The 72089-nt window shown below is 40.1% G+C and overlaps 1 protein-coding gene across 1 annotated transcript; it reads right to left on the bottom strand.

Moving 5' to 3' along the window:
- Positions 1 to 19685: 19685 nt before the first annotated feature.
- LOC124291296 (solute carrier organic anion transporter family member 2A1-like) lies at positions 19686 to 30537 on the bottom strand. Its single transcript, XM_046728270.1, has 10 exons — positions 29862 to 30537; positions 28587 to 28673; positions 26524 to 26703; positions 25791 to 25955; positions 24934 to 25105; positions 24174 to 24303; positions 23587 to 23636; positions 21375 to 21439; positions 20575 to 20655; positions 19686 to 19693 (listed from the first exon to the last, which is right to left on the bottom strand). The coding sequence occupies exons 1-10, from the start codon at positions 30535 to 30537 to the stop codon at positions 19686 to 19688; spliced, it is 1614 nt and encodes a 537-aa protein (XP_046584226.1).
- Positions 30538 to 72089: the final 41552 nt, after the last annotated feature.

The following is a 72089-nucleotide window of genomic DNA, read 5'->3' as shown; positions in this document are numbered from 1 at the left end:
ACACATAAGGAAGACAGTTTTTATGGATGTCAACTTCTTTATTATGAGGAACACAGCGAGTGTATCCTTACTCCTTCATCAGATGAATGCATGGCATGAGGCAGTAATGACGTCCATTCAGCGCTAATTAACTGTTATAAGTGCTGGCTTCCTGTCACCTGATGAAGGAGTAAGGATATACCCCGAAACGTTGTTAATACAGAAGTTGAGATCCATAAAAACTCCCTTCCTTGAGTTGGTTGTGTTCACCGCCGCTTTTAACAGTACTTCAACAGTACTTCAACAGTACTTCAAATACATGTGTTTGTGGTGTGCAAGGGTGTGGCTGGGTTGCTGTCGGGCGTTATGCATTTCTTAGACATTTTCCTGTACAGTGGGTTTCTATTGTAAATATACTCAATTTTGGTTTTGTTGTTATCAAACGTGTCCTGTATTTGCTGTTGTCTTTCTCACACACCGTGTGTGTAAATAAACATACCATTAAAATATTATATTGATTGTGATTACCAGAGCCGACATATTACATTCTGTAAACTGGACTTCAACGCCGAGCACGACGAGAACACAGTTAGTATATTTTGTCCATATCATTCAAGGTATAGTTTATCTACCACTGGTTTTAAACGTAGAATATTTGTCAGTTTCATTTTGGCTACAATTCCTCACTATCGTCAGCGGCTGAGGTGATGGTGTAAATCCAGCTTGGATCAGTTGTTGGCGTTCTAAAGCCTATTTTATATTGTGTTGTTCTGTAGAAATATTGTTTCATGATTACATGCTATATATTACTGTCCTTCGTTGACAGATATTTATATTGTCTAAGTTTTTTTTAAATATACAACGCTCATAGTCAAGATATGACAGAAATACTGCCGTTGTGACTTTGAATTAAACTCACTCACTGTTAGTATATTTTAAACATTTGTACAGAAGATGTGTATCAGCCAGGACGTCATCGTTGAAAGCTATAGAAATCAAGACAGTGAGATCTAAAGGGGTTAGAAGTATGTACATCATATACACTTGAAATATTCAGTGCAGTGAGTGAGTTTAGTTTTACGTGGCTTTAAACATCACAGGGTGCCAGGTTAATGTGAGTGCAGGTAGCGCAAATGTTAGTTGTTTACCACTTTTGTTTAAGGCCATGATTTTGGTGCTCTCAAATTAAACCTGGAAACAATCGTTTAGAAAATGGGATTCGAACCAACGACAAAAGACCATACCGGTGTTCGTCTGTGTCAAAAAAGTAGCAGTGGTAATGGTTTTCCCCTGTCAGCAGAATAGGCTGACGGAAGACAAGATTCTACACCAAGTGTTGATCGCAGATTTGGTCAAACTAGAAAGACCTTCATTTCAGCTGAGGCTCTTTTAAATCCGACTGGAAAGTAAAAGCTCTGTAGCACGTGACAAATTACAGAATAAGTTATATCTCTTGGAGAACATAACGCATGTTGGCGGCTGACTTTGTGTGCTGGCGGTTGGGTGCCTGGCTGTGATGGTGTGGGTGCGGGTCCTGGATGGTACTCGGCCCGGAAGGGGAGCGGGAGTTTGTGCTTTGCTGGGAGGGTGTGGTCCAAAATAGAACGTGTTGCATTTGACCACATTCTCAATGGCATTGTGTATTATAGTGCATATGGTATTATCATAAAATCATAGCGCTCAGAAAATGTATTTAATCATCTTAAACTACATATAAAACTGTACTCTAGGCCTCCTGGCCTTGACATACAATAAACTTCTGTTCTGTTCATAACGCATATGACAAAAGTCTGAATCTGTGTCTTTTCACCCTCATGCACGATATCATGCAACTGTATGTGAAACACTCGATATGTCGGTACACTCTTGCGTAATGACTGGTGTAGGCAATATATATCATGAGGTGAATTAAAGAAAATTCCCTCGGACAAACGTGGATTGCATGTGTACATTAACAGATTTCATGCTGTCAAACTGTCGAGATGGTCACGTTGACTAATCACTTGAAACACGAGTAAAATATCTTCATTTGGGTATTTACGGCGGAGGTGTAGTTTTCAGTGCCGGTTTGCTCCTTCAGGACGCTTCAGGATAAACAATTCGTTTTCATTCATTTAAACACACACATTGACAAGTTAACATCACAACAAACACATAGCGAGAACAATTGATGATTTTACCGTTACAAGATAAACTAACTTTGCAACATCTCGGAACTTTGACATGTTCTAAGGACTAATTTACTGTTTTATTTAATTTCTCAGTCACGACAGTACCGTAAACTGACTTGACAGGAGAGGCAGCCGTGAAGAGCCACCTCCTCGTGGTGGGTGCTGGGTAACTCTAAGAGCTCTTCAACCCCCCGTGTGGACCCGGGGGTATATTTGGTCCACCAACCCGTTTGCCGTGGGTTGCGCCCCTGTGTCGGTGGAGGACGGGAGTCTGGTGGTTGAGGGCACTGGTTCCTGGAATAGCGTTCCTTTGCCCAACACACCACTTCGCCCCTTACTTCACCTAGACGGGTGGTTGAATGGGCCCGGTTCATCCAATCGGCTGGTCATGCCAGGCCCTGTGCATGGAGTTTATGTAATTGCACAATATTTGATTTGGAATTGCTTAAATTTTGGTCTTGGCACCCTTGTTCATGTAACATCATTTGATTTTTGTTATATATTCATCGTGAACTTTGCCTAGAGCCTTATGCCCAGAAGGCGATGGCTCATGGGCCAATCTGGTAGAAGAATTAATCTTTTTAGTTTTTTTCTGCTGGAGTATATCATCCGAGTATCCTTGGTGTTGCAAGTCGGAGATCCGTTTGTGTTTAGCATTGTCCTTATGATACGCCGTAGAGGGTGGGGAGATCGGATGATGAACCATTCAACAATAACTATGGCTTACGAAACCCCAATTAGAAAAAAACCCCGTCCACTTGACACCGATCTTGATGTTAACGACCAAAGACTGCCCACATCCTTTGACTACTGGCCACGTGTGATTGTGATTGAGACCGTCGACAAAACACCTTTAAAGCTGAACCCTTTTGCTGTATCAAAAAGGCGTACGTTTGCGGACAGGTGCACTTCTAGTTGAATGCAGTAGAAAACAACAGGCAACCAACCTCCTGTCAACTGACTCATTTGTCGGCATTCCCGTATCAGTCTCTGCCCACCGAACGCTAAACACCAGCAATGGCATAGTAAGAGTCCGGGATAGACTTTTACTGACATGCTGGAAATAGATATTGTCTCCGAGATGAAAGAACAAGGTGCTATATATGTTAAACACTTCACAACCCGGAAACATAATGAAACCCAACTAACCAATACGTATCTGTTCTCTTTCTCCACTCCGACTGCTCCAAAGTCAATAAAGGCTGGTTACTGTCACATCAAAGTGGACACATACATACCAAATCCACTGAGATGCTTCAAGTGCCAGAAGTATGGTCATGGTGTCAATACCTGCACATTGTCTGTTGTGTGTGCTCACTGTGGTGAGAAAATACACACAACAGAAGATTGTGACAGTAATTAAAAAAATGCACCAATTGTTCAGGAGACCATCCCTCTTTATCTAAAGAGTGTCCGATTTGGAGACACCAGATGGAAATAAAAAAGATCAAATTTACTCAAAATATTAGAAGTGAAACAACTTGTACAAGGATGCGACCAACAAGAGACATATGCTTCAAAAACCAGGACACCATCTGAGGCAACTCCTAAAGTACCTAAATCATCGTCAAGGTGCCAAACAAATTTGACTTGGCTGAAAACCGATTCTCTGCAGATTGTCTCAACTGCAATATCGACTCAAACAGCAGAGCCACTTTCTGGCATGTTTCAAACTCAGTCAGGGCAAGTTTCTGATCCCGACGCATCCTCTCAGTCAACCACAAAGTCTCAATCGCTATCTAATGTCCATCAAATTACTAAAGGGAAGAATGAACCTAAGCCTGTTTATTCAAAAACACAAAGTGGCAGAGCCCCAAAAGGGTCTGAAAATAAAATGTAACTTTACAACAAATATGGATCACTTGAGGACATCGACGTGTCCGAAAACGTCCAATATAGGGCACATGTCGCCCTCCAAAAAAGAGCGGGGTAGATCCCAAATAAATCCGCCGAAAAGATAGTTTATTCCAATGATATCGTACAGTGGAATTGCAGAGGACTAAGGCATAATTACAATGAGTTAGAGACTGAGTTATTAGTCCAGGATTGTACGCCGTCAACATTCTGTTTGCAGGAGACTTATTGAAAGTAGACAGATCCTTTTGACCTACGTCACTTCTCACCTCCGGGTGACAGGGCCACTGGAGGATCTTCAATCCTAGTAAAAAAGAATGTTATCCAGAGCCCTATTACACTAATCCTCAAGCAGTTGCCGTACGACTCACTTTACATGTCACGCTCACATTATGCTCTTTGTATATATCACCATCTTCAGCTCTTCAGAAGACTGAACTTCAAAATCTATATGACCAACTCCCAAAACCGTGTATTATTATGGGAGATTTGAATAGCCACAACCCACTCTGGGGTGGTACAACAATTAATGCTAAAGGTAAACTATTGGAAGAGTTCGTATAATGATTTATGCATATATACTCATGCCAATAATGGTTGTCACCCCTTCAATATTTTTTAATTGGAGGGAGGTATGTGGAGAGTGGGTGGGGTGTGTGTGACAACCATTATTGGCATGAGTATATAATGACGGTTCCAACACATATTTACATCCTGGCACGGGAACTTATTCAGCTCTAGACATCAATATCAAGACCCAGACCTGGCACGGTGAATTTGAATCAGTCCATGATGACCTCTGATGAAAGTCAATTTCAACGGTACTAGACCTATTGGGTGATACTACCCCATCCTCGAGATGGAATAACTGGATCTTATATCAAACTCTTTGTAGTAACAGACTTGACTTTATCTTTTTATAGAGGTTCCTGATGCCATAAAGGATTTCTCTGATGAACTCAATAATATAGCTAATGAGTGTATCCCAAAATCTTCTGCAATTCCACACATACGAAAACCATGGTTCACCGATGAGTGCAAACAGGCTAGACAGGCACGGAAAAAGCAGAAAATTATTTCCGTCGCCACCCTATGGTGCAGAATTTAAATACATTTTAAATTTTAAATGCTAAAGCGCGGCGTACATTTACACAGCATAAACGCTAATCCTGGCACAATTATGTATCAAAATACATTTTCGAACGCCCATGTCAAAGGTATGAAACATGGTACAGAAAATTAAAGGTAAAGGTACTAAATCTAGCGTCCATCATCTTAAACATGGAGATCACTTACTTACTGATATATCAGATATTGCGAATATACTGGGTGAAACTCTTGCTAAACGTTCTTCGTCTTCTAATTATGTGCCTAAATTCCAACAATATCAAAAACAACAAGAAAAGAAACCTATTAATTTCAATTCAGATAATGGGGAAGACAATAATGAACTATTTTCCATTCATGAGATCCATACTGCTATTGAACAAGCTCACGATACTGCTACAGGAGCTGATAACATACATTATCAACTCCTGAAGCACTTACCAGAATCCTGTCTAGAAACTCTTTTAAATATTTTTGATGATGTTTGGACATAAGGTAAATTTTCTTCCTCATGGCGTGACGCTATAGTAGTACCAATACCTAAATCTGGACCTGATCATACGGATCCGTCAAATTGTCGACCGATTTCACTAACTAGCTGTGTCTGTAAAACAATGGAACGTATGGTGAATAATAGATTAACTTGGTATCTTGAAACCAATAACCTTATAACAAATATTCAATGTGGTTTCAGGAAATTCGTAGTACCATTGACCATTTGGTACGACTAGAATCCTTTGTTTAAAATGCTATAGTAAATAAACAACATGCTGTATCAATTTTCTTTGATCTTGAGAAAGCTTATGATACGACCTGGAAGCATGGCATTTTGAAGGATTTACATGATTTTTGTGTTTGAGAGGCCGTTTGCCTCTTTTTATATCACAGTTTTTAAAAGACAGGCAATTTCAAGTCCGAGTGGGTTCAACCCTGTCTGATCATTACAATCAGGATCAGGGTGTCCCTCAAGGCAGTATTTGTCTGTCACTTTATTTAGTATCAAGATCAACAGTTTATCCCAGGTTTTAAACGATTCAATTGATGGATCACTTTTTGTGGATGATTTTAATATTTCTTGTCGTGGTAAAAATATGCATACTACTGAACGGAAATTGCATTTGTGTTTAAATAAAATAAATAAATGGTGTCTTGAAAACGGCTTTAAATTTTCCAAGTCTAAAACTAATTGTCTACACTTTTGTAGAAAACATAAGCCGCATAAAGACCCAGAACTATCTTTAAATGCACTCCGATCAAAGTTGTAAAGGAGGCCAAGTTCTTGGGTCTAATTTTCGACTCCCATTCAACGTTTTTCCGCATATTAAACCCCTTAAAGCTAAATGTCTGAACGCCCTTGATTTGTTGAAAGTTGTTTCCAACTCAAAGTGGGGAGCGGATCAAACTACCCTCCTCCACCTATATCGATCATTGGTCCGCTCGAAACTTGATTATGGCTCCATCGTATATGGTGGAGCCTGCAAAAACAACCTAAAACTACTTGGTTCTGTCCACCACCAAGGCCTAAGACTTTGTCTTGGGTCCTTTAGAACCTCTCCTATTGATAGTCTCTATGTTGAGGCTGATGAGCCATCCCTTAACCAACGTCGTATCAAATTATCATTACAGTATATACTGTAAGCCATTAAAAACGCAATCTGACATTCATACTTTCTTTACTCACACTAATTTCAACATATATAAACCTAACTGGCAGATATGTTTTAAGTGAACATCTGTGAATAATTTCATCTGAAAATGTCCAGTCAACAACAACATCAGTGACGCAACAACGACATCAAACAAAGGAGGGGGTCACTTGCAGTCAATATCGTGTGTGTCCACCGTGCGCTGCAAGACATGCTCGCAGTCTTTGGGGCATTGAAAGACACACATTTCTCAGGAACAGCTGTTGGATGGTCTGCAGCCTCTGATGGTCTGTGGTCTGATCATGACACCACCCCCTCCAAAACGATCATGTTCAAGGACACAGTTTGGCGCAAGTCTTTCTCCTTTACGTCGATAAATCTGTGGACGTCCATCTGCAAAGGATAAGTTAAACCTGGATTCATCTGACAAAATGACATCTGGCCATGTCCTGTTGCCAAGATTGGCCCCATTTGCTGCCCATCGCTGTCTGGCAAGTCTGTGGCGATGCAATAAGGTACGTACGGGTGACGACACCGGATGTTGAAGGCAGCAAGGCGTCCTTGCACCTTTTGGGCGCTGAAATGACGTTGACTTGTCCCAATTGTCCTCCTTGCCTCATCATCAGCTGTTTGGAACCGATTTCGCAAGTGTGAAACTCGGATATTGCGGTTTTGTCGAGCTGTTATCACAGGTGGTGCACCAGGTCGCGGACGATCAGCAACACTTCCGGTAGCCCGAAAACGTTGTCTGAGTCGACTTTCAGTGGATGGATGCACATTAAAGTGCCTGGCAATCATCACATCTGAAGCACCTTGGCTGACCATACCGATAACCTGATTCCTTTCGTCTTGTGTCAAGTGTGGCATTTTCTCAAAGTGATTGAGTTCCACAATTCCTTGTGCTTTTACAGGGCCTGGGTGCAGGTAATGCATGTGCACAACGTGTTTCATGAATGTGGTTGTGTTTACGAGAAATGTCAAAGGTTCAGTTTTAAGTATCAAAGTTCATGTTAGAGGAATGCTCCGGGACTCGAACTCGAAATGGGCCATAATAACAGCCTTTTATCCCTTCATCCTCTGTATCGGAGGCAAAAATCTTCAATAGAACTTTTGTGAGTTTGAGGACAACAAATACCAATTGCGTTTTTAATGGCTTACAGCATATTACAAAACTATATTCTAACGAGTCTAATCCTGCATTTAACTGTGTTTTCAATCCTCTTTATGAGGATTTATACAACAAAAAGTCTCCTCTTGTTCCGCCTCTTGGGCTAAGAATTAAACCATTTATTTCTGCTGCAGGCATTGAGCTGGAAAATATAGCTCCCCGTCTTTGCTCGTCTCCTCCTTGGCAACTGGTGAGGCCTGAAGTTGACCTAACTCTGACAAAGTTTAAGAAATCTGAAACTAATGAATTACAATATAAACAAGAATATAATCAATTAAAAAATAAATATAATACATACAAATCCTTAATTACAGATGGGTCCAAGGATGGTGGCGCGGTGGCATGTGCCACTGTCATTGGATCCCGAACAATATCTTCTCGACTACCAAATAACAGCTCTATTTTCACAGCAGAAGCTAACGCCATATTAACAGCTCTTAAATATATTAACAAACACCGTAAATATAAACAATACATAATCTTTTCCGATTCTCTTTCGTGTCTTCAGGCTATTAAAAATCTTTCTTGTAAACATCCACTTTTATTAGAAATTATTGAATTGTATAATGAGCTTGCTACTGGCCAATGCGACATCGTCTTTTGTTGGTTACCCAGCCACGTTGGCATTTCTGGGAACACAATGGCCGATCTTGCTGCCAAGGCAGCACTCAACAAATCTGTGACACCACTTCTTATCCCAGAGTCTGATTACAAAGCTGCTATTAGATCTTATATCCGTGATCTGATGCAAAAGAAGTGGGACACCCAAGTGGGTATTAATAAATTTCATGAAATAAAGCCTTATATTGGTCACAGGGGCGTGTCACGCTTAGAAACAGCGTTAGAAAGACATATAGGTATATAGACCCTACCCTAGTACTATATAAAAGGAAAGGGATGTAACGACGGAACCACCCCCTCCTCAATCCAAGTTAGATTTCACCACGTAAACTATTTTTAAGGCCCCGTCGAGGCCTACGGATCAAAAGCGAGATGATTTCCCTACAAAATGAGCTATAAATGGTCACAATCGGATCATTATTTCAAAAGTTATACGCCACGACTCACCGAAAACAGCTACCTCCGCAATTCCAAGCCAAAATCATGGATCACCTAAGACAGCGAAAACTCACCTTTTAAATTCGTTTATTAATTCCAGCCACGTTGACAGCACCTATGTAGGGCTAGATTCGATCGGCAGCGCCATTCCACGGGTCTAAAAACTTATTGCAACATCTACAAATCATTTCCTCGACAGTAAGCAGGCATTTTCTCCAAAACCCTCGGCAATCATACTCACTTGTCGGCCATAGATGGCCTTGACATTTAAGTGACCTGAGCAGTAAATTTGTAAGAATAATTTTAGAGGTTAAATATTTATAAATATAATTTCCTAAACATGAATCAATATCGAATGCATTTTTACAACCTCTAAAACTATTCTTAACAATTTACTGTTCCGTACATCATCCAAAAAATAGGATTATTGCAAAGTTCATATTTCGCGCCCATTAGCAAACAGTCAAAATCTTACAGTATATTATATTTTCCACCAATCGGATGGCCCAAATTCATTTCTGCGGATTTGCTCAGATCACTTGAATGTCAAGGCCATCTATGGCCGACAAGTGAGCATGATTGCCGAGGGTTTTGGAGAAAATGCCTGCTTACTGTCGAGGAAATGATTTGTAGATGTTGCAATAAGTTTTTAGACCCGTGGAATGGCGCTGCCGATCGAATCTAGCCCTACATAGGTGCTGTCAACGTGGCTGGAATTAATAAACGAATTTAAAAGGTGAGTTTTCGCTGTCTTGGGTGATCCATGATTTTGGCTTGGAATTGCGGAGGTAGCTGTTTTCGGTGAGTCGTGGCGTATAACTTTTGAAATAATGATCCGATTGTGACCATTTATAGCTCATTTTGTAGGGAAATCATCTCGCTTTTGATCCGTAGGCCTCGACGGGGCTTTAAAATAGTTTACGTGGTGAAATCTAACTTGGATTGAGGAGGGGTGGTTCCGTCGTTACATCCCTTTTCCTTTTATATAGTACTAGGGTAGGGTCTATATACCTATATGTCTTTCTAACGCTGTTTCTAAGCGTGACACGCCGATGTGTGATATTGGTTACACCTACCTGGGTTGTCAGTCCAGATTTAAAGAGGTCATCATGCGACGATGTCGTATTGGCCACACCAGATATACACATGAATACCTATTTGAAGGTGAGGATCCTTCGTTCTGCATCCCTTGTGATGAGAGAATCACGGTCAAGCATGTCTTGCTTGACTGTTGAATATTCCATCACAAGGGATAACTATTACAAATCACGAACTATGAAGGATCTCTTTAATAAAATCAGTTTTCATTTCGTTATTGCATTTTTAAAAGAATTAGATTTGTTAAATGATTTGTAAATAGGTAAGTATTTTATGATTGGAAGTTTGAATTAATAACTCAGATTGTTAGTAGCTGTATCCTCGAGGGGGTTAAAGTACTGTGAAATTATTGTCCTCCTGAGAGGGTACGTAAGTCCCAAAACATTCGCAGTAAATTATAACTCTCACTTTTTTTAATCGTTGAATGTGTGTAATTTAATTTAATGGCTAGATTTGTTAACAGCTGAAGGGATGATGTAAATCCAGCTAAGGCCCATGCAGGAAGCAAATGTACTGTAAGTCTCCATGGTCCCTAGTATGGTGATCTACCTTCAGTTGTTGGCAAAATATAGTCTGTTTAAATATTGTGTTGTCATCTGTAGTTAAAATGTTTTAGATCTAATAACTAGTTTTAAATTCGAATCTGTGATAATCTAGTTATTTCACTGTCCTTCGTTGACAGGTTTTGACAATTTACCATTAATTATTATGTATAAAATTAATTGCCATTTATAAAAGAAACTTGTCCTGAGTACTGTAGTTTTTATGGCTTGAAGCCAGTAGAAGAGTATACATTTGTTATATATTGATAATTATGAGCATGACAACCCTGGTGACATATTAGTATAGATGTGATACATGTTAATATGCTGCAATGGAGTCCTTTTGCTTTACTTTATTATACTTTGGGGTTGTGCATGCAAAAATAGTTCAACACTTAATCAGTGAATTTGATTTTGATTTTGGAGAATGACAGTGCTCTGAATTTGTTGACCAGTTCACTGATTTTATTTTAAAATTAAAATTGTATGGTGTGTATCTAGAATTTGTGTCGTTTATAAATATCTGGGTATTGTGTTATTCTGAAGTTGGTGTGGGATGGGTTATGGGGTACATTGAGTTTTATTTTTTGTCATAGTCATGTGATTTTCCATATCCAATAGCTAATAGGCATCACTTAAGATCATTATGAGTGAGTGAGTGAGTTTAGTTTTACACCGCACTCAGCAATATTCCTGCTATATGGCGGCGGTCTGTCAATAATAGAGTTTGGACCAGACAATCCAGTGATCAACAGCATGCACATCGATCTGCGCAATTGGGAGCCTGACCACCCGATCCCGTTAGTCGCCTCTTACGACAAGCATGTGTTGCTGAAGCTTCATTATAACTCGAACCTTCACGGGTTAAGATCATTATGTCCATTGCATCACCATGATCAACCCCTGCAAAATGGAACAATAGATATGGATGTTATATTGGAATGATATATGCCAAATGAATAAAAATGATGAATTTGTTTTCTTTGCTATTATTCCCTTTTGAAAGCACATACATTGTTAAAAATACATGGTTGAATTAATCTGTTATTTGTTACAAACGTATTAGATCTATTTATTATTAATTACATAATGTGGTAAAACATTTTTCCAGTTACTATTACTGGGTGTCCATTTTATTTACAGCATACAACAGGAGAAAATGGGACCAAATCATCGAATTATACGTCATCAAATATACTAAAATAAAGATGTTTTATGTGTACGATTTCGCGACAATAGCGAGCTGACACTAAGTATCAACGCACATATCGGTGTTGAAAATGGGTTCTTTGTTAATGTTCACATTGTGCCCATGTAACGATTTTCATGTCTCGAAACTGCATAAATAGTGTTTTCGTACACTAAAAGATTTACTGAAAATGTCGATGTTTACCGAAGAGAGGCCAGACGTTTGTTCAAAGCAGAGGGTAGTGCTAATGCGAGGGTCAGTGTTCAAAGATTAAAAGCAGGTAGACAAATTGAATACAATGTGCGGAAAGGTAAAAAGAATAACCTACAAGCTCAACACAATGTTTTGTGAAAAACGTAGGTTTTGATTGAACCGCACGTAGTCGGGCTGCCAGGTTTTCGATCAGGTTTTGAGCATCGCGAGTGTCACACCTTGTGTATTTTATGTAATGAGTGTAGCGGTGGAATTTTCTTAAAAATTCATTTCTTCACCGATCTCGTTCAAATTTGAAATATAGGTTAGTCATAACGTATTAAAACAACATACGATTGCAAAGTCTAGATTTTTATTTTGAAACAATATTGTCTAAACAGTCATTCACACCCCTGTGCCGCATACACCGCATACACCCCTAAGAGTAGAAAGTAGTCTGGGTAGGTAGATCAAGAAAGTCATCGTGCATTAAATCTTCAATTACATGATCAGGAAGGCTAGATTCAGTGTCTACATTAGCAAATGACAATACCGTCTCAGGCAAGACATTAATCGGTACCTTGGGACTTGTTTTGTAGCGTCCGTCTCAGTTCGAATTTCGAATATGTTTAATGTTCCCAAAGTTGCAATATATTCACCATATATTCTTCCGACAGTTTGTCCATCGATTTTAACAAGACAATTAACTTGAATCAGTGTAACGTCGGCCATGACGATTTACGTCTACTACGACGGTCAGACACAAAGGTTTTCTATAACGGGTATTTTGTTGACATACGACAAATACATGTTTGTTTGTTTTTAAATCAATTATTCAGTATTTTTGTTATTTTTGTGCATGTATGTGCATTTATGAAAAATAACATTGTAATTTCGCATCAACGATAGCTTAGGCATGAATGAATTCTTCAAATTCAGAATGGACGTAGTGAATCTTATGAATGAAAATTTTTTGTTCCCATTTGTGACGTAATGAAATATTGGTCGAATTCAACCAATCACTGACGATCAGAGCCACCTGTAGTGATATGTGCACTAGTTCACCCTTTGAAACTATGACATGATTTTTGTTCCAAAATATGGATAATATGAATATCATAGTGACTATAGTGTCTTATTGGCGAACAACCAGCCATCATGTCACAACAACCTGGCACTACATTAGCTGTCAGTATGACTATCATACTGACTATAGTGTCTTACAGGCGAACAACCAGCCATCATGTCACAACAACCTGGCACTACATTAGCTGTCAGTATGACTATCATATTGACTATAGTGTCTTTTTGGCGAACAACCAGCCACCATGTCACAACAACCTGGCACTACATTAGCTGTCAGTATGACTATCATACTGACTATAGTGTCTTATTGGCGAACAACCAGCCATCATGTCACAACAACCTGGCACTACATTAGCTGTCAGTATGACTATCATACTGACTATAGTGTCTTACAGGCGAACAACCAGCCATCATGTCACAACAACCTGACACTACATTAGCTGTCAGTATGACTTTATACTGACGATAGCGTCTTACAGGCGATAAACCAGCCATCTTGTCACAACAACCTGGCACTACATTAGCTGTCAGTCTGACTATCATACTGACTATAGTGTCTTTTTGGCGAACAACCAGCCATCATGTCACAACAACCTGGCACTACATTAGCTGTCAGTATGACTATCATACTGACTACAGTGTCTTATTGGCGAACAGCCAGCCATCATGTCACAACAACCTGGCACTACATTAGCTGTCAGTATGACTATCATACTGACTATAGTGTCTTATTGGCGAACAACCAGCCATCATGTCACAACAACCTGACTTCTGCATTGGCTGTCAGTATGACTATCATACTGACTATAGTGTCTTATAGGCGAACAACCAGCCATCATGTCACAACAACCTGGCACTACATTAGCTGTCAGTATGACTATCATACTGACTATAGTGCCTTATTGGCGAACAACCAGCCATCATGTCACAACAACCTGACACTGCATTAGCTGTCAGTAGGACTATCATACTGACTATAGTGTCTTTGGCGAACAACCAGCCACCATGTCACAACAACCTGGCACTACATTGGCTGTCAGTATGACTATCATACTGACTATAGTGTCTTTTGGCGAACAACCAGCCATCATGTCACAACAACCTGACACTACATTAGCTGTCAGTATGACTTTTATACTGACTATAGTGTCTTTTGGCGAACAACCAGCCATCATGTCACAACAACCTGACACTACATTAGCTGTCAGTCTGACTATCATACTGACTATAGTGTCTTTTTGGCGAACAACCAGCCATCATGTCACAACAACCTGGCACTACATTAGCTGTCAGTATGACTTTTATACTGACTATAGTGTCTTACAGGCGAACAACCAGCCATCATGTCACAACAACCTGACACTGCATTAGCTGTCAGTATGACTATCATACTGACTATAATGTCTTACAGGCGAACAACCAGCCACCATGTCACAACAACCTGGCACTACATTAGCTGTCAGTATGACTATCATACTGACTATAGTGTCTTTTGGCGAACAACCAGCCATCATGTCACAACAACCTGACACTATACATTAGCTGTCAGTATGACTTTTATACTGATTATAGTGTCTTTTTGGCGAACAACCAGCCATCATGTCACAACAACCTGGCACTACATTAACTGTCAGTATGACTATCAAACCAAGTTGTAAATTCACCATAAATACATGTACATTTTAAAACCTGTCAACGAAGGACAGTAAAACCAAGTAGAATATCACAGTATCAAGAATTAAACCTGGCATCTCCCTCTAAAACTGGATTTCAAATTAGGACAAGACAGTATATATTTGGGCTATAGATCGCCAACAACTGAAGGTAGATCACCATGCTAGGGACCATGGGGATTTACGGTGCCTTTGCTACCTGCATGGACCCTAGTTGGATTTACACCATCCCTTCAGATGTTAGCGATTGTAGACAAATCTAGCCTTAAGTTAAAATATATATATCCTACGTTGATATAATGTGGTAGATCTAAATTTTCCTTGAACATACTCACTTGTTAAGTTCCAATATAGTGTTGCCTCTCAACATGTCACAGGTCGTTGTCGTCAGCACTTGAGTGAATATACGTGTAGATTTTCATGTTCAATTTATGATAATGTTTGAAGCATTAAACTTAACTCAGTTACTTACATAGAGATTGCGTAGATATCGATAGAGTGTTAACAAGTACTCACCGTGACCTGCAATCCGTTTGGGTAAAACGTACGTTCTGGAGTCTATAACCTGACTGATGGCTTCACATATTCTGTGTGGAAACGAAAACAACGAGACGAAGTTATTTACAGTTTGGGTGACAGGTTCAGATCAATCTGTGAATTGGGTGCATGAAAACGTCAGATGTCGCACAAAAATCACACTGGGAGCAGTTGATTGGCTGAGTAGAGGATCGTCATTGTGTATTTTGCAGGCTCAACGATGGCGGTGTCATGAAGTACACATCTGTGCCAGCTGTGAACTTATCAGGGAAACATATCTCATTTGTTCGACAGACGCTTTGTTATTGGAGTTAAAGCTGCTAGCTAATTTGTGCCATACTGGGTCAATATAATGAATGAAACGAAACCACAGGCTGTGAGATACATAGATATTTGTGCTCCGGAAGGTCTACTGATGGTAAGAGATGTAATTATCACAACACATGTTCTGTATACATCCACGTCTATATGTACTAAGAGTGGCAGAGTTGCGTGCCTCGTGAACGCCAGGATCCGGTGTAATTGTTAAAACAAACTCACTCGGTCACTCAATTATGTGTCTTATGTAACTTGTGCTAAACGTTTATAAATACTATGTATAATATGTAATTGTCTTATTTGTATTATGGATCACGTGCTGTGCTTGTAGACGAAACAGACGAAATCAAGTTCAAGGTCATTGGAGTTCAAACTGGAGGCAATCTTGATCAGCCAGAGACCATTTCTCGAACCATTTTAACGGCGACATTTGTAATGGTGCTTACTATCAGCTTCAGACCATAAAACGGGTTAGGAGATATATAGATACACCTTTGGAATACTGCAACAGTCTACTCTAGTCGCGGTACATGGACAGGGTCACTATGTCTGACTGCCAGACTGATAACACACACATACTTACGTGCACATTACCTGGCTAAGAGAGAATTGTATGAAAAACACCTCTAGTGTTTGTTTACATTCCCGTTAATATACTTTCTGCAGTCTGTCTCCAAGAAACAGTCAGTCTTCCCAAGTCTGAAAGGACACTTAGATCAGCTAGTCAACAACGCCTGCTACATCTTGCGTACCACAACATACGGGACAGGCCATTCACTGGAGCAAGGACTGTCCTCTTAAAAGCATTGTCAGAGAGTATTAGAACAAATTCTGAGAATATCAACAGCTTTCTCTTAAAACCATTCTTCTCTTCTAAAGAGCATACGACTGAGCGCATACGATGACGGTAATCTGGAGATTTACCGCTATACAAATGTCTAATTGGATTAGATATGATTGTCAGAAAGTACAATAACAAATTCTGAAAATATCAAGAGATTTGTCTTAAAGCCATTCTTCTTTCTAAAGAGCATACGATCAGGAATATGGGGATGTAGCGCTATACAAATGTCTAATTTGATTTGATATGATTGATCTATATGCATCATTTTTATATACTGAACCGCAAAGAAACGCCCCACCTATAGAGGTTTCTTAAACCACGCACTTTAATTCGCTCTATTTAACAATCAAGAAAAACTTGACAATTATTGTTAACACATTTTCGGGAATCACATTTGGACTTCACACAAACAAATTCACCACAAATGGTACTGCTATGATACCTCAAAGTCAGTATCGTGTGTGGCTTCCATGGGCATCGATGACGGCGTTGTGTCATCTGTACATGGAATGAATTAGCTGGTTTATGAAGGCCAAAGGCACTTGGGTCCATACTCTGCGAAATGCCTGATCGAGTCCACCCGCAGTTGTCGGCCTTGGTTGGAGGTCATTCAGTCTTCTTTGAATCTCGTCCTAAAGGTGTTCCATTGGACCCAAATCCGGACTGAGTGTAGGTCATTGTAGAGTTTGGATGCCACGTTGTCTTAGGAAGTCCAGTGTTGCTCTGGCAGTGTGGGCACAAGCGTTGTCTTGCTGGAAGGCGTGATTTCTGTGACGTTCAAACTGTGGCACAACGTGGGGTCTTATGGGGTCAGTATATCGTGCATCTGTCACGCCATTTCTTCGTCCTGGACTGTGATTCTGAAACACCACGGTGCCAACCCTCTGGTTCAGACCGATTGCACCCACGCCATGATGCTTGGACCGCCCTACGAGTCTTTTCTCAACAATACACGCATTGGAAAACCGTTCCCCACGCGTTCACCATACTCTCACTCTGCCATCTGCTGTCGAAACACAATATCGGCTTTCATCAGAAAAAACACAGTTCTCCATTGTCGTCGATAACGCCAATTGTGATGCAGAGTTGCCCAATGCAGTCGGTTTGGGCGGTAACGGGCGGTTAGCACAGGACCAGGATATGGTCTGTGACAGCAGAATTGTGTTTCGAACAAAGGTCGACGCACTGTATCGGCACTAATGATTGGCTACCCTCCGTGCAATCTGGCCAACTTTGCAATTGGCCCAAGGCTTGGTTCCTCTGATCTCTGGTACGTCGTGGTATGGCGTCGTGTCAACACAAGTATGGCGATTGTGTCAACACAAGAATGATTTCAACCGAGTTTGGGACTCGCTTTCATTGGTAGGGTTGTCACGACATGCACGTGCATTTTCATTTTCACTTTTCACTTTTAACCACGTCTGTCTTTTTAGGTACGTTTGGTTGATATGCTTTGTTGGTAATACACTGATGTTGGAAATAACTGTCAATTTTAATGGAAAAACCTGTTACCAAAACGGTGCAATCATAATAAAACACCACATTATAAGACAAAATTTTGCATTTGGTTTTGTATGATGTGGTACACGATTAGCAGGTGTGGCACTATATGTATTTGTGCCGTTCACCACATAACTGTTTATTACTGTTCAAACCGGTCATACACGTCGCTTTCTGAGAGATACACGTTCCATTGTGTTAGAGAGACTTAGTAATGTATGCTCCATGGGCTACACAGTAATGAGTGTGGTACGCCTTATGGTTGAAACTTAAAATGTTGTGGTGGAATTTTAGCGAAGAGAAGATGTACAATGTGCTTTGTGGTAATATAATATATTGATATGTTGTGCCTTGTTTGAGCATAGGTATGGGTGATGAATCTTGTCTCAACATTAAAGAGAACCATGCGCCGTGTGATGTATGTATCATGTGTCTTGAGGGAACATTGATATTAATAATGACAGACAGACAGACAGACAGAAGTTTATTCGTAATATCGGCCTCATGGCCTATAGTACAGTCACAAACTTTGGCAGTTTCGTGAAACAGTGGTCATAATTAGTATTGGGATATTGATAATATGCTTTACTGAGACGAGTGTTAAGTAATTGGGCTGTTCAGTGCGTCTGTAACTATACACATTAAAGAAAATATATCGAAAAACTCCATATATTTCACAGTATCAATATGCTACCATTAACCATAGCAACGGAACTTAACCAAACCTCAACTGAACTTACTGCTGGGATAAATTGACCCTCAAGGAATAAATAAATGACAAGTCTAACGCAAGTAGAGCGAACCGCTGCTGTTTTATTCAGAGAATGATACATGGTAAAAGTTTACTTGTTTTGTGTCGTTGTATGACGTTATCAAGCATCAATACATCCTCAAGAAATCACATAATCACGAGTGCAGTGTCAATACTGACTGTATCAGACGCTGAACTGGACGTTTATGTTCCACCAGTCATTAAACAAGAGTGTACCGACAGTATTTTACATACAATTAATGACACAATGCTTGACGCGGACTGGACGATTTATGACCTACACCAGTCCAAGAGTGTACCGACAGTTTACATACAATTGCATGACACTGTGCATGGTGGTGGAAAGACACAGATTCAGACATTTGTCATATGCGTTATGTCTCCAAGTGTTATAACTTATACAATAATTAGTCACGTGTTCCAATGTTCTTACTTTCCAGTCGGTTTAAAAGAGACTCGGCTGGAATGAAGGTTCTTCTAGTTTTACCAAATCTGCGATCATTACTTAGAATTACAAGTGTAGAATCTTGTCCCCGTCAGCCTATGATGCTGACACGGGAAAACCATTATCAGTGCCACTTTTACCACACAGAAGAACACCGGTATGATCTTTTGTCGTTGGTTCGAATCCCATTTTCTGAACGATTGTTTCCAGGTTTAATTTGCAAGCATCAACCTCATGGCTTTAAACAAAAGTGGTTAACAACTAGCATCTGCGCTACCTCCAACCAAATTAACCAAGCACCCTGTGATGTTTCAAACCACGTAAAACTAACTCACTCTCTGCACTGAATGAATACAGACTGGTATTTGAAGTGTATATGATGTAATTCTTCTACTCCTTTTAGACCTCACTGTCTTGGCGTCTATTGCTTTTAACGATGACGAACTGGCTGATACACTTCTTCTGTCCAAGTGAAGTATAAAATGTTCTACAGTGTACTCGTCATTCACAGAGCTGAAGAACAGTTTACAGAATGTAATAAGTTGGTTCTGACAATCACAATCAATAAAATATTTTAATACTATGTTTATTTATATGATTGTAAGAAAGAGAACAGCGAATACAATGCAATGGAGGATATTTACAATAGGAACCCACTGTAAAAGCGGCAGTAAACAGCACTCACTGATTTGATAAGAACCATGCCACATAGACCTGATATAACTTTCTATTCAAAACATACCCTGCGAAACCCAGTAAAAAAAGTGTGAACAAATGATAACGTGGGCTTCACGTATAGGTGGCTTTACCAGTTTGTAAAACTTCTACTTTCAACATAAACATATATTGAAAAACTGCAATGAAATACTATGACCATATATGTACTTTCACAAGAAAATCAAAATTAAAGAGCTCAATATTAAGAACCCTTTTGCATTTCAAGTTATCGGTAAAGCGATTTCGTAAATATCAGTAAATGCGACAGTGATGTTGTTCTATGGAGATTTTAGTTTTTAATAATGACAAAGGGTAGCTGAATGGTCAAACTATACGCGCACGTAAGTTCATTTTCAGAGTTCCGTGTGCAGGTGAGTTGGATACAACGTTGATGACTTTGAATACCCTCTGGAAGCTGTAGCCGCGTAATCTAATAAATGCTTTACTCCAGATTTAGACAGTTTGACGACGTGTTTAGTTCATTAGACTGACAAATTACTCTTCTTGTCCCTTTTCCCTGTCAGTTCAAGGGTTTCATCAGTTGGTTTATCACCACCTTGTAACTTGAGAACAACGAAGGCGATAATTAAAGAAGACCAAGCCAATAACCCTCAACGCGCAATCCGTGGCTTTCAGTCTGACTCGCAGAGATTCCAGGTCATACTGCCCGCACGCACCTCTTACTCCGCATGACCTTTGCCAAATTAGGCATGCGCTGTCGATGATGTAGCCATACACGATGGGAGCAGGAAGGAATGCTTGAACAGAATGCAAGAAACAGTTTTAAACATGTCATCAGCGATTTGGAAGCCGCCCGTTTGCGTAAATGTGTCAACAATACTATGGTCAAACCATATGAGTTAACAATACGACGTACTATGATTAAACTGCCTTTAACATCATAAAACACATAAATGCGATAACATCATAAAACAGTAAATGCGATTGCATGTATGTTTTAATGCAATGTTAATCAGCAATAACACAGAAACCAGTGATTGTAAGAAGAACATTAGCAACGCTTCCCTCGTAGCACGATGACACAGCAGGGGATACGCACTGAGATACCAAACGATCAAAATTTGTTAACGCTCCCATGAAATCTTCGGAATCCCAGCGTCCTTGCCGTATGTTGAGACCCTACAATACCGACAGCTTCTTATAAATTGAAAGCAAATGAGAATGCAGCCTGTGTGTGTTCGATACACATGAGTGAGTGACTATGATCTTACGCTGCTTTTGTAATATTCCAACAATATCATGGAGGAGACCAGAAATGAGCTTCACACACTGTACCCATGTGGTGACTGTAACGCGAGTCTTCGGTGTGACGGGCGAAGGCTTATATAACCACCAGGCTACACAGGAATATACCCTGTATGAATTTGAATGTAGAATTGTCGATACTTTGCGTGGTAAATATACGGTAATGATCACACGCACAATAAGTGGGGTATCTGTTTTTTTAATTACCTACCTAGCAGGGATGCCAAAAACCCATACAACGCAAGCGCCATTGCCTTGTCCTTGCTCTCTACGCTCCTGGAAAAATACAACATTCAACGCTCAAAAATTCACGTGTGATATACGTGCCACAAGCAGCATAAAAGGTATTCATAAAGAAGCCAGGGTGTAGAACATACCATTTTGTTGAATGTTATGTGATCAGCAGACTCAGCAGAACACCCGTTGTAAAATATCTTGTGTGACGTTTACTATTAACCCACTCACTCACTCGCAGTACCTTGTGAAACGTTCACCCGAAAGTACCTTAACTCGAAGATACAAATACAGTTTTCCCAAAGCTCTGTGGAGAGGTTACCTTGTAGAGATGCAAATAAAGTTACCGAAGATGTATGATGTTACATCACTCCGAAGCAAGTACCTTGTGGAGAATTTACAAATACAGTTTTCCCAAAGCAGTATCTTGTGGAGAGGTTACAAATATAGTACAGAAGTTACAAATAAAGTTCTCCCGAAGCAGTATCTTGTGCTGATGTTACATATATAGTTCTCTTGAAGCAGTATCTTGTGGAGAAATAACATATAAAGATCTCCCGAAGCAGTACCTTGTACGGAAATACAAATACAGTTTCCCCAAAGCAGTACCTTGTGGAGAGGTTACAAATATAGTACAGAAGTTACAAATAAAGTTCTCCCGAAGCAGTATCTTGTGCTGTTGTTACATATAAAGTTCTCTTGAAGCAGTATCTTTGTGGAGAAGTAACATATAAAGTTCTCCCGAAGCAGTACCTTGTACGGAAGTTACAAATACAGTTTTCCCAAAGCAGTACCTTGTGGAGAGGTTACAAATATAGTACAGAAGTTACAAATAAAGTTCTCCCGAAGCAGTATCTTGTGCTGATGAAATTACATATAAAGTTCTCTTGAAGCAGTATCTTGTGGAGAAGTAACATATAAAGTTCTCCCGAAGCAGGACCGTGTACAGAAGTTACAAATACAGTTCTCCCGAAGCACTGCCATGTCAAGATGTTACGTGCTATGCATCTCACATATGGTGCAACAACAACTTAAAATGTGCTCACCTATATACCCCAAGGTCGAAGAACATTTCACTGTACAATTGTAGAATGATACAGGTACTACTGAAACACCATTGGGAAACACTGTCCACAGAGGAGACAGAAAATCCGGCACCACATCAATCACCCATGAAATATGCAGCGACGACCATGCCTACCGTTTTGACGAATGCAGGCCTGTTAAAATTTAGTGAAACTGGGCACCTGGCATGACCCATTGAGTATATCATTTACGGAAAGATATCAATGTTGAGGATTGGCCGCTGTCAGAGAAAGTTATGAAAACCTGTAGCACATGCTATATTTGCACTTTCTCAGTGAAGTACAGATTCTAGTACTTTTCAGAATTCCCCATTACAGATTCTAGTACTGTACAGCTGGTAGTCTAGTCCACGGGCTTTGTAATCCCAAATACAGCATGAGTTACTATATGCCATTGTGTATTCATAGTTTTCGGCCGTGGGAGCCATCCCAATTTACATTTATCACAGGGGTACACAAAGCCCATGATACTGACTACCAGTTATCCGACTTCCATTTTTTGTCGAAGACGCGGTGACTCATTGTGTTAGAGGTCTGACTTTGTGTGCTGGTGATTTGGTGCCTGACTCTGAGGGTTCTGAGGGTGTAGGGACTCAACACAGCAAAGTACAAGAATCTGTACTTTACTGAGAAAGTGTAATCCCAAATATAACATGTGTTACATGCCACTTTCTTAATGGCATTGTCTTTGATGAACACCTGGTTGTGGATGGGGAAACATCTCTCTGTAAAGTATTCCAGTGATGAAGTCCTATTAACGAATGAGTGGCATGTCCTGTTTTGTAAGTCTGACGTTTCTGATGAGTGTCGTATCGTGTTTGGAGGATATGATCTACCTGATGGGAGTCACATGATGTTTCGCCTGTTTGACGTAACTTATGTGAGTAGAGAGTCTTGCCATGCTACGTTTTCCACGTCCATGTCATTAGACGTTTCATGTTTTGTATGTATGATGGACATAATGAGATTCATGTAATGACTTGTTTTTGTCACGTACCTAATGAGGATCAGATACACTGACGTGACTGGCAAGAACCCGATCAGATTTTGGATCATGTCGACGGCAATGTAGTAGTAGAAGTAGGGACAGTCGCTGACACACACATCCCTGCCGTTGTCTGGCCGCTCGTCACCTTGCTACAACCTCCATACATCTGGGGAAAACACACGTTAACAATATGAGTCACTCTGAAGGCCAGCTTCCATCAGAAAACTTACGTTTATGATAATCAAGAGCCAGTAACCTTCAAATATGCATTTAGGTGTCCGTTTGACTTTTGAGTGTACACCACTAAAATACATCTCTTTATCCAGGCAATGCTTTACGATATATCATGCCATTCTCATAAATGGATGAGCCAGTTTGCAAATTCTTTAAACATTATGGGCACAGATTATGATGGCCACACAAACGAGAAGACATAAAGATATGCCACTTGTTGTTATCCTGTCTGGCGCTCCGGATGAACGGTATGAACACGTGCTGGCCGCCATTGTTCTGAGTTGGGTCCAACATCAACATGTTATCTCAGTGTGAATAACGCTATAAACCAAACAGCAACATACGCGCCATAATATGTAAGTGAAATATACCTATACGGGAACTTAAACCTCATTTGCCGTTAACGCGTGTTAATACTGAGTAAGTTATTTAGCGACATCAATATTCAGCACAGTGGCTGGTCCCGTACCGATAGAGTTTGGTTTGTACAGCCAGCGAAACAAGGGGAGAAGTACGTCATCCCGTCGTCCCCACAAACAGGAAAGTAACTGGTGCTGTCGCACGAACACGATCTGATGCCGTCGTCAAATGTGATGATTCTGAAAATATACCACATAACCGAGTGCACATAGTATATGAGTTGGGTTAAATTTCACATTGATCACAACTGGTGCTGGGGGATATCCTAAAGTTGTGTGGGCCTTTGACGTTCACCACTTTGGTGAAAATGAGTGGGTGAGGTAGGTTTAATGCCGCTTTGAACAGTTTTTCAACCGTATCACAGCATGCTAGCTTGAAGCCTTAAGTGGTGTAGGTCTGAGACGCTTATTGTGTCTGTATTTGTTCTGTTTTCCCATCTCACTTCCGCCTTGAATTCATGGCAACATGAAACCATATACAACTATTTATAATCTCCCTTCCGTTGTGGAAATGTGTGCCGTCGTGGAAACAGGTCAGCTTTATCTCTGTTCATCTATACTATATAAAAACATTTTCGAAGCAAATCGATCGACATTATGAGTACAATTTAAGGACTATTGCTAAATGATCTGAATTTTGAAATTCAATAAAAAAAGTTGCCGTTGAATTAAGAAACAACGACAGGCTACCATGTCTATCTGGTGCAACGCCTTGCACTGCTTTGACCTGCATCAATTTGCTGTATTAATATTTTGTAGAAAACATTGATTTGAATTGTTCAAATTCTTTATTATTTTTAATATGTTTACCCCTCGTTGTCATGGAAACCATGGATTTTGGGCGTATCACAGCCGATCAATATTGTTACAGTTAGGGTGCTGATGATAAGCTTGAGACAGCCAGCTCGTGTGAGTTTTAGACGACTTGTCAGAAGTCCCCCAGTGAAGGTCCCAACTGAAAGGCTGATGAGATTCTCTATCCCTGCAACACAAGTCGTGCGAGTAAGCCGAGCTCTCGGACTTTCATACATTTTTCGCAGTAGCGAGAGGATGGTCAGTAATTTGTACAAGTTCGGTGATCGTGGTCAACATCTAGAGGAATCTATATTGATGTATTTGGTGAAAATAACGCAGTGAGTTCGTACCCATGCAACACAGGTCGTGCTTGTAAGCGGCCTCGCTCTAGACTTTCCTACTATTTTTACGGTACGTATGTGTTAAATGTGTGTGAAATGGACCAGCTTGGTCACTTTTTAGAAAAATTACGCTTCACGGATACGGATCAGGATATGGTACCTCGCGAATCACAGCTGCAGTGGAAATAGCAATGTTGCCTAACATGAGTGAGCGCATGGGCTCTAGTTGGATTTACGCCATCCCTTCAGCCGCTGGTGATTGTGGAAACATTTAGCCATATTTTAAAATAACAATAATACTACGTTTAACAAATTGATAAGTTTAAATTTACTTTGAAAGTTTTGGGACTATGTACCCTCTCAGGAGGACAATAATTTTACGATACCCCCTTTGAGGATGCCTAAAATGAAGTTTGAAACACCTGCAATGGGTAAATTCAATTTACAGCTGACGTAGGAAGAACAACCGATTAGGAAAGGATTCAGAGATATAACTAGACTAGTCATATGTTTACTGATGATATTACCCACCTAGGATGATATTTGTTGTGGATGCGGGGGCCATGAACTGCTTCTCGACGTACTTGGATGTGAAGGCCTGACCTCCGGCCAACATAAAGAGCATGACGAGGAGGCCAGTCAGCGTCAGACTGTAGACAGGACTCCTCAACACACGGAACACTGACCGGGGCAACTCTAAATTCAACGCCATGTAATAGAAAACCTTGTAATAAGCTGGCAAGTAATCCCCGGCCAATAACGTCATAACTCTCGTTGGATGGACAAGTCAATTGCAAGTACAATGTTTCAAAATACATATTAGTTGCTACTGAAAAGCGTTTCCCGGGAATCATATGAATTTAGTTCGCTCATTATTGCCATAATGTCTATTATTAATGTCTTACATTGCATGCAGCATTATTCCAGCTATTTGACGGCCCAGAACAGACAACGCGGTGATGCGAGCAGACCAGATAATCCAGTAACGTGCTATCAACACATTCACTGACCACCAGTTCCTTTGAAATGCATAGCTTGATGGGGATCTATTGAACTTGCAATGTTAACCTCGGGCACAGTTATAGCAAAGGGAAGAATCGGAAAATGGCCGGCATTAGTTGCCGTATCATCAAATGATTAGACTATTCAAGTGTACAAATATCACCCAGGTTCAGGCTGTATGATTAGTAACACTATGTGAAATATATTGCTTTAGTCTGTCCGAGCACTGCAGACATGATTTTATATTTAAGTAAACTTGAACCTATTATGTTCTCCTTAATGGGAGCGTCCTCTTTGGGTGATTGTGTTTCCTCAGTTGGAAGAATTTGTTTCGGGAAGAACAATAAAGGTATTCCAACGATGACACCCAAACAGCCGAACAGGAGAAATCCAAGCCACCATGCTCCTATCCATTCTGGATGTACTGGTGTTAGCACCGTGTCTGGGGAGACAGAATGACTGAGGTTACAATGGTTAAAAAGAAAGAGAGGATATTTTAAGGGTGTAGATTCGGATGCCTTTGTCAAGAGTGAAGTACTATAGAGTGAGTGAGTGAGTGAGTGAGTTTAGTTTTACGCCGCACTCAGCAATATTCCAGCTATATGGCGTCGGTCTGTAAACAATCGAGTCTGGTCCAGACATTCCAGTGATCAACAGCATGAGAATCGATCTACGCAGTTGGGAACCGATGACATGTGTCAACCAAGTCAGTGAGCCTGACCACCCGATCCCGTTAGTCGCCTCTTACGACAAGTATGAGTTACTGAAGATCAATATTCTAACCCGGATCTTCACCGGTGGAAGTACTACAGAGCAGACATCTCTTGTCTAATATCTAAAAAAAAAGATTATCTGTTGTAGGTGGGAAAGGATAAACACGAATAGCAGCCAGTCATACATTGCTCTGTCACATTCTTCGCTCAAGTCTTGTGTTATTGTGCGGGTTGGACAAATGCAGCGAGTCCTTTGTTTAATTAGTGAGCCTCCTCCCGAATACGCTCAAGTAAAACCTCAACAGTAATTATTAAATATGATCCTACATTTTTGTTATGTACTGGATAGAAGCACGTGAATTCGTTGAAGATTACAGAGTACCCGTGTATATTTTGGTATATGACGGTCTCATGTCATGAACAAACCACGTCTTTGTACAAAATACATTATCTATTAGAGCATACAATAAGAATACAATAATTATTGAAAATCTAGGATTCCGTGTGCATACAGTCAAATGATGAACGTTTAGCCACCCACGACTTTGCTTCTTCATAGTAAACGGTATATGTTGATAATAAAGATATCCTGAGGCAACTACCAGTATGTAACGTTGAGAAAAGACACGTATATGTAGATATACTTTTATCATCCCAAACTGTGTTCCACAGGAGATATCGCTTGTGTGAGATCAAACGATATCTCCTAGGAGATATCGTTTTGACAGTAGATTTTGTACAATGCCCTGACAATGCTATGACGTCATGTACTTGATGACGTCACAATGCTATGACATCGCTGCACTGCAAGTGTAATGGCAGTACCATGTTCAGAGATGTACATTTTCATTGAAAATTAATGAAGAGTGATTTTGATGATAATAGAATTACCTCGTGTCTTCTGATATCAATATATCAACACTCGTTGATAAAGTAAAATATCCTCGGCAAGCCTCGGATATTTGTAACTTTATCAACTCGTGTTGATATAATTGATATCAGAAGACACTTGGGTGAGATTCTCTATATATCAAACATGATATATGTTACCGAAGTGCACAATGGTACAGAAACACATGTATAGAGAAATCGACAAAAAAATGCCACAAAACAAACTTCCCTCCTATGCGTTTCCACGTTATCTGTAGGACCCCGGAGACCGTTGGAGGGTATATAACAGTAGTTTGTTTGTTTTTATTGTACAGTGTACTGAATACAGTGCTTAAGCATAATTTCGGTCATGGAAACAATAAAAAATCTTCAGATCCTGGTGTGGCAGGTGGTAGGACTGAGACCTCAAGGTGAGGCATGCCTCCTTGGTTTAATATATATTTCTAACAAAAACTATCATATGTCTTTTCCTTGTAACACATTACAGATTATTGAAATAATGTGTCAAATTAGAGAAATTCAAATACTTAACAGGTTAATTTAGCTGCACATGGGTTTATATCATGGGTAACAGTATAAGAAATTGCTTCTGTCTCTGACTCGGTTCTGATTGACAATATGGATTCACGTATGAAAAATGATTTAAGAATGTATTCACGTTTGAAGAATGATTGAAATAATATATTCACGTATAAAGCAGATGCTAGTGTCGCAAACTGACCTTGCAGATCAACTGGGATGGTCCTAAACACGCCTCCTATTATCACTGATATTGCAGGTCCAAACAGCGACATCGTCGAACAGATACCTGCACAATAACAGCAGCAAGGCAGGGTTAACACAAGGACCACTATGAGGATGGCAGAAGCATCTGGTGCAAGAAAAAACACCAGCAGGAAGGTAGAAATACCACAAAGAGCAATTAAAGAGCATTACATACAGTACTGTAAGAATACCACAAGCAGCAATAGAAGCGTAACACAAACATAGATGTAAAGAAGGCATAAACCTTAATGTAAGAATGACATAACCAACAATGCACGGACAACAGAAGTATCATCTTTTATTTGTTTGTTGTTTAACGCCGCACCAGTGATCAACAGCATGAGCATCGATCCGGGCAATTGCGATACGATGACATGTGTCAACCAGGTCAGCGAGCCTGACCACCGGATCGCCTCTTACGACAAGCATGGGTTGCTGAGGACCAGTTCCAACCCTGATGTTCACGGGTGTATCATCATGAGGGAAACACAAACATCAGTGTAAGGATTTCACACGGACCAGTGGAAAGACAACACACATGTGGTCCAAACCAGGGGAAATCTTGAATTTGAGCGCCTTGCCAAACAATGCCACTCATAAATAGCCATCGAATGTGTGCGTATTATAAGCCAGATCCACACCATGCACACCAGAGCGTTATAATATTACCCAACGCATAGCATAGTGATGCAATATGTATCATATATACAGACAACGAATTATAAAAAATGTAGAAACGATTGCACGGTATACTATTTAATTGAAGGCATTGAAGTTAACTACATACCACAATACCAAAAGGGTGCTGAGTATAGTCTAAGCTTCAGGTAATAATTGTCCTTCAGCAATGATATTACACCAACATGTTCATTAAAAATCAGTTTCGTGAATGACTTCAACTTTCCAGAAACCGGAAACCGTATGTAGAGCAGTATTCATGCAGCTCCAGGCTTGGGTTTCTTAACTCGTGCTTAAAAGTGTCTGATCACGGTTATGATGTTCAAGGTCTCAGCAAAGCTGTAGAACGATTTTATAACGGACAAATTAATAATTGACATGGCTTTGCATGTCTTTACGACAGATGCCACCACAAGGCGCAGGATAACATCATCTGTTACCGCCACGACTTGATAGTGGTTCATAAACATATATACTCATGATATTGTCGGATCCGATCAATATATTATATTTTAACAGAGATTTCTTATGATTTTTCCAGTTTTGTTCTTACCGAAGTACAGTCCGGTTTTGGTCTTGATGGGGTTGTTGTTGTCTATGTAAGTGGCTGACAGAGACGCCCGGGGTGATTTTCCGATACCTTGAAGAGCCATACTGATACCCAAAACCCAGACTATCCATTGTGGACTACCAGAATCACTGGCTGCACCCTCCTCACCACACCCATCTGACGTCGTGTTGCCCGGGTCACACAAAGGGGCCACGAAACTCTGGTCCAATGATGAATTCCTAAGATTCTCCTTTGAAAGCTTGGGTAACTGATAGGGATCAAAGAAGTAGCACAGACCTGCTAAAATACCTGAGATGCCAAACAGGATGGTAGAAAGAGAGATGATTCTAGGAATAGATCGGTAGCTTCCAAAATGACTAATGAAAACAATGGAACAGACGAAACCTATGTCATTGCAGCCAAGGAGAATACCAGTTGTTGTACTGTTCAGATCGAACTGCTTTTCCAGGGCTGTGACTTGTGAGACAATGTAAACAGTCAACGACTGTGTGATCATGGCTGAAAGGCCGAAGAAAACGGAAAATGATAAGACATTTTTGAAACATTGTAGAGCTTGAGGACGGCATGACCCAACTCCACAATGTGAATGAAATACATCCTTGTCATCAGCTGGTTTGGCATCATCCATCGTCTTGGTCTGGGTCGCTTGCAATGTCATCATCTTCTGGAAGATGAAAGAGGTAGGTGTCGTAGACGTCGTACGAAATAGTGAGGGAAGACAAGCAACTATTCTAACATCTTTACCCTAATATGTCATAACCTATAGTTAGACATTAACGATGTCAAAACTGTCAATTGTATTTTTTTCACCAGGTGTACACATACAGTGGTAAACATGTGTGAAGGGTGAAAAAGTCAAAAGAAGGTAACATTCGTTGGTAATAGCTAGAAATGGTTATTCAGTGGTGATGTAATAGGTGTGGGTAGCACAGGCAATATTACACACAACACGGTAATAGGTATCTGTCAACAGGTGACGTGGACATGGTGTGTCACCATGTTGGTTGTCATTTGAAATGTAATGAAGTGTGAATTTTTAAGAGTATAATTTGCTTTCTTTAGCCCAATCATTTACTTCGAATATAGTGTTGCCTCTCAACACATCACAAATCGTCGTTGGCAGCACTTTATTGAATATACGTTTAGAATTTTATGTTCAATTTATGATAATGTTTTAAGTTTTAAAATCAACTCAATTACTGACATAGGGATGGCGTAGACATCGATAGAGTGTTAACAAGTACTCATCGTCACCTGAAATCCGATATGAATAGCAAAACGTACCTTTGTCTCTTAACCGAGTTCGGGGGTCAAAACCTGACGAATGGCTTCACATACTCAGTGTGGAAACGAAAACAACGAGACGAAGTTATTTATAGTTTGCGTGACAGGTTCAGATCTATCTGTGAATTGGGTGCATGAACACGTCCAGTGTCACCATCAACGCACTGGGAACAGTTGATTGGCTGAGTAGAGGATCGTCATTGTGTGTTTGGTGGGCTCAAGGACGGCGGTGTCATCAACAACACACCTATGCTGGCTGTGAACTTATCAGGGAAAACATATCTCATTTGTTCGACAGACGCTTTGTTATTGGAGTTAAAGCTGCTAACTAATTTGTGCCATACTGGACCAATATAATGAATGAAAGGAAACCAAAAGCTGTGAGATACATTACATTTGTGCGCTCTGAAAGGAACAGTGATGGTAAGAGAAGTAATTATCACAACCATCAGTATACAAATGTTCTGTAAACGTCCACGTCTATATGTACTAAGAGTGGCAGAGTTGCATCCCTCGTGAACGCCAGAATCCTGTGAAATCGTTCAAACAAATTCACTTGCTCACTCAATTATGTGTCTTATGTAACTTGTGCTAAACGTTTATAAATAGTATGTATAATATGTAATAGTCTTACATGTATTATGTATCACGTGTTGTGCTTGTAGACGAAACTGACGAAATCGAATTCAAGGTCACTGGAGTTCAAATTGGAAACAGTCTCGATCAGGCAGAAACCATTGCTCGAACCACTTTAACGGCGACATTTCCAATGATGCATACTATGAGTTTCAGACCATAAGACGGATAAGGAGATATATGGATACACCTTTAGTCAAGTGTTACATCACGTCTGGAATACTGCAACAGTCTACTCTAGTCGCGTTACCTGCAGAAGGTCACTGTGTGTGACTGTCAGTCTCATAATACACAGATATTTATGTGCACATTACCTGGCTAAGAGAGAGTTGTATGGAAACATCTAGTGTTTGTTTACATGTCCGTTAATGTACTTTCTGCAGTCTGTCTCCAAGAACTAGTCAGTCTTCCCAAGTCTGAAAGGACACTTAGATCAGCTAGTCAACAACGCTTGCCTGCTACATCTTCTATACCACAACATACGGGACAGACCATTCACTGGGGCAAGGACTGTCCTCTTAAAAGCATTGTCAGAAAGTACAAGAACAAATTCTGAGAATATCAACAGCTTTCTCTTAAAACCATTCTTCTCTTCTAAAGAGCATACGACTGAGCGCATACGATGACGGAATCTGGAGATATACCGCTATACAAATGTCTAATTGGATTAGACATGATTGATCTAAGTGCCTAATGTTTATATGAGTCATTCTCAAAAGTTTTTATCTATTTATATTACAAATATTTATAGAGCGCTAGGCTCTGGTCGAACCACTCAAAAGTGCTATAATGTGTTGGGAACTGACAGTTGAAAAACTAGTTGATGTTATATGTTTGTACCCGACAAACTTAAGTCAAAATCAATACTCTTTTTATGGTATCCTATTTCTCTTAGTGTATGCTACACGTTACAGTAATAAAATTATGGAGAAAAGGGTAAAACAGGACAAATGAAATGTTATTAAGCTGGCATTATTTATGTTTTGTATATTCAGAATACTATAAACGTAATCAACAACATTTAAAGGTAAAACTAAGCAAACAAAATTTACAGTTTTTTCCTACATGCCTACATGAATTTTGAGAATGCCTCATATCTATGTGTTATTGCATGGTGCGGTACACATTTATATCTTTAGTGTGCGAGGTGTTGCACAATATGTTTTTGTGCCGTTCACAATATAACTGTTTATTAGAGGGAGACTTAGCTATGTATGTTCCATGAGCTACACATTAATATGTGTGGTATGCCTTATGGTTGAAACTCAAAATGTTGTGGTGGAATTTTAGAGCAGAGAAGATGTACAATGTGCTTTGTGGTAATTTTAATATATTGATATGTTGTGCCTTGTAAGAGCATGGATATGGATGATGAATCTTGTCTCAACATTGAAGTGAATCGTGTGCCGTATGTGGACATTGATGTATGTATCATGTGCCTTGTGGGAACATTGATATGAATAATATGCTTTTCTGAGACGAATGTTAAGTAATTGGGCCGTTCAGTGCGTCTATACGCATTGAACAAAATGTATCACAAAACCCCATATATTTTATAGCATCGATATGTTACCATTAACAATAGCAAGGAACTTATCCAAACCTCAATTTAACTTACTTTTGGGACATATTGGCCCTCAAGGAATAATTAAATGACAAATCTAACGCAAGAAGAAAGAAACGCTGCAGTTTCATTCAGAGAATCATAGATGTAAAAAAGTGACGTATTTTGTGTCGTCGTATGACGTTAACAGGAGCAAACATTTTCAAGATTATGTCAGACAACCCTCAGGAAATCATATAATTACGTGTACAGTGTCAATATTGACTGTATCAGACGCTGAGTTGTTGTCTTACATTCTTGATTGAGTGCCTGTTCTTGTTTGTACTGGAGTATCTCTCTGAAGTATTTTGCAACACTTAATGATCCAGTGCTCTCTCTGGACTCCCAAGGATCCAGTCAGCATGTATCTTTCCTACTCGTCCAAACTCCATCCGGATTGTTATGCCCTTTTTAATCTCCACTGAAGTGTTTCGAGAAATCTGGCGTGTGGAATAACAATTGCAACAAAGAAAATATGTAACATAAACAAGCACAGATCAGAGGAGTCTCTGAAGCACTACATCTCGGGATTTAACAACACACAGAAAAGAGCATAAAGTGAAATCCTTCTGGGTGTTTGGTCACCCAAGATGCCGGCCAACGGTTTAGAACAACATCCAAATATATGTGTTGAACATGTTGACATGACTTATGGTACGGTACGTTCGACATTATGTCGAGTTTACCTGACTTTCTGGCTCCAAATCCTGTTTTCCACTATGCACGTAATACCAGCTTGCTTTCTGGTGCGAATGTCAGTAATTACACAATAAACTACATCTTTGGACCTAATAAGAACGCAGAAAACTGACGTTATGACGGCCATAAATGGCGTAGGCCAAGGTCAAATGTCACACTCCATAATGATGTCATAAATCTTGTTCCATGACATAACAGGGTTGGGTCAACAACCCGTTGCAAACTCCATCCATTTTTTATATAACAGGGGTAACGCTCATTTTCAGGGCATTGTCATTTGCAGAAGTCCACGGTCTTTCAACTGCCCTCCTACGTCGGACAGTTAATTGAAGTTCTGGGGCTTCTGCAAAGGATAATGTCCTGAAAAAACAGCGTTACCCCTATAATGGACGATGGTCAAACGACGATGTGAAAGCCACATCGTATAAACCACTTGAAATGAACGGCTGATGTCTTGTGATTCTCAGAAAGGTTCTACCCTCCGTTGGAGTCGACATGAACGCTTACGGCCAATTTCTGGCCAATAGGTTGATAGTCGATGGATGAACCAACATCTCTCCCTGACTAGTTGTCAGGCAACTAGGCCCAACATGTGCTTATTAACAACGAAATGAATTGATTCGAAATGTAAGAACAGTTTACTGAAAGTTTTTATCTGCTTAATGATGGACACACGGATTGCATGTGATGCTCATCTTTCGCCGTTTCACGTGTGCATCTAAGATCAGTGTATGTGGCAGCAGAAGGGTACAATTAACCATTCAAACAAACATAATTATGATGTGACTGTAAATAGCTATATGGGGGTTAAAATCCATCGGTGTTGCTACTTTTTTTCGAGATGTGTATTTCCTTTACGTAACAATGAATATGTTCAATTGTATTCACAGGTGCTTTGTAGCCTGGTGCAATAGCCATGCGGCGCTGTCACTGAATTTACCCCCGCAATAACTGCACAATTTGGCCTTAGAAAGAGAAACATGGCGGCTACAGCACGCACGAGACCCTGTAGAAAACGCACGAAGGCATTTCCAAGATATTACAATTATGTAAACTTTGCAAGAATAAAGTTTAGGGTTATTTATACTTAGATGTATTTAAAATTTTAGAGATTTCAGAGTCATTACATAGGTGAAATGTAAACAATTACACACACCATATACAGCAACGAAATGAGCATTGATATTTCGTGTCGTTCGGTGTTGTCACACACTCATATACATAATTCATTGAACTGAACGACCACATAAAGCATAGTTCACACATAGGACTTACTTTAGTCAAGCTAAAGAAGGATATTTCGGCAATTATGACCACTGTCACAAGCCTGAAAAATTTACCCTTCCGAAAAATAACTAGGAAATGATTTTAATGATATTAACAGTCGCCTTCGATATTTGATATTTGCCGCTAGGTTTTACTGTTATAGAAAACTCTGTCAATGTATTCCTAAATTAATCATAAACAGATCGATTTATTATCTAGAAAAGCACAGATAATTAATTCAACAATGTGTCTTTGAACAATGTATGTGCTTGTACTTTTTTAATAAACAAGGAACAATGTCATATGGTATGTGAACATGCCATTCATGTATACAAGATGGTTATAAATAATAGAACCGAGGTCATGGTACAGCACCTTCAGCGGGATGTTTCAGAAAAGTATTTACCAAGTAGCACTATTGGCGTGTTACCAGTCATGGGCTCGGAAAATCAGAGTTATTAAAAATGAACAATGTTTCCATGTTTCTATTGTCATACCCATAAAGACTGCTGTCTTTCGCGTATATCATGATAATAAATATGAAATATTAAAATTCCAATCATGCGTGATAAGCATCAGACTTGAAAATAACACAGAACCATTAAATTTAAGCAAAATGCAATATATACAAATAGAACTGTTGTTACAAAATCTCCACTGTGCTTTCAGTCATTGGACTGCAGTTCAAATTCAAGTGTGAATTTTCCTCTACTAAATCTGAACAAATTATGATCTACAAATAGTCAAAGCAAACCCAAAATACAAACCGCAAATAAAATAATACTTTCCATTTTGGTATTTGTCTGCATCGAAATCACAAAGTTTTAACACGATTTGTAGGTGGGTAGTTGTTGGGGCTGTACCTGTGGGTGTAGCTGGAGTTGTTATTAGAACTGAAGCCCCGGTTGTAACTGAACAACAGCCAAACAGCCTCCTTTGCTTAATATTTAAGTCTGCGCATAAAGATCCAATGTGACAATGTATGGCAACAGTCAATTTTTCCTTTATGTCAATGGGTGGAGGGGTAGCCTAGTGGTTAAAGCGTTCACTCGTCACGCGGAAGACCCGTGTTCGATTCCCGACATGGGCACAATGTATGAAGCCCATTACTGGTGTACCCCGCCGTAATGTTGCTGGAATATTGGAATATTGCAATTTATCGTTGCTTCGGTGCCTGGGAGTATATTCTCGTTATTTCAAATATTTCCTCTTTGCTTTCAAGTTTTTGACAGAAAATGTAAGAAACGAAACAAGTATCGAAGCAACATAATCGAAGGAACTAGAGAATACTCTAAAGAACGATAATAATTGAAATAACTAGAAAATAATTTAAATAACGTGAAAATACTCCCAAACACCGACAAAATAATCGAAGCAAAGATACATTTCGCTGTAAAATATTTTATGCTGCAAACGTGGCAGCACTAGGCTTAGCCTCTTCTTTCGAACGTTTCACAACGTTCTGGGAACAATGCATGAGGTCTCTGTCAACGAGATTCATCAATATTTGTTTGCTAGTTGATAGAGCATCTAAGGCCTTGATAAGACTTTGAAACTGTTATGGAAGATAAGTGGAGGACATCTCCATGTTTGAGATTGTTTTCTTGTTAATGCCAAACTATTTCAGAAAGAAATAAGTATTAAATTAACGATAAAGCCAAATGGTCGAAAGACTCTATCGGTAGCATCCGTCACCTGCACTAAGGTAGTTGTTGGTTACCTGATGCTGTACACCACTATTTCAGCTAAGTGAACAACCTAGCGGATCAAGAAAGAATGTATCCTAAGACGCACTAGCGCGTTCAATAGCTTTTTTGAAACCAATAAGTAAATTATGTGTAGCCTATGATGTGTAAAAGTGAACTCATGAGATCCTACTGATATTCGTTTTGCAACACAGTTGAGGACAGTTTTAATGTCACATGACCAGGTCGAACATTTGTTTCAATACATGAACAGATGTGTACCGTCAAATATCACTCAGGTTTATTCTACGAAAGACTTTGTAGTCTTGACAATCTTCTGGAAGCATCAGGTCCGAAAGACGGTCGAGTGAGTGAGTGAGTGAGTTAATATTCAACGTCACATCGGCAATATCTCTGCCATATCGTGACGAAAACAATTTACACAAGAAAATGGGAAAACATTTTGAAGATTAAAACCTGTCGAGGAGGGACCGTAAAAATACTAGACAATCACAGATATGAATATAAAACTTGCGAGCAAAACTAAAACATTCCAATTAAAGAAGACAATACAGTATAAAACACGGGCTATGGATCGCCAACAACTGAAGGTAGATCACCATACTAGGAACGAAAGACGGTCGAGATGGTGTTTACAATTCTGAACAAGCCTCGTCGGTTTACACACTTTCCTTTATATCACAGATTTTATAGGCCTCTCCACGCAATATCATACACCTAAATATACACCTCTGAACATCTACCTTTATGTGTGTTTTTCCTGTATATACTCAGAGGCAAAGGCTTTTTGTGACATGGACATTTATTTATCGCTAATGTTGAGAATGAACTTTAGGGTTTTAACCAGAGAATAAGGGTCTCAAAATGGTCGATGAAACGCAAATCAATAGTTGTTGTTCGAGTTGGACGACATTTGACAAAATCAAGGAAAATGACGTTTGTAACTTTGCTTGTAAATCTCCTCGTGTGTTGTGCCTCATTTGTATATGCCAGTTGCGAGGTTCTAATGGACTGTGGATCATTACCATATCTAAACTATTTGTCTTTCCTTATAACATTACAATTAATAATAGCATTTGATTCGCGGCAGTAAATTCTTAACACTGGGGGTGAGTGAGTGAGTTAAAATGTATCGTCATATCGGGAATATTTCAGCATATCGTGAAGGGAGAAAAATATACCTGAATAAGAAATAAATCAATATATATCTGAACGGTGTAAAATCCTGTCGTCAAAGTATAACAACTAGAATATAACATTTTTTTTACAACTAGTTTGGGAGCATAGTTTGGGTACTGTTAATTAACAACGCAATATAAAATGGGCTTTGATGGCTAGCAGCTGAAGGTAGATCACCATACTAGGGACCATGGAGACTTACACTGCCTTTGCTACATGCACAGACCCAACTGGATTTATATCATCTCTTCAGCCGTTGGCGATTGTAGGCACATTTTATAATAATAATGATAATCGTTCCTCTCTTAACCGTTTATATATGCCAATCAATTCTTGAGGTCGGGGTTTGATTAATGTTGAGGCTCTTCATGATAGAATGTTATTGTGTCTTTTTGCACATATTTATTTATTTGATGATCCTCTGGTCTGCATGTCAAGACTCATGATGATACGTAAGGAATTCCACAGCTATTTTTAGCGTGCCAAGGTTGTTGGACAGATCTCAAATTTGAGGTTGATTTTGCTGATGGCGATGTACTGCTGGACAGTACAGCGATAGGAGTAAACCAGATGAGTCCTTCACCAAGTCTGCCCAGATTCGGTCAATGTTGGAGAAACTTTCTGAGAAGCCATTGCCTCGAGTGTACATTCAGTGTGTGGAACAGAATAGCTATCCCACCGACTCCTTCGCCTGGATGAAGTCGGCTGGTCTCAAATGTGAAACTGAGGGCTTCCTTCTTGCTGCTCAGGACCAGTCACTTCCTAGTCGTAATCGCCAAAATGTGATTCTTAAGGAAAATTAACATGAAATGCCGACTGTGTAATGAAGTTACAAAGACTGTCCAACACCATGTCAGTAGATGCCCTTTTTTGTGCACAAACAGCATATCTTAAACGACACGATGGCATGGCTCGTTGCTTTTACTACCTTCTCCGCCATGTCTGTGGCTTTGACTCCAAGGTCTATCCATGGTTCGACCCTGAACATGTCCAGGGCGTCATGAAAAAATTATGCTTTCACAATTTTGTGGAATAGGCCCAAACAGCCTCAGAAGAATTCCTGCCAACAAACCTGATCTTGTCCTTTTTGATAAAGCCAATGAATTTATTTATATCGTTGAATTTTCTGTCCCTTTTGACAGCAATGTGATTAGCAAGATTCAGAAAAAGCATGATAAATATGCGGACCTCGCCTTTGAAATGTCTCGCTTGCATCACAAATTAACTCTCGTCAGGCTCCCCATTGTTCTCGGTGCCCTTGGTTTGGTACCTCCTGATCTCTTGGCGCAGATCAGGAGAGTGCCCAGGTTCTCCAACGGGAGCACAGCCCTCCTGACACTCTGGGTAATGCAGAAGGCTGCAGTGTTGAGGAGCCTTCATATTCTCCGGAACGTTCTTGGTGGGTTCGACCAGGCAGTGTTTCCTGGGAGAAATCCCATTCGCTGTCTTGGCTGCGTGTAGAGGGGGCGAGGGCCCTGAGCTGACGATGCGCCTTACCAGCCTGACTGTGCCAGGATCACCCGAACCCTCTCTGCTGATTTTCATCTTTAATCTGTAAAACATAATAATAATAATAATGTCCATTGATATGGCGCTAAACTCCACTGGACCGTGCTCATAGCGCATACAAGTGTCAAGGAAAAGAAGTAAAAACTTGTAGCAGTACAAGGACACTTTAAAAGTACAAATGGAACAAATGAGTCTTTAAGAGACACTTAAATTGTTTCACCAACTGGGCCTCTTTGAGAGAGTCTGGCAGTAAGTTCCATAGTGGCAGCTACAACACTAAAAGACTTGTAACCAAATGACATCTTCTTCCATGGTGACACTATGAGTGTCTGTTGATTCTCAGACTTGAGAGAACGTGATGGAATGTACATACATACAAGGTCACACAGGTATGATGGGGCCAGATTGTGAATATAAACAATAAAATATTAGAAGATATTGTTCTTGGTGAAGTGCCATTGGCACAAACAACAACGCAACTATCCCTAGATCCATCTGTAAATAAGGCTGTATATGTATTGTATGTATTTCTAAACTGACTAAATTCGTGACTATACTGTAAATCGTTTGCATCTGACTTCTTAAAGGTGGTTAATGTTAGTTCGACTTGTGACCTCACCTATTGCCAAGGAGGTAAAGAAAGAAGGCGGGAAGGAGAGCAGCAGAAATACAAGGTTCTATTCTTATTCCAAGAGGCGGAATAAGAGATAATGTTTCCCATATCCTCATAAAGATGATTTAAAATACAATTGTAAGCAGAGTTTGACTGATTATAATATATCTTTGTGTGATATTGTAAAGATAGTTTATTACGGCGATGTTTTAAAGATGGCTTGGTTATGAGGATGTGTTTTTGTTAAGCAAAATGTCACATTAATTAAGTTTAGTTATTATGGGTCACAAAAGTTTATAGCGCTCAGGGTGGATTTGAACTCACACCTTGAACTTAGGCTGTGCATTTTCACCTGTTGAGAGTGGGCTTGGGCGTTACCTGTCCTTCAGTTTGCTTTGCTTCCGGTCAGATTGTGAGAACCTGTGAGCAATTTCTACATGATTCTGGCGTGGCGTGTGTTCTAGAAGTCTAGAAATGTATAATAGGTATATAAGGGATGGTTGTTGAGATGTATGACGTGGCTACTTTTACTTTGGATTTACGCTCGTCTGTCTGCTAACATTGACGTTACTAGAGGCCTCGTCTACACTGAATTCAACTGCTGTCAACAATCTTTAATCAGTGCATCTGTTTTACCGGGAATATCGATACTTTTAGATTGGTGGCCCAATATTTCAGATTTGTGACTGAATTGTTTTGCATTGTATTGGAAATCTGTTTGTTATTCGGTTTATTATAGAGTATAATAAACTTGTCAGGGTTCTATTTTGCTGGTTTAAAGGGTACCCACAGGCCTTTTGTGTCAGTAATTTCTAAACGGTATCGGCTTATCGGCTTCGACGTAAAGGCTGTCAGTAGGAAAGGTTCTGAAAGAAACAAGACAAAGTCTTATTCCTTGGTGGTGGACAGAATCAAGAAGTTTGAGGTTGATTTTAAAGACGCCACCATATATGATGGAGTCGTAATCAAGTTTCGATCGGACCAGTGATCCTGAACCGCAAAACAAACGCTATACCGATAGAGGTTTCTTAAAGCACACACTTTACTTCACTCTAACTAACAAACAAAACGGAGGATTGAGCTCAAACTTGACAATTATGGTTAACACATTTTCGGGAATCACATTTAGAGTTAACACAAACAAAGTCACTACAAATGCTACCATTAAGATAACCCAAAGTCAGTATCGTGTGTGGCTTCCATTGGCTTCTGTTGGATTTAAATCCGAACTGAGTGCAGGCGATTGTAGGGCTTGGGTGTGATGTTGTCTTAGAAAGCTCAATGTTGCTCTGGCAGTGTGGGCATGTGCGTTTTCTTGCTGGAAGATGTGATTTCTGTGACGTCCAAAACGTGGTCTTATGACTTGGTAAATATAGCGAGAAGCTCTCACGTCATTTCCTCATCCTGGACCGAGATTCTGGAACACCACGGTGCCAACCCTCTGGTTCAGACCGATTGCACCCCACACCATGATGCATGGACCACCCCACAAGTGTCTTTCAGCAATGCACTCGTTGGAAAACAGTTCCCCACGCCTTCGCCATACTATACCTCTGCAATCGTCACTAATGGGGAGGTGTTAGTCCCAATGGTCTGGCGTGGGGGAGGTAAACGATCTCTCAAAGCTCAATCATCTAAATCCTTTAAAATACCGTGCTTCCACGTAGTACCATAGGCTTTCTCCAGATAAAATAAGTACTACGTGTTGTTTAGTTACAATAGCATTTTTAAAAAAGGATTCTAACTAAACGACCAATAGTTCTACGATTTCTTCGGAAACCACATTGTATATTAGTAATTAAGCTATTGGTTTCCAGATACCAAATTAATCTGTTATTTACCATTCGTTCCATGGTTTTACGGGTACAACATGTTGGGTCTGTAATTTGAAGGATCGGTATAATCCCAGCCAGGCTTTGGAATAGAGACAGCAATGGCACTATTCCACGAAGGTGGATCATTCACCGAAGTTCATATTTGATAAACAATTCTAATGCATATCTAGACATGATTCAGGCAAAGGCTTCAAGAGTTGATAGTGTATATTATTAGCCCCTGTTACTGTACCATGAGCTTGCTCAAGGGCGTTATAGAGCTCATATAACGAAAATAGCATGAGCATCAATCTACGCAATTGGAATACGATGACATGTGTCAACCATGTCAGCGAGCTTGACCACCCGATCCCGTTAGTCGCCTCTTACGACAAGCATGGGTTACTGAAGACAAATTCTAAACCGAATCTTCACGGGTTCTACAAATAGCTAATATATATAAAGTGTATAAATGATCATAAAAGTCAGAAGTCTTGTTCACACGAGCAGGCTTTAATTTGATGCAGAGAAAAATATTTTATGAATGCTTCACTTGTTATCATGCCCGTGGAACAGGAGCCTTTTGCTTCCGTTCCTTGTGAAGACAACACATTCAGTTGTTTTCGTTACCAGTGTATAATATTTTGTCAATTTTGCAATTTCACTAACTATATTAATGAATATAAAGGCGACAATTCATGGATTTCAATTTCTTTATTTCAGAGTATATCATTACACCTTCTTCAGATCTTACCTACAGATATGTAACCGAAATTGTGAAAGAATACACTGTTCATCTTCTCTTAATTCTCTACATAGTCTGTTTCTTTGGAAGTATACCATCATTTGTTCTTAGTGTCGGTTTTTCAAAATGCGAACAGCCATGGGTAACTGAAGAACAAGTCTAACCTGGATGTTCACGGTTGTCCAGAACTGAGGAATCGATAAAGAGAAAATATTTACATAAGACCACAACTGTGACCTGGTGTGGTCATGTTCAGGTTTCATGGGTGAGTCCATGGAAATGGGAAGGGCTGATGTGAAACCCACTAACATGGGTCACATGTTCCCGAACCTGGAAACTGTAGCCGAGAGAAAGCATTATTGGCGATATTGATCTGGGTACGTTCCCAAGATAGTAGTTTTGAGTTGGTGTTATTCTCGACACTACGTAGACACAATACAATATACCTGTATAAATGTAGCGATATGATTAATATATGGTGATCAGTTGGTGAATGTCCGGCGTGTGATAAGGCATTGGTCACATGTCATTACGTAATGGTGCTCACAACTCGATGTCACAAACCAGACATCTTATCCTTATTAAAATAAGTATTTAACCATAAAATCTGTTCTTTCATGTACCCATTAAAAAACTGATTCATTGAAAACAGAAACCACAAAAGTCATTGTCATCACACGAATGTGGAAGCAACTGTCCTGTAAACTCGGGAGAGGCGGTGGTGGTTAAAGCTTTGACTCGTCAAGCCAAGGACCCGGGTTCGATTCCTCACATAGGTACAACGTGGTGTCAAACAGATTTCTGGTGTCATTCGCCATGATGTTGCTGGAATATTATAAAGCGGAGTAAAACTAAACTCACTCTCTCACTCTACATTAGGGGCCACAAGCATGCTAACAAATGGAGCGTTCATAAAATATCCTACATATGTTTAACTCTGAATTGTCCGAACGTTGCCCACACTGTCAGGCCTTCTATCATTAGTTTGCATTTTCTTGTGTGCCTTGATTGTAAATATGCTTTCCACTGAACACATTTGTTGACAAGCACATGGAAAAGGATGAAATACTGTGATGTCGTCTTCAGTTTAGATTTCACAAATGGCCCTTAATTTTGATACACAAAAGAGCTTTTGTATGTTGTTGTGATAATAAAGCTCTTGTGCATGAGTTAACTTAACTTCAATTAAACGCGGTTTTACTTGATATATAGGAAAGACATCCACCGCATTAGCAGACACTCCAAGCAGCAACTGGGCACTGAGACTTACTACCAGTATAAACCCCCCTGAGAGCCAATGATAGGAATACTGTATAACAAGATAAAACAAGTCGACAAATTCATGTGTAGTTGAAACTTCCCGCCCAATGTATACGTCCGAATAACATAACATACAACATCTGCCAACATATCATGCAGAGATGCAGCAATCTCTGACAACAACATCGGTAGCACTAATCACAACATCAACACAAGCCCTCAATCAACAGAGACCAAGGATTACACCGTCCAGTCAGGGTGCAATGAACTGATAAAACAACCGAGCACTCCAGCCACCATCTCTAACTAGTCTTATCATTTCTTTGATGGGCATTTTAGAAGTTGAGTTGAGGAAGAATAATTGTGATTATTCTTCTTCGTCTTATCATCTTTATTCTAATCAGTTGGCTTCCTCCACTAGTCACTGTATTAATCACAAATGTCTATAGTTGTTGTTAATCCTTTTCATGCATTCCCTTATGCTATTTTTGTTAATCCCAATTACAGTTTACTACGTTTGTGTTAATCCGTATTCGATGTATATAATTTCTGTAGTAGTTTACTCTTTCTTCCCATGTACGCAATATGTCTCCGAATCATCATCATCATTATCATCATCATCATCATCATCATCATCATCATCGCCGCCATCATCATCATTATCATCTTCTATTTCTTGACAACAATATCAGGATCTGTGCTGGAAATCGTTTATCGTAATAGAATAAATTGATCATCCACAAAGTATCTTGATTTTATTACAATTGATGAATTTTCAGCACGACTGCACACATGGTATATGTTACAGCGAATGTGTTACAAGTCAGCCAGATTAGGCTACAAAATGTACGACATCTTACTTTGTTTCTTCTTTTCGATGTGTGGGACATCTGACTATGATAACGTTATGAGTGAGCGAGTGAGTTTAATTTTACGCCGCACTCAGCATGAGCATCGATCTACGCAATTGGGATGCTATGACATGTGTCATCCGTTATGATCAGAAAGACAGAACAAACGTTAGTCTCATACATGTAGGCCGTAATAGCCTTCCTTTGAGAAAGGGTAATACCTCCAGCTGACGGACTGAGGGATTTCTGCGAAAGATGATCACTGACATGTGTGTGATCTGAAACGTTGAATAATAATGAGTTACTTCTCAGGCGAAAATAAATGTATGTATGTTTTATGTAATCTAGGCCTGTGGCCTCTTCAGTACGGAATAAAGGTTGATTGATTGATTAGTGACAGCTGTCGTGTAGCTCACAGAGTTGTTCCATTCTCTATAAAATAACTTTCACTTGAACCTATCATTCCTGTTATCACGGTCTCGTTGACGAAAAACCGACATTACATATTACTACACATATCAATAATCGTACAATATTCTTCATATATCACAGTTAAGGTATAGAAACATGCAAATACGCTCGGCTAGTACTTTCTACTTATGGATTATGTAAGGCACGTGTGGTTGTATGGCAATTTACAGGATTTGTTATGTCCACACTCTGTCGGTCATGGAAAGATCACTGTACATCACTGTACATAGGACACACACGAGACACTGTTTTACATAAACTGGACACGTACAACGTGCAACAGACATGTAAGATTAATGTCCGACGGATATGAAACACATTTGGACCCTTCATCTTACTAAATGAACTTGCTGTGTTTGTTATAACTTCGAATTGTTGCCCCCGAGTCGTGTTTCCCATATCGACCACATCTTAAGTCGCCTGGCAGACTGGATAGGTAATTTTCATATCAGCTAGAGACTATTTACAGGGGCTCACAGGTTCTTTATATGACCGATTACATAGAGATGCTGGTGATGTACTCAGCTGGTGCTCTCGTGTCGTGATTAAACACCAGCTGATGTGTTGAAAATCTGATGAATTGGGAATGAATGGATATGATAATTACTATCTTACTGTAAGTAAGTTTGCAATCCCTGTGATTGAATTATTAATCATTATTGAGATGATGGTGCGATATGAGGTAATGTCACGGACGCTGTTGTTATTTGGCTACAGCGTTGGACGTAGCCACGTGTTCAACGTATTGACATGCAATGTGAGTTTGCAAGTCGGTCACAAACTGTCACTCCAAATCTCCGCGAACAGAAACCACATTGTCTATGTTACTCAAGATGCACAACGAATAAGAATATCGATGATTGGCTTTTATGTTGTTTAGCATCGCACTCAACATTGGAAGCTGGACCGGACAAACCAGTTATTGATATAATCATTTGCAGAAGCTCGATGTCTTTCATTAACTGCCCGACGAAGGAGAGCAGTTGAAAAGACCGAGGGCTTCTGCAAATGACAATGCCATGAAATATAGCTTTACCGTTATTATAGCTAAAATGGATATAATTTTTAATAAAATAAGAACAAACAACAGTATCGGTTTTGAAGCATTTACTGCCAACAACAAACGACGGAGGTCACTGAAACACTTTTTTACAAATATGGAAACGTCATAGAACAAAACAGATGGCGTCACTACTGAGATGCTCAACAACGTTAGAGTTCTAGTCGATGTTTTCATTGCTGCATGTTGTAATTTATGGTACAATTGTTAAGGTTGGCACCGGCAAAAAGTGCTTAATGGCACAGGTACATATGACGAATGAGTGAGTGTGCGAGTGAGTAACTATTTAACGTCACATCGGCAATATTGCAGCCATATCGTGACGAGAACATATTTAACATTGAAATGGAATATATGTATATTATAGAAACCTGTCGACGAAGGACAGTAAAACAACTAGAATATCACAATTAGAATTAAAACTAGCGTGGAAAAATTCAAACCAATAGCACTATTTGGACCATACAATATATATACAGGCTATAGATCGCCAACAACTGAAGGTATATCACCATACTAGGAACCATGGGGACTTACATTACTTTTGCTACCTGCACGGAGCCTAGCTGGATTTTACACCATCCCTTCGGCCGCTGGCGATTGTAGGATAATTTAGCCGAAATTAAAAAGAAGAAAAATACTACGTTTAAAAACTTGGTACGTGAAAATTTTACTTTGAAAGTTTTGGGGACTTACGTACCCTCTCAGGAGGACAATAATTTTACGCTACTTCAACCCCCTTTGAGGATACAGCCACTAACAATCTAAGTTGATAATCTGAACTACCAATTATAAAACCTTATCTATTTACAAAACATATATCAAAATTCATTTAACAAGTTTTAAAAAATCAATGATTAAATGATAATTAACTTTATTAAAAAGGTCCTTTACTGTTTTGATATTGAAATATTATCCCTTATGATGGATAATTCAACACAGTCAAGCAGGACATGCTTGACCGTGGTTCTCTCATCACAAGGGATACAAAACGTAGGATCCTCACCTTTCAATAGGTATGCATGAGTATATCTTGTGTGGCCAATACGACATCGTCGCATGATGACCTCTTCAAATCTGGACTGACAACCCAAGTAAGTGTAACCGATACAGGGTTTTATATCATGTAATTTATTGATACCTATTTGGGTGTCCCACTTCTTCTGCATCAGATCACGGATGTAGGATCTAATGGTAGCTTTGTAATCAGAGTATGGGATCAGAAGTGGTGTCACAGATTTGTTGAGTGCTGCCCTAGCAGCCAGATCGGCCATTGTGTTCCCAGAAATGCCAACATGGCTGGGTAACCAACAAAAGACGATGTCGTATTGGCCAGTAGCAAGCTCATTATACAATTCAAAAATTTCTATTAAAAGTGGATGTTTACAAGAAAGGTGTTTAATGGCCTGAAGGCATGAAAGGGAATCGGAAAAGATTATGTATTGTTTATATTTACGGTGTTTATTAATATACTCTCCCAAAAAAAGAAACGCATATAGGAATTTCAACTGTATTTTTATGTTTATTTTGAAACATCTTGTAGGCTTTATGAATCAATGAAATATAGCGAAATTGCACACTGGGAATGCAGACTTATCCGTCTTTGGCACCAACTCGAGGAAAGTAAGTTTGAGTGTCACATGGAGACGTGTGGTGGCGCTGAAGTCAATACCTCGTGTGACCACCGTGGGCATCCAGAACTGTACGGCATCGCCTCGGGAACGAATCAGTCTCAGAATCTCGTGTTGCCGAATCGTAGCCCACTCTGCCTGTAGTGCCTGTGCGAGTTGCTGAAGTGTCTGGCTGAGGGTAACGTCGTCGTACCCGTCTGTCCAGGGCATCACACAGATGTTCGATCAGGTTTAAGTCCGGTGATCTTGAGGGCCAGGGGAGCATATTGATGTTGTGGTTCTGGAGGAAGTCTCTAGTGTGACGTGCTGTGTTGGGCCTGGCAGTGTCCTGTTGAAACAACTCCCTCTGGCGATCAATGACTGGAAGGAGGTGTGGGCGTAGGATTTCGTCTCAGTACCGTTGAGCTGTCAGGCTGCCCTGGATCATCACCAAATCACTTCTCCTACGGCAGGTGATCTCTCCCCACATCATAACACTTCCCCGGCCGAATCTGTCCACCTGGGGAACGCAAGCGTCGGCGAAACGTTCACGTCGACGTCTGTACACCCGCATTCTTCCATCGCGTCGTTCCAATAGAAATCGTGATTCATCACTGAACCAGATTCTACGCCAATTCGGTAGGTTCCAGGCCTGAACGTTGGTGCACCTTTGAACTCGATGTCGACGATGTTGTTGTCGAAGCACAGGGCCAACATAAGGTCTTCTGGCACGTAAACCAGTCTCTCTCAACCTGTTCCTGACGGTCTGTGCAGAAAGCCTCCTCAGTCCGGGTATTTGTCGAGCGGTACTGGTCACCGTAGCTGTTCGATGACGCAGGTGATGTACCCGGATGTAGCGATCCTGCGCCGCAGTGGTCGCTCGAGGTCGCCCACTACGAGGGGCATCTGCTACCGCATTCTGCCGGCGATATCTCTCCCAGAGCCGTGAATGGTTCTTTGGTGAACATTCATGCGTCGGGCAACTGCACATTGAGACTGGCCAGCTTCAAGCAACCAATGGCGATATGGCGGTTGGCTTCACTTAGACGTGGCATTTTGCATTCGTCAACAATATTCGAAATACAGTGAATAATCGACAGACAGCGATCAACCTTTTATACCCATCATTGAGACTATCTGATCCCCAACTTTCACGTGCGTTGCATGTGAATTGTGTATTCTGTGACACTACACGCCGAAATTGAAAATCATGCTGTTAAATACGGGTATTTTACGGATGGTGCGTTTTGTTGTGATGTTTCAAAACATAAACACCATAGGGCTCATAAACAGAGCAAAACCTTTTGAAAAATTGAATCACGTTTTAATTCATTGCTACATGAAATTGCTATTTTCATGATGCGTTTCGTTTTGGGGAGAGTATATATCTAAGAGCTGTTAATATGGCGTTAGCTTCTGCAGTGAAAATAGAGATGTTATTTGGTAATCGGGAAGATATTGTTCTGGATCCAATGGCAGTGGCACAAGCAACCGCGCCACCACCCTTGGACCCATCTGTAAATAAGGATTTATATGTATTATATTTACTTTTTAATTGATTATATTCTTGTTTATATTGTAAGTCATTGGTTTCTGATTTTTTAAATGATTCGAGTGTAAGGTCAACTTGTGGCCTCACCAATTGCCAAGGAGGAGAAGAAAGCAGACGGGAAGGAGCTATATTTTCCAGCTCAATGCCAGCAGCAGAAAGGAAAGGTTTCACTCTTATACCAAGAGGCAGAACAAGAGAATACTTCTTGTTATACTGATCCTCATACAGGGGATTAAAGACACAGTTATATGCAGGGTTTGACTCGATGGAATATAGTTTTGTTATGTACTGTAAATTTAATTTTATACGGCGTTGATTAAGAGATGGCTCATCAGCCTCGACGTAGAGGCTGTCAACAGGTGACGTTCTAAAGGAGTCAAGACTAAGTCTTAGACCTTGATGGTGGACAGAATCTAAAAGTGTTAGGCTGCTTTTGCAGGCTCCACCATATACGATGGAACCATAATCAAGTTTTGAACTGACCAATGATCGATAAAGTTGTAGGAGGGTAGTTTGATCCCCTCCCCACTTAGAATTGGAAACGACTTTCAACAAGTCAAGTGCCTTCAGGCATTTAGTTTTAAGGGATTTAATATATGGCAAAAACGTTAAATGTGAGTCAAACATTAAACCCAAGAACTTGGCCTCCTTAACAACTTTGATGGGAGTGCCATGTAAAGATAGTTCTGGGTCTTTATGCGGTTTATACTTTCTACAAAAATGTATACAATTAGTTTTGGATTTAGAAATTTAAAGCCGTTTTCAAGACAGCATTTATCTATTTTGTTTAATCACAACTGCAGTTGCCGTTCAATAGTATGCATATGTTTACTACGACAAGAAAAATTGAAATCATCCCCAAAAAGTGATCCATCTATTGAATCACTTAAAACCGTCGATAAACTGTTGATCTTAATACTAAACAGAGTGACAGACAAAATACTTCCTTAGGGGACACCCTGGTACCCTGCTTATAATGATCAGGCAGGGTAGAACCCATGCGGACTTGAAATTGCCTGTCAGTTAAAAACTCGGATATAACTGAGGCAAACGGCCCCGTAAATCAAACTCATGTAAATCTTTTAAAATGCCGTGCTTCCATGTCGTGTCATAAGCTTTTTCTAAATCGAGAAATATTGACACTGCATGTTCCTTGTTAATAAGGGCATTCTTAACGAATGACTCCAATCGAACTAAATGGTCAATGGTACTGCGATTTTTAAGAAAACCACATTGAATATTTGCGATTAAATTATTTGACTCTAAGTACCAAGTTAATCTGTTATTGACCATGCGTTCCATGGTTTTGCAAACGCAGCTAGTTAAGGAAATGGGCCTATAATTAGAGGGTTCTGTATGATCACGTCCAGCTTTAGGTATGGGTACAACAATGGCATCACGCCAGGATGAAGGAAATTTACGAGATATCCAAATGTCATCAAAAATATTTAATAGTGTCTCAAAACAGGATTCAGGTAAGTGTTTCAGGAGTTGATAATGAATCTTATCAGCTCCTGTAGCAGTATTGTGAGCTTGTTCAAGAGCAGTATGAAGCTCATGGACAGAAAAGATTTCTTTATAGTCTTCCCCATTATCCGAATGAAAATCGATTTGTTTGAATTCTTTTCCTGTAATGTTTGGTATTTTTTAAATTTAGGAACATAGTTTGACGAGGAAGAATGTTTTGCAAGTATTTCACCCACTGTATTTGCGATATCAGATTTATCTGTTAACAATTGGTCCCCAGTTTTGAAATGATGTATGCTTGATTTGGTACCCTTACCTTTAATTCTCTGGATCATGTTCCATACCTTGGATATCGGGGTCTGTGAATTTATTTTCGAAACGTAATTTTGCCAAGACTTACGCTTGTTTTTATTAAACCATGGTTTACGTATGTGTGGATTTGTAGAGGACTAAGGGGAATACACTCATCGGCTATTTTGTTTAATTCATCAGAAAATAATTGCACTGAACAAATAGCATCAATAAAACGTGCAGGATTTAGTTTAGAGACTAATAGGGGGTCACCATCATCCATGAAGCACTCAACATCTTAGAGTCATCATTCATCATGTACCAGTGAAGGGGATGAGGATACCAACCAAATGTTGGAGGGCCCTGGTCCTTCCTCTCGATTTGTTTTTTCCTTTTTCTCATGTTTGGATGATTTATGTTGTTGTGATAAATCTGTGGCACATTCAGGTCTCTGTCTTGGAGGCCGATGTAGAAACACTGGAGATGCCCATTTGAGAGGTCTGGATTTTGTTTGATACTAGAGACTAATAGGGGGTCACCATCATCCATGAAGCACTCAACATCTTAGAGTCATCATTCATCATGTACCAGTGAAGGGGATGAGGATACCAACCAAATGTTGGAGGGCCCTGGTCCTTCCTCTCGATTTGTTTTTTCCTTTTTCTCATGTTTGGATGATTTATGTTGTTGTGATAAATCTGTGGCACATTCAGGTCTCTGTCTGGGAGGCCGATGTAGAAACACTGGAGATGCCCATTTGAGAGGTCTGGATTTTGTTTGTTAACCCAGGATATGGACGTTTGTCACGACGTTGATGTCGTGGGAGGTCTGGAGGTATTGCCACGAGAAGAATCTGCAGTTAAATATGAAATAGCTGAATTGGTTGGTACAGTTACCTGCTTTTTAGCTTCAGCATAAGAAATATTGCTGGTGTGTTTGATCTTTTGAATTTTCATATGACGAATGAGCGAGAAATATCGTCAAAATTGAACCCAAGTTAAAACGAGCCGTAGGTGCTTGAACATCAGGAGCTGAGCTCGTTATGACGTAACTTAACAACGGGCATGATAGTGGCCCGTCATCAAGCAATTTGGGGGCATTATCAAGTTACAGTGGCCCGCTCATTTCTGATAACATGCAGGCGTTTTAATGATAATTCCATCCAACTATAATGAGCAATAATCCACGTTGTCGAGGGACTAAGACTCTGAAGCACTGTTTCAGAAAACGACTTTATAAGATGTCCAAGATATTTTTATGGATTAAACTTCTTTTTAATTTCTCTCACGACGTTTCGAGACCATTCCAGGTCCCTTCATCAGGTGAAGGGACCTGGAAGTCTAAACGTGAAATTAAAAAGAAGCTTAATCCATACAAATATCTTGGACATCAATGTACAACTTCTAAATGCCACTGAAAGACATCATACGACTTTATAAGAGTTATGAAACCAAGCGCTTTCTGCTGCCTGAAAAACAAAACCAGATCGTCACCAGCCAACGTCATGAAGCTGCAGCTGGTATAAAAAAGTCTCAACTTCAGCATTATTGGCAGACGTATGACGTTCTCGATAGGGTTGATGTTAAGACAATGAACATATCACCTAACTCATGTCAAATGCAGAAACTTTTACGGCATCAAACCTGCCGAACAAATGACTACATTTCGTCGTGGTTGAAACAGGATGATACTAGAGACTAATAGGGGGTCACCATCATCCATGAAGCACTCAACATCTTAGAGTCATCATTCATCATGTACCAGTGAAGGGGATGAGGATACCAACCAATCTAAAGAAAGGATAACAACTTCTTTAGAACAGTGAGAACGACGTATCGGTGTAGGTTCTATCACCGTTATCAAGCAAATGATGAATGGATTGAGGCATATATACAGGTGTGGGAAAGTGTTTATACTGTACAATGGGAATTAGAACTGAAATAGAAGTAGAATTTGTCTATCCATATATTGTTATCTGTCCTTCCTACTTCAAGTTCTAAATGCCTCTCAAAGAAGTTACCGATCAATAAAGGTAGTGGACTTCACTTACACTGTTCAAGTAGATCTCGTTTTAATGCAGTTGGTGTTCCAACCCGTGGTTGATGAACTATTTGGGCCATTCTACTGAATTCTGTGTTCTCTGGCCTTGCACCTCCAAACGAGCCCAATAAAACAATACCAGTTGCTGAAGGAACATATCAAGTGTTATACATAACAACTGATTAACCGTTTCAATTATACCATATACATCTACATCTACATTAAACACAAACCCGTAAAGACCCGGGTTAGCATTGTTCTTCAGCAAGCCATGCTTGTCGTAAGAGGCGACTAACGGGGTCGGGTGGGTAGGCATGCTGACTTGTTCACACATGTGATCGTATCCCAGTTGCGTAGATGGATACTCATGCTGTTGATCACTGAGTTGTCTGGTCCAAAATCGATAATTAACAGACCGCCGTCATATAGCTAGAATATTGACGAGTGCGGCGTAAAACAGCAAATAAAAAATAACATTATACACAAAGGTCATAACATGCAAAGTGTATATCTAGTACGCGAATATACAGCATATAGTGGGTAATGTAATAGTTACAAAACACAACATATATACACACATACAAAGTGTGAGCACACATACACACACATTCATAAACACACACACACATATGCACAAATATACACATGTACCCAAACTCATTTACTTTCCACAAATCATACGCAGAGTTCATATATTGTCCATACCAGATACTTATATACACACAATGTTACATATGCAATATACACATGTATGTACTCCATAATCTGACTACTAGTATATGTTTGCTACAAGCAGAGTCAATTGTACGTCATGGGCATGTGTTAATGAATCACTATCAAATACTGATAAATCCAGGTATTCGAAAAATGGTGAGCGTATCCTGCCCCACCGGTGACAGCCGTCACAAACACATGCAAAGGCAGGCCAACTGCTCAGCCGAAGAAACGGCTCAGGTCAAATTAAATAATTGCATCGAACGTTATTTCGATCCAGATTCGATAATGTCCATCCCCTGTTCCCCATTTAAAGCTTCAACAAGCCCTATATTCCATATACCACATATGCATAAGTTCGCATATACAGATCGACACTACTATCAGCACTATATCGATGTTTGTAGCTGAGTTAGAGTGTCTGTAAGTGATGGAGTATTTTGTAATTCTGTTTGCTGCACTACTTCTAGTTCCAGAAAATCGATAGTTTGTGACAGTGTATAAAGCATCGAACCATTGTAACATGAGAGGAAAAAGGGCAATGGGCTATTAATCAAAGTTTCGAACAGATTACACGACAAGGTACTCAATATTCCCAAGCAACAGTGATTGTCTGTAATCAATAACACATCGGTAATTGCACGGACATTATTTATACAAAACACAACCTCCTCAGTTGAAAACACAAACGTATTTTGTATAAACTCTTGGAAGAGTGAGTGAGTGAGTGAGTTGGGTTCGAGTGAGTGAAAAAACAAACGTTTTTTGTATTGATTCCTTGAAGAGTGAGTGCGTGATTGAGTGACTGACGCCGTGTTTGAGTGAAGCCAGGCACAGTACACAGCTTGTCGGTAGGCATTAGGCAAGATGCTACGAGTTATTCAATAACAAGTTACTAAATAACTCCCAAGCAACAGTCATTGTCTATAATCAATAACACATCTGTAGTTGTACGGAAATTGAAAATACAAAATTGGAAACGACGTATTTTGTATTGATAGTAACAACCATATACAACCATTATGGGGCGCGGTGGGCGAGCTGGCTAAGGCGCCAGGCTAGTGATCCAGCGAGGTTGAGGTGTCGGGATCGAGCCCACCTGTGACCGGGTGTAAAAACCTTGGAGTCAACTTTGTGTGCAGACTCTTTCAGTGTTGTCACAACCCCTAGTGTACAGTACACAACCCTGTGCACTTAAAAGAACCCACGAATCCGTTGGTATTTGACCAGATGGTGGCCACATGAATACGTGCAAACACCTAGTTGCGGGTACAGCAACGTGCAGTGAACATGGACAAAGTACTGTGACTATGTGTCCCAGTCCACCCAGCTGTGAATGGGTACCTCGTTAGGATGAGAAAGCCACAATAACTCGGTGCGCCTAGTGGCTGCAAGCGTTGTATACTCCCCAGGGAGTTGAGATTGATAATGCGATGTACTGTTCAGATTGACATCCAATGATCGAGGGAAAAATACCAGCGCCTTGAGCATGCACCAGTGCGTGGATATGTGCGCTATATAAATATACTATAATAATAATAATAATATATATCAAAGCAGTATATGTTTTTCTGTGGATGCACAAATGCCAAACTGTAATATATATATATACAAGAGACCTGATACCATAGATAAATACGCTTCGTGAACATCTGACTAACTTCATCACGCCAATGGTAGGGAATAACCCCCTCCTTTCCCCATTTCAGAGATCTCGCCTTAAAACACCATTCGCTCACCGACATACGTATCTTCATTTTGAATAAGCAGACACTCATATATTGAATCGGCACAAGGCCGCTTCTGAAACGTGTTGGTACCATGAAAACTACGCACTCTCGAAGTTAACACTGTGAATTTATAGCTGTTGGGATAAGCAACAAAAATAGTTGTAGTCGTAATATTGAAACATAATATTGAAGGGGAAAACACTGCATGCATCCTGCTTGTACAATCAGAGCGTGCAGCTGCCTCTCCAATTGCCCAGTGTTTACCCGTAGACCATCGAATATTGATGGCATCACGCTCATTTCAATATTTTACGAATGCCAGGTTGAAGTGAAAAAGTCCTCATTTCTTGCTTCCTGTCTCGAGCAGTAATTAACACGCACGGTGTTCAGCATGTGAGGATGTCTAGCATACTGGGGTAGGCGGCGCTGCGGTACCGGTTGAAGGTGTGTGCGCGTTCCTGGGTACAAGGAGCGGGGCGAGGGAGGGGAGGGGTGCTTGAAAGTTCCATTGATCAACTGTTGCAGTTGTCGCTCAATCAGAAAGTTCGCAAGAGTGACAAATTATCATGTTCATTGTTTAACTTAGATGCACGTTTATATATGACATGATTTGTATCGTGCTCTTCGACTCAACATACTGTTCCTATTTCGGTTTTACCTGCTTACGTTATTGGTTAACGTATATGTTACATGCTCACAGATGTGTAAATCTTAGTTTGCCAGTACTGAAGCCGCGCTAGATGGTTTTATGTTGTTTTATGACACAAACAGCGATACTTCCGCCATGATTACCATGTAGTAAAATAACAATGCATAAAACGTGATACTGAATGTTTCACTGCGGCCCTGAACGGTATCTGACCTGACCTGAGCAAACCAGGGCCCCGTTCCTCAAAGCGATCGTAGGGCTACGATGGCCGTAACTCCAATACTTTTAACATAGACTTACGACTGACGTAGCGCTACGATCGCTTTGAGGAATCGAATAAGTATTAGGTTTCTGCCAGAATACATATGTTTCAAACTCAAACTTCAAATGTTTTTCTTAATTTTATGTTTACCGGTTGATTTTCGTCCTCCTTGATGGTAGATCTGACATGGTACGTGGGTATAATGTGAGGTTGCTCTGTGTAAAGTCATTATTCGGGCACTTGTAGGTGAAAGTGAGCAGAAAGTGATTTGGGTCGTAGCAGGATGCCAGTCCAGTGCCTCTAGTGGGTATCGAGTTACGATTCTTGGTAATGGTCCACACAGTGTTCGTAGTGGCATTACTAAAGAACGTTGTCATTCAATATTAAATACCCGGAAAATGACATGCCTGACTGCTGAACAAGAAAGGGAGGAATTGATTTTTTGCAGTTGGAGGCAACTTACGCGCACACCGCAAGGACCATGCACACTGGAAAAACACAAGTAAGGACCTCTGTCTTGTACCTTATGTGTAACAGACACCTCACTGTGGCGTCATCACTAACTGCAGTTGGAAGTACCATCAGGCGTCATACGTCGCCTTTTTCGCGAGCCTGGCATCACGTAGACGTTTACGTTGACAAAGCAACGTCGGTATAATCGTTTACTTTGTGGACTCCAATCTTACCGTTGGTATCGTCATAACGTATATCATTTTTAGATACGAGCAGGATCCAGTTGTTCAGAGAACACCATGAATGAGAAAGGAGTCCTTGTATTCAGTGCCATTTGGCGGTGACAGGGCAATGATTTGATGGGCAGATCTGGTCGTCATTAATTGAAGTCATAATGTCATGCATAACACTGACCTCGAGGTACGTCCCGTCGTGTTACTTTTCTTGGATTGCGCTTCAGTATCACCTTGCAATACCACACATAATTCGTGTTTGTACAACTTGTAGTTTCTGTTCACCAAAACGCCAGTGCCATGCCATTGCAAGTATTTCAAGTAAACATGCCGCACGTAGAGAATTATTTGCATCATGCTGACAAGAACATCGACGCCTCCCCAACCTGCACATTGACATAAATCAGATGGTAAAGCACTGTGAGAGGAATGGAGAACTATTGTCCGACGTCATTGCACGTATATATGTTTGCACATGGAGGATATATTAACGTTATTGACGCACTGGCATTCACTGACGATCATGTTTCGTCACATGTCCCGAGTGAAATTGGTGACATGTACTTCTAATACTGATGTCGATACTGATGGGTATACTTTCAATTTATCGTCAGTTTGTAGTCTGGTAGCAAACTGTTGCGATTACAATTTAAGAAGAACACTGAAAAGTAGAAGAAGTAAATAAGTGCAATGATATATCTTTCGATCTTTGAGCTACATTGCAGTGAACCCGGCCACGTGGGGGTATGCGATGTACATTCTCATCCAAATACTACTACTAATACTATTATTAAAGAGTAAAGATTTCATTACAATACGTTTAAGTTAAGACCAAAAATGTGTGCCAACTTATGTATTCCATTCACGCATCCTTGTGGCAAAAACCATCAAACGTACATACCAATCTGCACAAAACCCAACTCAGCTCAGACACTTTATGGAACCAAGGTTATACAAAACATGATTACACAGCATGCACATAAACACGGAACCGAAACCTCCCCTTTTCCTACATCAATTCATAATATCCTTTCATCCGTACCTACATGCAACCACACCTACATCTATACACATTCGTACAGACTTATGGTTAACATGAACATAAAATACTATAGAATCTGTAAATGATGTACATCACAGAGAAGACCAACATCGTGACACTATCAACATTATGATTAAAAAAAAAGAATGGTTCAACTGTTTTAACGTCCATTCTGTATATTTACTATGGTATATTTCGATTGTCCTATCAACACGTTTGTACCCATTTCATTGGCATTTTAGAAGTTGATGAATACTAGGAAAGGTTTGATACATTATGGATGACAACGTCTTTATTATATTATGATGCGACGTTTCGGCATCGGTTCTTATACCGAAGGCAAGCTTGACATGTATATATTATTACCTGTGTGTTGACGTTCGAGCGTTAACCATAAAATCAAAAATACATTCCACCCTGTGTCAGTTGGCAATCCTTGGTCGTTAATTAACGTCTAAGCCAGTGTATGCAGATACATACAGTGTGTCACGCATGGCTTTTGCCACGCACAAGGTTGGGCTAAACATGTAATTACCAACATTTAGATTCATTTGCCATTGTCATGAAATTTCCAGTAGCTGTGATTGCTTTGTCGACCTTTTCACCTCTGTTTGCATTACCTTTGTTTACAAATTGCCTAATCTTCCAAACACTGACGTCCGGTGAATTCATGAATGTTGCATGAGGCTGTGATGTCAGTTTGGTATAATTATAATTCAAAGTTAATTGTCTGATTGTGTTCGTCAATTAGGGGAGGGGGAGGGTGCGGGGGTGATGTGTGGGTGCTGAATGGCGCTCGGTAGATTGGGCATCGTGTGGCTGCATTGTGTGACTTGTCTGTTTGTGCCATTGGCCATGTAGATATTCACTAAATTCTCTGGTTTAGTTGGTTTGGGATACGTTTCATACTCGATGGTACATTGATGCCGTAGGATCCATCAACAAGAACAACACTTGAAATCCATTATTTTTCACCTTTTATGTTCATCACTTTAAAAGACTTTATTGATAGTATGAATGCTATAACAGTACCCATACAGTCACTCGATCGCGATGTCAGTGAGTTGAACACTATCTTGAGCCACCCTCTCTGAACACGTATGGCAAACGCCATTAAATGAGCAAATGTAGGATTCGAACCCACGATCAGCGTTTAGTTAGTACAGCTAACGAAATAACTCATCACAGTTGCGGCACATTAGACCATTAGGAAACTACGTGAGGTTAGCTTCCATTCGGGTACTCTGTCATATTCCCTTATTTACATGCTAAATACGACAACATGACATTCGTCAACCTAGTCTCACCCTTGGATACTGTTAAATGCCCCATACTGCAAGGGCGGGTTCTCGTGAAGATTATTTCTAACCTGGATCTTACAGGAGTATTATAATCGCAATCACGTGTACTTGCTCCCGTTTGTGAATCAATATCCTCAGACTGGTACCTCTTCTGGGATACTCTAAAATTCCCCTTATATGTGTTTCAGTATAGCCCATATGTGATAAGGCCGTACACAGTATAACACCACAGTGAACTACTCACCAACCTCCTGAAGCAGATTCATTGAATTTGTCCTTACATCAATGATATGTATTGTCTAATGTTTGTGGTGGTCTAATTGATGTATTATTCAACATCGGGTTGGAGAGGTATTTCGTTTAAGAAAGACGAGACACAAAAGAAATCCAAGATTACAATATAGAAAACCAGTTGTCACAACGCATGTACATTCAGTAGTGGTTGCCAAACAGTGGTTGTTGATGTAGCAGTGTAAACATTTGCTTGTGTGGTCAATGGTGCCTATCCTATTACAGGGGACCAGCTCAAAAGTTCAATGTCAGAAAAAAAAATTTCTTCTGTTGGGTGGAGAAGGGCCTGTAATTGCCCTGCACGTTTTCCATTCGTCAAAATCAACCTACCCTTTACTCTCTGGTAACTAAGACAAGGTGAAACCCCCATTCTATTTAACTGATCCTATTCACCACGAGATCGTCATCCAAACAGTGAGCATTTGAATGCCCATGTGTCGTTCCGTATAAACATTTCAGAATAATGTTCATATTATTAAATATATGGCACATACCTACTAAAATATAGTTTTCCTTCTTCATCACAGTATATTTCTGAGTATTACAAGGAACTGAACATTTCGTGGGTAGAGGTATGTCTGTGTGTATGTCTCGAAACGTAAGGAATTAGATTTTTTATGCACCTTGGAACTTTTGAACTGGTCCCTAAGACTCCCGATGAAACCTTATACACCTACAGGTACTGGACAATCTGACTGAATGAACGGGGACAATGGAAGACAAACGCTCACCTGTAAAATGACCGAGCATGTATAAATCTTAAGAAAACAAAATAATCTTAACTGAAAATTTAACCACGGGATTAAATTCATGCTGTCGCATTGACGTTTTGAATTCAAGCATTAGCTTCCGCGACGGCATGAAGGGCTTGACTGATTCCTGGGCGTGCTAATGCATTTTATATAACATGTAATGTGCAAGTAATGTGGTATTCGACATCTACCTTGCTACCAAGTTTGGATTACGACATCATGTTTTCATTATGAATATTTCAAATGTATGGAATTCGAATTAGTATAGCCCTTAACATTCACTTACAATAAAATATGTACATGAATTAAAAAGTTTATTATCAAAAGTAGCTCGTACAAATATTAGTCGATGGTGAATATAACTACATTCAGACATCATTAAAATAAACATAAGAGACAAAACACGTTCGACGTCCATATAACATCACTGCTAAAAGCAAAGTCCAGTGTGCAATTAGGACACTACCATGAGCATGTGTTTGTGACTCTCTATCAAATACAGTTCATACCCAGTCTTCACTGAAAGGTGAAAACACATGCACTGGCAAGTCAATTGTTCACCTGAAAAGATTCGGTTACAAGCCAAGAAAGAGAATTGCATCGGACATCTTTCTTGTCAAATACCTCAAAGTTGGGGAATGTATCAACGCCAAGGACGGGTCTGTTGGAACATTACATAAAGGGAAAGTTTGTTGTTGCAAAGTTGAAATCATCCCTCTGGTCATATAGTGAGTGAGTGAATGAGTTATTATTTAACGTCACATCGGCAATATTTCAGCCATATCGTGACGAGAACATAAGTGTCTGGTCATATAACCTTGTGGAGAAGTGTTTATTACTCTGAATGTTTATGCAAATATCTACACATGAAGCAATCGCACAGGTCTCCTTTATTTCAAGTTCAGGATAGATCAGTACAAGGGAAGTACAAGGCTATTTGATGTTTATAGAACGATATCAGGCACAAAGGTTATACACAATAGTATTTCAATATGTGCATTGATAAGAGCTGTACTTTGAACTAATATTTGCAAACAATGTATATACAAACAAGCTTTGTACTAAAACGTGTCAATAATACCTCTCATGTATATCTAAATGTGTTTATCACGAAGAAATATCGTCAGTGGTAACGTCAATGGTAAGGTTCTTATCCATAAAGTATTATACTTTTCTAATGGTGGCACACTATGGATATCAACATTGGCAACAATCTAAGTTAAAGGATATAGCTCAGTATACATTATCAAAGGCAACATATTTAAGATCAGATCGGTGCAAATATTTATACCGCTACAATCAAAATCAATCCTAATATATGCTACACTTTATTGCATATGTATTGCAACCAGGATCAAGTGACAGGACAACAGCCTTATCTAAGAGAGTGTAAACTGAGAGTTATGTAAAAGCTATCGGGCCTCTCGTCGTTCCAATATGTTCGATAAGCCCACTCAGGCTGTGATTTATTTTTACTTGCTAGGGAATACCTCCGTTGACATATTTTGTCGAGTGAGAAGAAGACACTCCATACCAACAAGAGCCCAAACGTACCCTCTTACACATTCTGACAGATTGATTGATCACTTTGAACGGATCTATCGCGAGCGCCACAGACCCTTTCTTCAAACGCGTTGAAGCATAAGATTCACAGCTATGGCCTTTCAACATCATAATGGCTTACTGTCCCGTACAATTGGAATTTAGACTTAAGTTCAGTTTGACATGGCCGTAAACACAGCACAATAACTTCTTCTACGAACGGTGTATTTTATGTCTTTAGATAAGTATGGTGGGTAGTTTGTATACGTTGAGAGGTGCTGTCGGTGGACGCTCACACACCGGTTTTGGATAGCCTATGTCGCGTTCATGTGTATGTAAGTGTATTAGTTTTCATTCTGTGTGACAAAGTCAAACGAAATGTCAACAAGTCCTTTCGGAACACTTTTTTGCAGCAATTATTCATGAGTCAAATGGAAAACAATCAATCCTGCTAAATTTCAAAACTGTCTATACGGGACACAGTTCAAGTTTTCAATTTTAAACGGTCTTTGGTAGCTGAAACTTTAACACCGGGGTTCGGTTGCTCAATGCATCCTAGAGCTTGTTGTCTCATTTCCGTCAGGCGTAGTCTAAGAGAATAGGTGTGGTATCAATACACCCTGGCGTAGTCTCAGGGGTTGAAGCACATATAGTTGACAGGCTCAATTGTTGACTAGTAGACATACGCTGTGATTCCGAACTCAAGATTCGACAAATTCGACGTAAAAGGTGTTCTTCCAATACACAGACGTAACCTCAAAAACAGAAGTCGCATGATGACAGGCGATTACAATATACAGGTGCAGTCTCAATACACGTGTGTGTATGTGTATGTGTATGTGTGTGCGGTTTTGTTTTTGTTTTTGTTTTTTGTCTCGAGACATCCAGGTGTGGTCTCGAGACATCCAGGTGTGGTCTCGAGACATCCAGATGTAGTCTCAAGGCATCATGGTGTAGTCTCGAGGCATCCAGATGTAGTCTCGAGGCATCCAGATGTAGTCTCGAGACATCCAGGTGTAGTCTCGAGGCATCAAGATGTAGTCTCGAGACATCCAGGTGTAGTCTCGAGACATCCAGATGTAGTCTCGAGGCATCCAGGTGTAGTCTCGAGGCATCCAGGTGTAGTCTCGAGGCATCCAGGTGGTAGTCTCTGAGGCGAGGCATCCAGGTGTAGTCTCGAGGCATCATGGTGTCGAGGCATCCAGGTGTAGTCTCGAGACATCCAGATGTAGTCTCGAGACATCCAGGTGTAGTCTCGAGACATCCAGATGTAGTCTCGAGACATCCAGGTGTAGTCTCGAGGCATCCAGGTGTGGTCTCCAGACATCCAGATGTAGTCTCCAGGCATCATGGTGTAGTCTCAAAACAACCTGGTTTAGTATCAGTACATACATTTAGTATCATACATAACGAAGTGAAATCTGGAAACACCCAGCAAACATCTGAACACTCCAGACCTAACAGGTCTCAACTAGACACATTATAAAGGCGTGGTCTCAACAATCATGTGTAGTGCACTCAGGCCTAGTTCAGAAAAAGAGGCGTCGTTTTCATAAAAATGTGTCTTCATGGCGTGAGTACAGGTAGTAAACACTCGAGACTGGATAAACTGGTCTGGAGAGGAAGAACGTAATTTCCCTTGCATTCAATGAACGTCTATACTGACACTTCTGTTCTCTCCAATACACTATATCGTTATTGAAGTGGTTTACAGGGTGACAATCCAAAGCGTGTACCAAAATATTCCACAAATTACAAATTATTAGTGAAAATAATAGAAACGTACCGAAAACTAACTGCAAGGACGGGTGCTTATAAAACATGTTTGGAAGTTGGAATTTGGTGTTTCTGTATTTAACGTTTGAGGCTATCTATTACACGCAGTGAACAGCAGAACAGGACACGTACCTACTGAAGTACATCGGGATAATTACAATGCAACTAAGAGAGTTGGGTGAAATTAAGGAATCATACGCCATTATACGTCCCTTTTGTAGGAATCTCATTGCCGTAAATACAAGCAAAACGTAGACTTTGTGATAATTACCTTGTTTACTAGAGGAATACAAACGCATGTTATGAAATAAAAAACAATTCTCTTCAAAGTAAAACATTATTTCACAGGTCAAGAAGAAAAGGTTATATGTTGCAACATGTACTGTTTTCAACATTGACATGCAACAGCGAAGAGAGGGGTGATTTCACAAAGCCTTTTGTTTGTTTTGTTCAACAGGACCTTGTGTAAGGTGATATTTCACTGTGTCGTAGTAGTGAATGTCGCGGTCGTCAAGAGGCTATCTCCCCATCTAACCACCCTCGACTGTCTAGATTCACTCTTATCTTTCACTGTCATTGTACATACCCACAGACCATTACAACAAACAACGAACATATTCTGGGGGTAATTATCCTTTGTAGGAATATTTGGGAATTATACAGATGAATTTCCTCAACATGAGGTAATAGTAACTCCATATAGATATTTTCATGCAGTCATTATAAACAGGTTATACAGGTCTGTTGTTGCTATGTCCACCATGGAGACATCAGTGTCGTTTATCCATTAATTCAGCATCATACGGTACTATTGTGTGTGTAGAGCTTTGCGTTGCTTCCGGGTACATCCTCCCCTACTGATTCAGACTGCCTGACAACCGGTAACAGCTGATAACTTTATACCATTCAACATTTACAAAACAAATTGTAAAGACGTTATAATAATATACATGAATGATAAATAATATTCTTTATCAACTAATAAGATAAATCAATCATATTGTATCGTGACTGACAACATTAATTGAACACGAGCACCTGCCAATAAAGACGTTGTATACATCGCTCTATAATTAATGCTTTACATTAAGAAATGTCTGAAATTAAACGATTACAGTATGTGTTTTGAAGATCCATGCGAGTAATGACGGTGAACGAGAAGCGTGCACACCAAGGCGCTGTAGGACATTGTAGTGTGTCATGAAGTGGTTGTTCGGGGTGGAGCTCCGGTCGATACGAGTCTCTTATGTCCCAGCGAGCCGCTCACAAGGAGACAGTCACGCTGCTACAACCAACATAGACCGCTGCACTAGGTAAGTCTGCTAGTATCGGCTCTCTCGCAGTCATGAGTGATTTGTCTCAAAGGACGAATGCTTGAAACAATGGCTTGAGTACGTTTTGGCTGCTGATACCCAACTGAACAGCAGCTTTTTAAGAAGGTGACAAGTGGGCGATGGTATAGGCTCGCAACTTGTAGCCCAGTCTCTGTCATTCGTTACTGTAAAGCGGTATTCGCAATTGTTTCGTTTGAAATATCCTACCTACATATTCATGAACTCGTAAGGATCGTGTAATCGTTTATAAGGTCTGTACGTTATGCTTGCTGCTTGACACATTCCGTGAACAATTAGACTTGATATGGGACCAACATTTAATATCATGTAAAATCACTGTCATTTATACTGTACAATATATCATCCATATATGTATATAAATATGTCAAACATACATAACTCTTGATATAATATATAATATGCGTTCATATCTGTTTCTGAGAAAAGTCATAGCAACCAACCATATTCCATATATATTTTCAAATCTCTAATTTCCATACTTAATTGTTTCCAGTGTTCTAGATATTCATATCAATTTGAAAACGAACCCGTTAATATTCGATAAATGCACAGCTATTTAAGGCAGATCCTGTGTTAAAATTGAATAGAACATTCAAGATCGTAATGAATCATCTGAAAACGAGTGTGTTACGTGAGTCCCTCAACTGTCACTTGGATGGCTTCGTAACTGACACACTATCAAGGCTGTTTGATCAACCTGAGTTCCTTGTTGGTAGGAGATACATGTGTTATTTATGCAGAGGTACTTGGACAGTTGTCACCCACAGGTCACATCGTTATGTGTGATGTCATGGTGTAGGCCGAGTGGGATGTGATCGATAATACCAGAATACTGAATCCGGCTCCGCTTGCTGTACTCGGTTGAGAGATTACGTGACATGCCTTCGTATTGTCTGGTAGGGCGTCGTGAGCTTGCCGGGTAGAGCGTCATGTTGTCGGATAGAGTATCATGCATTGTCAAATAGAGCGGTTCATGTTGTCGGATAGAGCATCTCATATTGTCGGTTAAGGTGTCATACATTGCCGAATAGAGCGGTTCATGTTGTCGGATAGAGCATCTCATATTGTCGGTTAAGGTGTCATACATTGCCGAATAGAGCGGGTCATGTTGTCGGATAGAGCATCTCATATTGTCGGTTAAGGTGTCATACATTGTCGAATAGAGCGGGTCGTGTCGAGTAGAGAAGTTCATGTTGTCGGATAGAGCATCTCATATTGTCGGTTAAGGTGTCATACATTGTCGAATAGAGCGACACCTGTCGTTGGATAGAGCATCTCATATTGTCGGTCAAGGTGTTATACATTGTTGAATAGAGCGGTTCATGTTGTCGGATAGAGCATCTCATATTGTCGGTTAAGGTGTCATACATTGTCGAATAGAGCGGTTCATGTTGTCGGATAGAGCATCTCATATTGTCGGTTAAGGTGTCATACATTGACGAATAGAGCGGGTCATGTTGTCAGATAGAGTTCATTGTCGGTTGTTGTCGGATAGAGAGCATCTCATATCTCATATTGTCGGTTAAGGTGTCATACATTGCCGAATAGAGCGGGTCATGTTGTCAGATAGAGCATCTCAAATTGTCGGTTAAGGTGTCATACATTGTCGAATAGAGCGGGTCGTGTCGATTAGAGAAGTTCATGTTGTCGGATAGAGCATCTCATATTGTCGGTTAAGGTATCATACATTGTCCAATAGAGCGGCTCATGTTGTCAGATAGAGCATCTCATATTGTCGGTTAAGGTGTCATACATTGTCGAGTAGAGCGGCACATGTTGTTGGATAGAGCATCTCATATTGTCGGTTAAGGTGTCATGCAATGTTGGGTAGAGCGCCTCATATTGTCGGTTAGGGTGTCACATCTTTATTCGGATGGAGCATCTCATATTGATGGGTAGAGTATCATATTGTCGGTTAGGGTGTCATACATCTTCCGATATTGTAGGATGGACAGTCACTGTAGTGTCGGATACAGTCACTGTAGTGTCGGATACAGTCACTGTAGTGTCGGATACAGTCACTGTAGTGTCGGATACAGTCACAAGCTGTTAGGTAGAGCGTCACACATGGTCGGGTAGACCGTCGTAATATTGTCGGTCCATGCAATTTTGGATAGTCACATATTGTCCGATAGATCTTAACATGTGGTCGGGTGGAGAGTCACATATTGTCGGGTAGAGCGTCACACATTATCGGGTATGGCGAAGGAACATTGCCCCGTTGCCGGTAGAGCGGCTTCAGATCATGTTCAGTGAATCAGGCTACATGTCCAATGGGCAGGTTTACAGTTATCATCCAAAACTGTGTTCCACAGGAGATATTGCTTGTGTGAGATCAAACGATATCTCCTAGGAGATATCGTTTTGACAGTAGATTTTGTACAATGCCCTGACAATGTTATGACGCCATGAACTTGATGACGTCACAATGCTATGATATCGCTGCACTGCAAGTCTAATGGTAGAACCGTGTTCAGAGATATACATTTTTCATTGAAAACAAATGAAGAGTGATTTTTTTATGATAAATAGAATCTCACCCTCGTGTCTACTGATATCAATTATATGAACACTCATTGATATAAGTAAAAATATCCTATTTGTATAATATTTGTAACTTTATGAACTCGTGTTAATAAAATTGATATCAGTAGACACTTGGGTGAGATTCTCTATTTATCTTCAGCACACATTCATGTCATTAGACCCGTGAAGGTCCGGGTTAGAATATTGATCTTCAGTAACCCATGCTTGTCGTAAGAGGCGACTAACGGGATCGGGTGGTCATGCTCACTGACTTGGTTGACACATGCCATCGGTTCCCAGTTGCGCAGATCGATGTTCATGCTGTTGATCACTGGATTGTCTGGTCCAGACTCGATTATTTACAGACCGCCGCCATATAGCTGGAATATTGCTGAGTGCGGCGTAAAACAAAACTCACTCACTCACTCATGTCATTAAGTGCTCGCCTGAGATACAAAATGTGCAGCAGATGTTTGGTAACAAGGTGTTGCTGTTTTGTCAACGTTGGCAAGCATGGATGTTCATGTCTATTTGACCGCCCCCGTGGTGTAGTGGTTAGAGCGTCCGGTCGGAGAGCGGAAGGTCGCGGGTTCGATCCCCGACCGCGTCGTACCAAAAGACGTTAAAATATGGTACTTGTTGGTCCCTGCCTGGCGCTCGGCATTAATGGGTACAACAAGGACTGGTCGGCTCGGAGTCAGTATAATGTGTCTGGGTGGGGTATTCATGCATCACTGCGGCATGGTATCTCAGTGGGCTAGCACTATAAAACCAGCCTAAGTCTGGGCTAGTACAAGCAGCCGCACATACACATACACGCGCATGCACGTCGTCATATGAGCGAAATATTCTCAAGTACGACGTTAAACCCAACCTCACCTCACCTCATGTATATTTGTCAGATACAAAGCAGGGGTTCATGTAAGTAGGGCTCTCGTGCATGATATGGAGGCCAATACTGTGGATATGACATGGATATTTATGACAGTGACGTATTTGAATCACGACATACATTATGTAGCGTAGACCAAGCACACACACTTTTTAATACTTCTTTAAAATTAATATTCATATGAATATTCAATTACCATTGGTCTTTTGTGCTAACATCACATAATTCCATGCGTCAGGTAACATGCTTCGAAATTGTTATTCCAGTTTGGATTGAAAGTTTATTGCGAATACTTTTGAAAGTAATGGAACACAATGCATGCTCATTAAGCCACATCTATCATGAACGGATAACATTACACATACAGTCACATACACAGTTGAAAACACTGACATGAATAGGCTAATAACCCAAGTGAGTGAGTGAGTTGAGATTTATAGTCACACTGGCGATATTTCAGCCATAACGTGACTCAAAAAGTTATAAATTGATCATAAATGGAATTAAATTACAACAAAACCTGTCGACGAAGGACAGAAATATAACTGGATTAACACAGACAGAAACGTAAAACCAGAAATCTAATCTAAAACATTTTAACGAGAGAGAGAGAGAGTGAGAGAGAGAGAGAGAGAGAGAGAGAGAGAGAGAGAGAGAGAGAGAGAGAGAGAGAGAGAGAGAGAGAGAGAGAGAGAGAGAGAGAGAGAGAGAGACAGAGAGAGAAACACATATTCATCGGACTACACAGAACTAGAAAAAATGTACAGTAAGGACTTTGATGGCATTTGATATTTTTACGACCACATCATATAAATATACCACATCACATAAATATACACGGTTCTCAGCTGCTGTTATCGGCTGGTTTCACCTATGATTTATAGTATATCTACTGAACGCTTACACCTTGCTAATAATATTTTTCAATCAGATTTCCTGGCGTCGTCTTCGAGTGGGGTCTTCTTTTAAACACAATCGGTATGTAGGTCAGACGATCTTGATTATTGGTTCTCAATGCCGAACACCACACTTGTTGTCATACGAATTGATACAGAGCTGTTGACAAAAGTGTTCTTTTGTGCGCACTGTACACACCGTTTAGTTGTCCCTGCTACAAACAAATACCTCCGGTATAAAATGTAATAAGTCACCACACAATGCAATGTGTGTAGCAGAGCTACTGAGTACACCGCGCGTGTTTGTAGATATACAGACGGTGACAAAATACTCAATAAACATTTCCTTACATTATTGGTTTGTCAACAATATGCCAGACACTTACATTGCGTGAGGTATTTGCAATACCTTCATATTGGGTTTGTTTAATATATAACAGTTTAAACAGTAATATTTGACTTATTTTATGATATCTCCATGGGAATGTCTTTGATATTGAGGAGATTGACAGCTGTCAAAATCGTGATCAGTGCATTACAGAACGAAATCACACTGCATTTGAACTATGACGAGGACAACAAACTAACCTTTGGGGAGCGTCCAATATTGAAACACGATACATTAAGAAAGCCAATTTAGTTCAGAATATTTTCCCAATATAGTTACGGCACTGACTGATATGCAGAACAATAGCCATTGATCTGGTGAAATACAGTAATAGCCGACACCTCGTGACCTGGGCGTTCGTTAAGGACATACTTCATGAATAACCTGCGGTGCAAATTAAAAAAAAGTTTCCAATAATCTACCTTAGCTATTTATAACAGACTTGTTTTATAAGAACCGTTGAGATTGAAATGCTCGTACACGTTTGAACTCGTGTATGCTATACAAAAGACCATAGCTCACTGAAATTATAGTACAGCATTTAAGGTGACAATCAGACTTTAAACCGTGCAGATGGCCCATGGCGCTTTAGGTATATAAAGGCTAACTGCTGAAAAGAAGTTGAATATAGAACGTCAATGCAAAAGAATACCCTATCCTCAGACACAAATTCCGTTTGGTGTAAAGGGAAAAATAGTTATGAATGGATCACAGACAATCTGGTATGCCAGTGGTATATTGTGGCTCTGACATGCTCTGACAGATTAACTATGGTTGTATTGTATGCTGATTGAACAGAGATGGTAATTCGGTGCCATCGTGGGATTCGAACTCACGAAAGCGGGTTTAAGAAGGATTGAGAACGCAAATGTGTTGACATGATTGTGGCACTCTATGAGTATAATATACAACGTCAGTCCACAGAACAACCATTGTACAAAGTCACAATACAACATGGAATACTGTTTGGTAACCACTTGAAACAATCATCTGACAAAACATCTATAAGTTAGACATGATGGGCGTTGTATACTATTGACTTCCTTAATGGTGTGGGTGCATTAGCCTAATAACATAATCAAGTGTACATTCAAAATGTCGATTACAGAAATATGACAACCGCAGTTCCGTCACACTTCCTTTCCTTGAGAATAGCCTGCTGCATATTGAATCTGCCCCACAGAATAATCAACTCTGTGACAGCACCAACAGTTCAAATCAATGTTTCTCGTAAATCACGTTGTCGTTCGATTTTACAGAAAGTGCCGTACGGTACCTTAATTGGAATCAATTGTCAGTTGTAAACAGGATGCTGACACTATCTGTATTCCTGAGCCATATCCCATAGGAAGGTATCATGACTTAACTAAAGTTTGAGGATATTGGTAAGGTACATCTCTTCCTGAAATCTAGTTTGTATTGATGTCCAAGAAATTCCTCTCATCATCCGTAGCCGTTTGGTCCAACGCACATCACTTAACCAATCAGACAGCATTTACCGAACCGTTTACCATGATGGGGAGTGACTGATGCTGCAAATTGATATCTGTTATCATGCATATTCTTAGCCAATCAGATGCAGCGTTGGAGACAAACATCTGATTATGAAGAGCATTCTGTATAAATGCAGAATTGGGAGTAGTAGTCGACATTTAAACGAGAACGCACCAATACCAAGCAGCTGTTTCACTAAGTCACAGGCATCATGGTGAGTCACGTTACTTAGATTGTTTGCTATATGATAAATAAGTT

Source organism: Haliotis rubra, unplaced genomic scaffold (genome assembly GCF_003918875.1).
Source record: "Haliotis rubra isolate DU_JTF1 unplaced genomic scaffold, ASM391887v1 Scf49, whole genome shotgun sequence".
NCBI lineage: Eukaryota > Metazoa > Mollusca > Gastropoda > Lepetellida > Haliotidae > Haliotis > Haliotis rubra.
The sequence above is the reverse complement of the archived record's forward strand: the minus strand, read 5'-3'. Positions and strand labels throughout refer to the sequence as shown.

What these genes read in the sequence shown, in the direction of transcription:
- LOC124291296 (XM_046728270.1), bottom strand. Translation starts at nt 30,537, where the DNA reads ATGACATTGCAAGCGACCCAGACCAAGACGATGGATGATGCCAAACCA. An exon ending in CACAACAAATATCATCCTAG is followed by an intron (nt 25,106 to 25,790) that starts GTGGGTAATATC and finishes CTTGTGTTGCAG; the next exon opens with GGATAGAGAATCTCATCAGC. An exon ending in GTTTTTGGCATCCCTGCTAG is followed by an intron (nt 20,656 to 21,374) that starts GTAGGTAATTAA and finishes ATTCTGTTCAAG; the next exon opens with CATTCCTTCCTGCTCCCATC.